Raw genomic sequence first — 72,089 nt, 5'->3', positions numbered from 1 at the left:
TCCATGAATCAGTTTATTAATGACATCTAATTTATTGCTTGTATCTTGCATGAACATTTACCCACTTTACTTGGAGTAATTGAAATCTCCTTTACAACCTCTCATCTCCATTAGACACAGATGAATAATGCCATTTCAGATGCCCTAAGGCAATGGAAGCTTTCACACGGAGTTGAGAGGTGTGACATAGGTCTTTAGGGCAAGTGCTGATCTTCTACACCAGCAACTGGGTACCAGAGTGAGCACCCCGAGGAAATGTCACTAGACACCTTTATGCTAACAACTGAACCGTGCCCTGTTCTTTTTCTGTAACAAGATTCTTCCTCAAAAGCTAGCTATGTCTGCTAAAAAACATACTTTGAGTTCCTTCATTAGAACAACAATCCAAGCATGTCTTGTACGCTCCCAAAGTGAATATCCACTCCTAAAATGCCACTCAAAATCTACTCTCACAGGGATGGCATTACATATGAGATTCAATCATTAAATTTTTAAAGAAGTTAATGCTTGAAGCAAACCCAAAAATATCTTATAATTCACAGTTCTATTAAAATCTATATGAAGTCCATGGTAGTATTGACCCACATTTGCAGCAATTAAGAAAATAATACAATTAACATCAATTTCAATTAATTTCACCCTGGTTTCCTACACATAACACAAGTCCAATTATTTTAGATTTCTTTGAAGTCAGAGAAAGCACATTATCCAAGAGGGAAAAATGCACAATATAGTTGCCACATGCAGAAGTGGTCAATTTGCATGGTATATTGCAACACTTATGGCAAAAGCTAAGATACTAAAAACACTTTCATTATATTTCTAAATTCATTTTTATCTTTAAAGGTCTGCTTTCATCTCTTGGGATAGCAGGAGGGAAAGAAAAAGGCAGGTACTGTACATCAAAATTATGCTTAGTTGTAAACTATTTTGTAATTGCATCTGTAAAAATTAAAAACAACCAAATATTCTTAACATCTCTAAAACAATATTGAAATTATATTCTGTAAGTTAAATTGAAGTCAGAGAAGAAATTAAGTCAAAGGTAGCAACAGGAAAGGAAAATAGACTCTAGACAAGATATAGCACGAGTTATTCTATGGAAGTACGTAACAACTGTATTGACAAGCTTCAGCACACAGGCTACCAAGCGTACTAAAATGTGGTTTTGAATACAGTCAAGGGAATAATGCAAAATATTTTTTAACAGGAAGAATTACAAGCATAAAAAGATAGCTGATCATCCTGCACTTTAAACAAAATTGTTTATTGATTCTTGAGGAGAGGAGAGGAGAGGAGAGGAGAGGAGAGGAGAGGAGAGGAGAGGAGAGGAGAGGAGAGGAGAGGAGAGGAGAGGAGAGGAGAGGAGAGGAGAGGAGAGGAGAGGAGAGGAGAGGAGAGGAGAGGAGAGGAGAGGAGAGGAGAGGAGAGGAGAGGAGAGGAGAGGAGAGGAGAGGAGAGGAGAGTGCAAGTACAGCTGTATTGATTCAAGAAAAACTACCTAGAATCCAATCTCCAAGATAATGTAGCACAGAAATAATGACTGTTCCTTCTCAGTTTTTTCTGCATTGAAAGTGTGTTGTGCCTACTAAAAGAACAGAGCTGCATGGCTCTTTCTTGCTCTTTGAGCCAGGAAGTCATGGAGATCATCACCATCATTTCCACGGCAACGTGACAATCCCAAGACCGGTCATACCATTGCTACAGAACCTGCCACTGCTGCTGATGCAGACACTACAGAATTTATGCTCTCACTCCTAGTTCTCCGATCTTCAAATTATTAGATAAGAAAGAAGATTAGTAGATGTATATTCCCTCTTCACAGCTATGGGTTTTTCTTACTTCTCTGTCCCCTTGTTTGTGTTTTTGGGCATAAAGGTTACAGTAAAAGGATGTTTGAAACCTCCAGCCCATGACAGTGTCTTCAGCTGTAGCCCTGTTTAGCTTGCCTCTCCTGACACCAGCTTGGGCTGTCAGCTCAGCATGCTCCAGTGGCTGCACCCTGTCCTATCAAAACCACCAGAGTATCACTGAATGGTCTGGTTGAATGAGACGCTAAAGATCATTTAGTTCCATCCTCCCCTGCCATGGCCAGGGACAGCGGCCACTAGACCAGGTTGCTCAGAGCCCCATTCAACCCAGTTTGGAGCACCTCCAAGGATGGAGCACCTGCAGCTGCTCTGGGCAGCCAGTACTTGTGCTTTACCACCGCCTGAGAAAAGAATTTCTTCCTAACATCTAAACGAAATCTCTCCTCTTAGTTTAAAACCATTCCCCCTTGTCCTATCACTCTCTGTACATAGGTCCTATCACCTATGTAAAAGTTAATCTCCACCTTTATTATTAGCCCATTTAAGTACTGAAAGGTCTCTATAAGGTGTCCCTTGAACCATCTGTTCTCCAGGCTGAACAATGCTGGCTCTTTCAGCCCATCTTCATACAGCCTGTCTTCTGGTTTTCTGATCTTCTTCAGGGCCCTCTTCCGGACTCACTCTAACAGGTCCTTCGTGTGCTGAGAGCCTCACATCTGGATGCAGTACTTCAGGTTGGGTCTACCAAGGACAGAATAGAGGTGGAGTACCTGCTGATCTTGCCTTTTTTGATGCAGTCCAGGATGTATTTGGTCTTCAAAATCTTAAATATTCAGTAACATGTTTCTGCCTGTTTAGAAAACTGTCAAGGTAAGCAAGTCAGCTGTTTGCTAAAAAAAAAGTGGGGGAACTAGATCATCAAAACCATGCATATCTTCCACCACAGAATCTACCATTTTGAAAACAAGGAGTCAACTAGTCCTTTCTAATGATATTGCATTTCTAAACTGGTAGCTGTTCTTGCACTGTGATACATTAGATAAAGGGTAAGATTTAGCAGTACAAGAAAAACAGAAGTCAAAATAATCAGGCTTTCAACAGTGCTCTCCTACAATGCATTGAGCCATGTCAGTGGAATTTGGCAAAAGTTTAAATGCACGTTACTGCTATCTGTAATGTTCCAGGAACTGCTTGGAAATGACAGACAACATCTTGGGGACAACAACAATAAATAAAATAGCATGAACTCATTATGCTGGTTCCAGTGTGATGACATTTTCAACAAAAAACAGGGGTTTATTTTCTTGCTTGCTTGTTTTACTGAGATAAACTTGTTTACACATAGCCTATTCCAAATACTAAACAATTGCTAAATAATGAAAATTAAAGTGATTGAGATTATTTATGAAACATTATTGTTACCTTGCTCTACACGATATTTTCATTTGAGTTGTAGTATAGTTTTAGTACAAAAAGAAGTGTTTAATGTGTTGGTCTATATTTAAAAAAGGAAAGAAAAAAAAAGAACATTATGTGTTGCCTTAATGTTAAACTTATTTTCTGGTTTTCACATATTCTTCATAATCAGTTTATACTCAAGTTGATACCTTCAAAAATAGCTATGAAAAATGCAAAGATTAGTAATACAGTTTTTTAGAGTTTCATCTTCCTTAGCTATTGCTCGGTAAGCATTCAGATAATAGTAAAATACAGGTGAATTAAAGTAAATATCTATCCCTCTTAGTTTTTCTTTTTCTGTCTACCATCTGTTTTTATTCACCTTATTAGATTTTTTTTCTGTACACTGGAAGTACAGCACTTAAATTATAGTCCTTTTTATAAAATCACTGCGTTTAACAATTCAATTTAATACTAAAAACTTCTTCTTCGCCAAGGTATGCACAGAGGTATATTTTTTACATACTCATTCCAAAATTAGACATTTTTTCAGAAGGAATGAAGAAGTCAAGGCTATATAAACTTTAGGCGGAAAAACTCAAGGGTACACTTGTGCAGACAGGCAAAACTATATTTCCTCAGTTGGAAAATGGGAGATAATAAGATCATGAATATTCTAGTCTAGACTAAGGGAAAGCTCTTTTTCTTAGTGTATTTGATCTGGCTTGAATTCTAATATTGGAACAACAATCCAGGAACTAATCTTCACATTACTCTGCCCGAATTATTCGATACACTTATACGTAAGGCAGTTTTATGCAACTTTGTATATAAATATATATAAATCTTTGTGTATAAAGTCTTTGTATAATCAGTTGTAGGAAAAGAGCTGTCTTTTATGTTGTTTGAAGAATACTTTTTCACTTAAAACTGTTTACAGTGAACTGTATTCACTTCTAAGTGCTGGAAAAGTGAAATGCAAAAAACACTTGCCTGTTTTCAAATAATGCAAAATCAGAATTCCTTTGACCACATACAGATTTCTACATTTGAGTTCTTCTCCACTTTTTTATTATTTTTATAAATAATGGGGAGAAATATGGTTAATCTTACCAGATAGAGGTGTCTACTCAGAATATGTCTAGGTATGCCAGTTTATGAGAACTGCCTATAAGGAGAAATAGGGTAACTAGCTTAAATATATATATAATATATATACATGCAAAATAAGTCTTGAGGTAAAAGGATTTCCATAGAGTACATCTTTACCTTGAAGGAAATAAGGAAAATTTTAGGGATTGTTTTATGTGTCTGAAAATAAAGACTATTTTTAGCAACCAGAAACAAAATAAGAAACAATTACTCAGACTTAGTAATCATAATCATGGATTAAGGAAAAATTAAGGACAGATTCAGAAAATATGAATCTCATCTTATTAAAGACAAAATTTTAAAAGGACAGTAGTAGAAGCTACAGTTCTAAATTTTTCCTACCCTCCTTTTCTTTTTCCCTATCAGCCTTTTCTCTGGCTTCTCTTAAAGAGTTTCTCAAAGTGCAGGGAAGGCAGCAGTGAGAGATATTTTCAAATATAAAGAGCTTGAAACACAAACCAGTGCCACCAAAGGAGGTGGATAAAAAGACTACAGATATCTCACACCGTTCCTACTACAATCTCTATTTACAACAGTTCATGCTTTGCAATAGATATTTCAGATGCTCTAGCAATACTTTCATTAATATCTTGGGTAGGAAGTCATGTTTCAGGCTCACTGGCTTCAAAGATTACTTGTGAGTATAAAAATAGCATCCTAAAATAGAGTTCCATTAATGCTTATCTGAACAGAGAAGCTCCAAGGCTTTTACGTTTGTCTCATCATTAACTACTTACCTACTCAAATGCTCCTTGAACCATTAACAGACCTAGTGAAGAAATGGATTGGCTACAATTCCAGGGGGAAATGGAAAAGTTGTCTGTAAGAAAGCCCCTGAACATCTCACAGATTAAGGTGAAACACAATTGTTCACTTAGGGGATATACTTTCATACCATACCCTGTGATGCTATAAAAGCTGGGGGAAAACCTCTTCTGTCCCAAAACTGTAGTCTTCAGATATTATTTCATTGCTAAATAATGATTTTGGAATGTCTTAAGTGCTCTAGGTACTTTTAAAAGGTGTTTGTCTGAAAAAAATCTATCTGCATGAAACAAAATGTTACTGCAATGGGGAAACTACCAAGAAAATGTTATTTTGGGTCAATTCTGAGTACTAATTATTTTCTGCACATCTAAACTCCATAAAAATATGAAAATAGAATTTTATAATTGTAATAAAAGAAATGTGAATTTTTCTTAGAGTAACAGCTATGTGATTCTGTTCACAAAGAACTTTAAATGTAAAACTATGAAAATACTTTGTCATAAAAATAAAATAATAATAATAATAAAAAAGGAAAAACACATTAAATTTATTCAATCCAATTTTTATATTGCTAATATCACCAAATTTTGAACATTTTCAATTTGATTTTTCAGTCTGGTTCAGGATCATTAAAGAAAACATTTAGAATTCTCCAGAACTGTTAGAAAAGTTTTTTTATCTACCACTGAAATAATTGGCTTTTTTTAGGTTTGCTATGTAAGTGGAAATATACATTCAGAAGTGTAAAATAGTGTTTAGACCCAATTATTGAGAAATTCTTCTGTCCAAATTAAGGCGCAAACAAGACCATATGCTAAAGTCAATACTACGTATTTCATTAAACAATAAAGTGTGAGGAAGAGACATAGAAAAAAATAGAAAAGAGATGGTGAGGAGAGTAGAAGGGAGTGGGGAGAGAGAGAGAAATAGAGAGAGAAGGAGAGGCAGGTCATTCAAAACTTTACAATATTTATAGATATAAGCAGATAATTAATGCTTATTGATAGACAGTTCTCTTAGTCTATTGATTAAATTATTTCCTCACTTCTAATGCTAATTACCCGATGTAGCCTTTCTCTTTTTCTGAGTCAGTGGTTGTTTGGTTCAGTGCACTGTGAGACCATGGTCTGAATCTCCACCTGCTACAATTGCCTTTTTACCCAGTCAGAGTTGATTTTAGCAGAGTTGGCTTTTTTGTGGCTCAGAAATTCTGCATTCTTTGTATCCACTATCAGTGATCCATTCTTCTCCTCCAGCTTTGTTACCTTCCCCTAGGTCTGAGATAACACCTGGACAATAGTACCACCTTTATCTTATCTCAAGTTTCCAGCTGTGGAAGCTTATCTTCCAGTCCAATTTTCAGGTATCCAGGGAACATATTTGGAGGAGCTTCCTTGGTCATTGTTGGTGTTAGATGTCACCTGTCCCATAACTTGGGGTGATCTTTGTTTGACCACAGATCTGTGTATGAGAAGTTGGTTCTTAACAGTTTGCCTCAGTGGGAATTGCTGTCTGGATGCCTTAACCAGGATGTGCTACCCAGATCTCACCTCTGCCAGGTTAGAAACATCCTGTCACTCCCTTCTGTTCTTTTCTCATGGCAATGTACTGTGGCCTAAAGAGTGCTTGAGACAGACAGCTGTGCTTTTTAGGTCCTTGCACATAATCAAAGCAATTAATGATCAAAAAAGGGTGTTGATTTTTGAGTTTTTAAAATTCACGAAAGTTATCCAAATAGTAGTATAAGCTCACATAGAAAGAACTTTTAGATGGAAATAAAGCATGTTAGAAATACCCTTTCCACTGAGTGAAAATAAACAAAAAGATTAAAAGTTGATTACAGATTTTTATTTTTTAATTCTTCTTTATTTCCTTCTCTTCCTAGAAGGCATAAGAGACGGAAAGATTAAAAAAAAAAGAAAATAGGAGAAAAATTATTTCATAAAACAGAATTCTGAATTATTTTACTTGAAAAAAAGAGCAAAAACCATAAAACTAAATGCAAGAAATTCAGTCTAGGTGTGATGATATCACAAGATAAATCCAGATAATCTAAATTTGATTCAAGCATGTATGTCATCAAAAGCAAACAAAGATGCAAGTCATCTAATCCCCCTGGCACATTCAACATAAATCTACAAACATATGGAGCTCATATCTTAATTGACTATTTCACATACTTCTAATAATCTAAGGGTAAGAGGGATATCATAGGAGATGATATCTTGAAGCCCTGGTCTGAAAAAATGCAGACTTTTGAAACCAGGACCATTTTTTTTCTGACCAGGATGGCAAAAGCAATGCAATAACCAACCGAGAGTAAATGGGGTGGAGGATACAGTAATTTCATGACCATAAGGTGCACCGGACTATAAGGTCCATCCCCTGAAGAGTCGGCCAATTTTGCAACTTTGTAGGTCAGATAAAGTGCACTGGACTATAAGGCACACTTTTTTTTTGCCACTAAGATCTGTGCCGTGTGCAACAAAGTAACTACTTAGTAACAGAATCCCACGATCGTGGAGTTTACTGGCATGTGCTCAAATTGGAAACATTTTTACAGATTGGTGTAGCCTTTAAATGCAGCCCCAAGTGCCCTCCCCGTGCGCGGGGTCCGGCACTCCCGCCCGCCCCTGGTTGGTGAGGTGGGGCTCAGAGCTGCCGCGGTTCAGGGCGGCCACGGCTCACACTTCGGGGTTACTGCGGTTCAGGGCGGTTCGGGACTGGCAGCAACTCGGAGCGGTGCGACGCTGCCCACTCCCTCTCTCCCTGTGCGGCCGCTGCTGGCCGGGGGCTGGGCGGTCCCTTTCAGCCTGCGCGGCCGGCGGGGGTTGGGACGGGGGGTTGGGCAGTCCCTCCCAGCCCGCACAGCCACCACTGGCCGGGGCTTGGCTTCTCCTGCCCCCCCTTGCAACTGGACTCACGACTCACATATTTTTTTTGCAGTGAGGAGCTGAGCCACGTGTAACAAAGTAACAAATTACTGTCTGTTTGCAAACATTTTTCACAGACTGGTGTTATCTTTAAACGCAGTCCCAGGTGCCCTCTCTGTGCCACAGGCTCCTGCACTCCCGCCTGCCCTCGGCACCGGCTGGCGCGGCTCGCAGCTCCTGGTTACCGCCGCTCGGCCGTGGGTCCCGGCTTCCCCTGCCCGGCAGCTGCAGCTGCCACGGGCCCAGGCACTCCCACCCAGTGTTGGCTGGTGCAACTCCTCCTCCACACCACCCGCATCGTGTCGGCGGCGGCAGCTGCTCTCTCCCTCCTTCTCCGCACCCCCATGCCATGCTGGCAGTGGTGGCTGGTCTCTGCTTTCTCCTCTGCGTCACCCACACTGTGTCGTCAGCAGCAGTTGCTCCCTGCCTCCTCCTCCTCTGCTCTGCCTGTGCCGGGCCAGCGGCGGCGGCTCCCTCCCCCGCGCGGTGGCCAGGGCCGGTTCCCTCCCTCCCTGCGCGGCTTCTGCTGGCTGCGCCCACCTACTCCCCTCGTGTCTCGGCGCTCCCCTGGCACCGCCCCCCCACTGTGGCTCCTACTTCTGGGCTGGCAAATGTCACAACTTTGTAGATCATATAAGGCGCACTTCCAGGTTCAGGCTGAAATTTTAGTCAAAAGAGTGCGCCTTATAGTCGTGAAATTACTATATTTGGTTTTTTGGTTTTTTTTTTTTTTTGGCTTTTTCTGGGTTTTTTTTAGTTTTGTTTTGTTTTTTAGGGTTTTTTTTGAAAGATCTCTGATGGAAAGCAAATGAGAGGCCCCATGTGTGAAAATTAGTGGAACAGCAGAAAAGGTTAGTAGTTTCTAGAGACACCAGCTAAAATAGTCTTTTGAAAGCATGTTTTTCTTGGAGTTGGTTGTGAAAGCCCAGATTGCTATCTTGGGTTAGATAATTAATTATGTCTGGAGAACTTCATGTGGTGCTATGATGCATTTGCATTCTTTGTAACAACAATTTCGCTTCTAATTCCTATAACAAATATCTGTGTCAGGAGACCATCTACCACTGCTTTCTGTCTCATTTACTTAATGTAATAGGCTACTTCGAGTAGTATACTAGTTGTGGCTGGGAATTAATTTTTTTCACAGTAGTCTGAAAGGTGCTGTATTTTGGATTTTTGTCCAAGACAGTCTGGATAATGCAAGGATGTTTTAACTATTGTTGAGCTAGGGTTACACAGCATCTAGGTATTTTCTGCTTCTTATTCTGCCCCTCCGTTGAGTAGGTTGGGGAGTAACAGTGGTTAAACAGGGGCAAGAGGTTAAGAGGTTAAGTCACGTAACCTGACCTCAATAGACCTATACATATGTCATGCTCAGCCATAAAGCTATAGAAGGAGGAGAAAGAGAGGGGAAACATTCATAGCTATAGCCTTCATCTTCTCAGGTAACCATTACACCTGATGAGTCTCTGTTTTTCCCAGAAACAGCTAAATATCTCCCTGGAAAAGGGGAGCAGTGGATAAATTGCTTGTTTTGCTTTGCCTGCATGAAAAGTTTTATTTTACCAATGCAACTCTCTGTATTTCAGTCCCTGGGTCTCTCCAGTGTTCTGCTGGAAGGGAAGTGAACGAGTGTCTGTATGAGGCTGAGCTGTCTGCAAGGGTTAAGACACAAAATGTATCTTCATTCTATCCCAAGTAACACTGCTCAAATTTCTAATAGAGAACTGTTTGTAGTTCTAAACAGCTCTCTAAAAACTGAAGATTAGCAGAGCATCCAACTGTTTTATTCTTCATGACGAGATTCTTATTTAATGACCAACTTCAGTGAATTTGGTTAGCAAGGTATCTCAGATCTTAAATGAAATTCAGAGAGGCTTAAATGAAATTGTGTGAGACCTTTTTTGCATAAACAATAATTGGATTTAGCCCAATTGGGTTTAGCAGTCTGATGTCTATCTTTTTAAAAAAAGTTCATCTACATGTCTACTTCATAAGACTACACTACAAAAAAATTTAAACTTGCACTAATTCAGATACATTTTCTAACTTAAATCATCTCCTTGTGTCGATTTTGGTCTTTAAGACTTTATTGGTTTCATTCTAATAGAGTCTTAAGTTTCTACATAATCGTTTAAGTTGATCTTTTAAGATACAACTCCATATATGAAAAGGGGAAGAAAAAAGAAAAAAAAACCCACCAATCCGAAAACTAAGCCACAAACCTCATAAAGTTTCACATTAAAATTCATCAACAATAATTATAAGATCTTCAGCAGGTATCATCAAATTTGACGCCATTTAACATACTACCAAGGAGCAAACGTGCCGCAGTGGATGTAGCTGCAAGGATAACATATACTACTGGAATATCATTACAGTTCATTTCATTACTTCTGTGCAAACAGTGCATATCTAACTTAAAACAAAGTTCTCCTTTGAAATGTACTCTTTCTCAAAAAAAAAATAAAATTGGGTATCTTATGAAGAAACACATCTTGAAATTACTTCTGTTCTTTCTCTTGAACTATAATTACCAAAGGATTGCCATGAAAAGAGCTGAAGGCTATAATTAATATTATTCTCTTTTTCTTGGATGAAGCATTTAAATACAGTGCATTATTTCATTGATCTCCCTGCAGACAAAGTCATGCCAATCCTTTTTTAGAAACAAGTTTCCTACCCAATTTCCCCTCCTCATAACTTTGAACAGCGTGTTCTTTTGCAGTTCCCAAATGTTCAAAAATACTTTCAGAATAACAATGAAATGGAAGACATGAAGATTACAATCATGTTAACATTTTTCACAGGATTTTTCACAGATAGTGATTAATTATTTTCTGGTTCTTCTTACGCTGATTTAATGCATCAAAAATGACCTAGAGAGGGTTCCAGAGATTTTTGCAGCAACAGCTTCGGTTCTGTAAGGACAGGGAGGCAAATTAAATAATCAACCTGCATATTAATTAATCCAGTGTTTTCAGACCAATTTTGCTTAACCATATGTCCTCCCTTTTTGTTGTAGGTTCATGAGCTATAGGATCTGTTCAGTTTGTTTATTAAATTTAAAATATCAATATGGGTAAATTATTTGAATAAAATTACTATTTAAGGCTTTTATATTTTTCTTAAACAAAAATATAAATGTCAGTAAATTTAAGTAAGATTTGAGAGATGTCTCTTAATATGCACTGGTCTCTCCTGAAGCAACGCTTTCTTTCTCTTGCAATATTTGACCAAAAGAGTGGATGTAAGTGAAAATATGATAATACCTTCCCATTTAATTAAGGATCATTTAAATATAATAATTTTTATTTATTTTACATTAATACATTAATTTTATGATAACCATTAATTTTAATAATTAATTTTCAATATCTTCTTGTCTATTTCAAAATACACCAGTCTTTCACTTTAGCTTAATCACTCATGTGCAATAGCTGTAAGAGCTTAATATATTGTATGGGTTTTTTTGTGTATGTATATACAGGCATCACAGGTGTATCTTAGCTTGTGCAAAACTCTGAAAACTGGGAATAAAACTATTGCTGAGTATAAGAGGAATAGGAATGACACACTGGTACCGATAAACAAATAATTTATTGGTCTTCATCTAAATTTTGTAAAACCAGAAAAGTGCTTAGCAGTTTAGAATTTTTCAATGCATAATGGATGATTTGCCTGGAAAGAGAGGATGTACGTCTTTACACATATAAAGATATATATATATGTACACCTGTGGGCACTTACATTTCCAAATAACTCTCTCATCTATTACTTAAACAAAAGGGTTTTGTAATTATTTCGTTTTTTCACTAAGTTTAAAACTTTATTTTCAACTTGTATTCACAGAAGCATCAGGGCCCGAAGATTGTTTATCCAGTAAATTTCAGTCATGGCTATACACAGTTTAAATGTCCTAGTACTGCGCACTTCAAAAAATCATTTTTCCTAAGTTATTTTAGACTGGATGAATTATTTGTGATTTCAGATTTTTTTTCTCACTACTCTAGTGCACAGACTGTAGGGAAACAAATTGGAAGAGCACTGCACTGGGAAAAAAATACAGAAAAAGAAAGGGACCGAGAAAGAGAAAAAAGGGAATGAGAGAGAGAAGGAAAGAAAGAGGGAGGGAGAAAGAGCTCACATCAGAACGAAAATGGGCTTTTACAGACTTGATTTCAAACTCAGATAGAAAAGCATGAATTAAAGAGCATTCTGCTAAAACAACTACTACATTCATTCATATTGAAAATCTAACATCAGAAGTAAACCCTACATTTCAAGTGTTTTTAATAGTAAAATAGTATTCTCAGTACTTTCTATAACTGGACAAAGTATCATATATTTAAAATAGAGTTAATATACCCTGTCTACTTTAGGAAGATGATATGTGTTTTTGACATTTATTTGTATGTTCTTGAAATGCTTCTCCCACTATCTTCTGTTATTAACTTCTACAAATGAAAATGCTAAATAATCTTGTAAAACCTTGACAAGACTGTGTATAAACACGCAGTCATCTTAGAATTAGTATAGTATGACTATCATGACTTTATATTGTTCTATTTTTTCATTCAAGAAATAAAGACTTTACAGTACAATTTATCTTTTGATGCTTTAATAACATACTTGTTAAATAAACAGATGAAAAATAAAATTAAAAACACAAGATAATGCTGATATTTTCAGGAAACAAGTCCTGTGACAGAACAAATTCCAATCTCTCTCTGATTAGTATACTATAAATATTTTCTTAGACAATCAAAATAGACAACACCATTAAAATTCAACATCTTCTTCAGTTTGCTGTTACATATTTCTAGATTAATATTCTTAGAGTGTTAGCTGAAATTCCTCATTGATATGCCTAGACACTCTGACCTTGGGATGTTAATCTGAACACAAACATTTATCTCTGCCTTGTCATTGTTTTAGCTTGTGTCTTATGATCAAATCTCTTAGATGAGTGGATATTCATCACTCTGCTGCCATTGGCCTGTGTTGATTTATAGATGACATCTCAAAGCAATAGTTATTTTGAACCGTTCAATTCTTCATAAAATAAAGCAAGAAATTTCATAGTACTCCTGTGCTCTGGTAGTAACTACAACTATTCAATATTTCCCAGTATGATTTATCATACTGTGAAATAATAGATTTACTTCTCCCCTCTTTTTCCATTGTTTTAGTCTTCTATTAGCCAGTAAGATGCTATACCTAAAAGAAAAAAGAATCTAAATAAAATTCCTTTATGATCTTGCAAGTAAATTTTATTCATGCTGTTATGCTTTGGGAGCTGGGAATATTCAGCAATATTTTGTAACATTCTACACAGCAGAGCACAGAATGTAAACATTTTCAGTTTTCACAAAAAGAGTAATAAATATCATAATGCATGAAATGTGAAAATATATTTTAATATGAAGGACAGGGAATTTATTTCTATACATATTTGATTAATTAGAGAGGATCAAAGGGAAATCATATTAATTAATAATGTGTTGTAAAAAAAAGTTCTCTCTCTCGCTCTTCCTCTTAGGAGAAAAGAAAATAAGAAATATTTTTAAGAAACAACGTTATTAAAATAGTATTTTCCTTTAGATAAATATAGTGAACAGATTCACCTATTCGTTTTTGTTCACGTGATTAATTTCCCAGATATTATTAATACTTTTTTATATTTCATTTCAGTGTCTGAAAGTCCAATCTGTGAAATGATTGGTTTAACACACTGTGTAATTGAGGTGCTGCTGCAATAAGGAAAATAATAACTGGTATTGATTACGTGAATATGTGTGTGGCAGGTTTTGGGGGTTTTTAGTTGAGATTTAAAATATAGAGGGTTTTTTTCTTATGGTAGCAATACTGTGCTTTTTTTCCCCCTGAGGATTTCAGAAAATGCTAGAATCTGTACATTTTGATAGAATGAAAATTTAGGGAAAAAAAATCTATTAAATTCTACACAGTGTAAATCTTACTGCCTGCATAAGATACCAAGAGACCAGAATAGTTCAGATTAGAATGGACATCAGGATGTCTCTATTCCAACATCTTGGATGTAAGAATCAGCTGTGATGTCAGACCAAACTGCTTAGCACTATATTTAGTATGGGCTTGAAAATCTCCCAGGATAAGGACTGCATAAACTATCTAGACAATCTGTTTGTTTACATTTAATTCTACATACTTTGGTCACAGTTGTTTAATGTACAGTAAGAAATTTAAGAAGAAATAAGCTATTATTTTTTACATTGGTATTTTTTCCTCTAAATTATATAGGTGTATTTCAATGTTGTTATCATTACAAAAATTGGGACATTGACATATAAGCATTCAGTAGAGAGTTTTTGAGAGATTTTAATGCTCATTAAAGAGTCATTGAGTCATTTAAAAGAAATAAAGGAATAAATGTATATTAATTTCCTTGTTTTGTAGCTTGTTTACTTTTCTGTAGAGTGAAACTGAGATAGGCATGTGTGTCACTTATATTCTATTCTAGGTTTCCCAAAAGCCTAATACTTATAAGGTTTATTTAACAATATTGTTAACAATTTTAACATTTTCTCCCAAAGTGTAATAATAATTTTTTAAAAGTCTGGTAAAAATACTGTTTTGACATACAACAATGAAAAGCAAAATAAAATTAGAAAAATTATTATTCTCGGTATATAACTTTTCAATTTTTTAAAAATATATATATATATCTATTAATACAGAGAGATATAATTTTATCCTAATAGTTATATTACTTCCGTTGTCATAATTTTATGCAGAGGTGTATTCTCCCCCCAGAACTTAGCCAGCATATATTATGAAAAACATTGGGGTATGCAATCTATTTTTTTCTTTAAAAACTCTACTCATAGAGTTGCGAAGGGGGAAGGGTTCTACTAGTCACCTGCCCAATTTTCTGTTCACAGTATGTCAGTTGAGAATGGGTTGCTCAGTGCCTTGTCTGCTTGAGTTTTGAAAATCTATAAAGTCTGAAAATCCATGGTGTCTCTAGGCATCCTATTCCAGTGTTTGACCTCCCTTAAGGTCAATTTTTTTCTCAATATGTGAAACCAGATTTTCCGTTGTTACAAGCTGTGCCTGTTCCTATCCCTGAACACAAGTATGGAGCACCAGGTCACATCATCATTGCACCTTCCCTTGAGAGCTGCAAGTTTCTTCTTTACCCTCATAAACCCCATTTTTTCAGCTTTTTCCTCATGTCTCTTGTTTTTTCTATTACTGAGGAGCAGAGAATCATAAACAGTATCTAATGTTCATACTCTTTTTATCTAACTGAGCTAGTTGTTTCATTGCAGAAGGGTAACTGGTTGGTCAAACATGATTTGTCTTTGGTTAATCCACTCTGTTCAACCACATTCTTTAACTGGTCTCCCTCCACTTCCTTGTTCAGATGTTTTTACTTTCTAGTCTTAGAGATGAGTGTGATATGAGGTCCTTCCGGTGCTCAGAAACAATGACTTTTCAAGGACTACCAAAAGCAGCCTTCAAATGTCCAAATGGATTGGTCACATCTACCAGCATGCTTGGGAACATGCCTCCTGTCTTCATGGTCCTTAAGTTATCTTACTGCTTCACATACTGCTTAGCTGTATTATTCTTGATTGTAGGTGACATTTTATTCTTTTCATTTAAAAGGAATTATCTTTGCCCTTCAGGAAAGTGTTCCAAAGGGTTCTGTCAAGGTGGTTCTTAAATGAGGCCAAATTTCTTTCCCTTGAGGTCCAGTATTTGGGATTCTACTATTTGTTAGGTAACTTCTCAAAAGATTTTAAAATTTGTCATAGCGCAATTGCTTCACATCCCCAGTGAGTTTTTCCTTGCTTGTAATTGTTATGTCAAGTAGAACATCTCCCCTGTCTGTTCACTCATGTCATTGCGATACGTCAAGACATCTCCTCATTTCCTGAGCCGTCTACCATTTACTACAGCACTTGTTAGGCAATTTATCCCACCACATATCTACAATACCAGTGAGATTATGGCGGTTCAGCTGTATATGAACCTCTAATTTCTCATTCTCTTCTTTTGCCGTGTGAATTCCTGTACAGGAAAATGTATGGAACCAGTCTGTGCCTTACAGAAGGAAATACTCTCAGTTAGGAAATGCTTTATACCCTTTTCTCCACAAAAATAAACTCTTCAAAGCATTGTGCTTTCCCCACAGTTGCATATCATTAAAAATTACTTTCAGAAGAATGCAACAGGTATTTTATATCTGCACATAGACTTCTATTTTTGCTCATTCCCCTGTCTTTATATATTTGATTCACAAACCTATTAGACATTACAACTTCAGTTCCGTAGGGCTGGAACCCAAGATGCACATTTATGCTAAATATGACAAATGTAGATTATTCTTAGGAGAAAGGCAACTATGCTGAGCTAATAATATATTTTTATGTATTATATTTGATTAAAATAATTTTACATTTTGTGGAAACACTACCTGCGGCATTGATTTTTCACTTGTACGTGTGGTGGAAAGAGAGAATGTTGATACATAGTATAGTGACTGGTGCACCACTAAAGAATCTTCCTTATTTTTGTAATATTTTATTGCAACTCTCATAGTTACAGAAATTTGATTTGTCATTAACGTTTTCCTTTTAGTAGATTTTAGTACTATTTTAGGAAATATTTTCATTAAAGTTACTGAAGGTTTGTGTGGTTTTTTTTTTTTTCCCTCAGAAAACATCAAATATTTGAAATTCTACAGTTGGTTGACAGAGAAAGTACAAAAAAGATAAAAATAATTCTGTACTTTTCAAGACTTTCAGCTGAGCTATAAGAACACTAAATTGTTCTTGGTCATTGAGGCATATGATAAGAAAAACGGATGACCTTGATTTATATGTTCTTGAAATAACCCTTTTCACCCTAATATCCATCCATCTTAAGGACAAGAAGTTTGTCCATGGTAAAACATAACATATGCTCCAAGATGATGTTATATGTCTAGGGAGACAACTGTAGACTATGTCAGTAAGGCACGGCTATAGCATATCAGGGTCTTCCTATACTTTCACTCTGTGTCATGTTACGCTGCCTTTAAAACTTCCATCAAAATATTAAAAAATCTTGTATGTTATTTATTAATAATTTGTGCATTTCCTAGACAACAGCTTGGCACCAAGGTTAATAATTTCCCTCTTACTCCTTCCCTTCACTTTCATTGCTCTCCTTTTCTTCACTCAATTAAACTAGACAAAGTAAATATTTTTTTTTCTTTGATGAAATGACACTCAGAATGATTACTGAAAAGAAATTGTAGTCAACATTGAGGCAGGCCTCAGTTATGCTGTTTGCAGTACTAAGTGAAACTGGGCAGAATAGTTTTCTTTAATACATAGAGATTAGTGAAACACCAATAAAGTGGTTGAATAAGGATTTTATATTATTAACATACCAGAAATTATCCAGAGAAAACTTTAGCAGTGTGTCTTACTGCATCTTTCTTATTTTGGGATGATTACAGACAGACTGAAGATAAATGTGAAGCAATGAAAATGTCAGGCCATTGCTAGGATCTTGCTGCCAGCAGAGGTGGAGACATTACGGTAGGTTTTGAAGCAGTCTTGGTAAAACTGCATCTTGACCAAAAGCTGTACCAGCAACAAATTACTGTCTTTTTTTCTCTCTAGAGGGACTTCTATAGATCTACCTAGACTGAAATTCTGCCACTAAAGGCTATAATTCACCTAGTCTAAAAGGAGTCAACTCTTTATTGCCAAATCAGGTGCACTATTCCTAATGATGTACTCATTTTATGAACTGAGAAGTGCAAATGACTTCTTCACTATTTTTCAAAAGCTTTTTGCTTAGCCATAAAAGGAATAAACTCATAACTAATACCTGCTGATTATACAAATACTATTTCCTATCACTACTTAGACATATCTCTAATTTGTGCATGTTCTTGCTCTACCAGAAAAACATTTCCTCCTAGCTGTTTATATGTTGGTACTTACTTGAAAACTCAAACAGATGTGTAAACAGGTTTGTTAGCACTCACTTATAAAGCTTTGCAGATGCATTTGTCACAACTGAGAGCAGATAAAGCAGGAACATTACCCAAGCAAATAGAACATCACAAGACTTACATGGAATTATCTTCTTTTTTGCGCACACAAAGTAACTGTATATGTGTTTCACACATAGAAAATACTTAGGAGAAATTAATGTGAAAAGCTGCAGAGAACACCCAGCTGAAGTAATTTAGAGACAGTAATTACCTCCACATTATTGTTATTGTAGTTCTTACCACACACCACGAAGCATAAAATAAGAACCTCTGACTCATAGAATACTTGAAAGTTATTGTAAAGATTCCCCACAGTAAAGCTTTGTGTGTCATCTCATTGAAAAAAATTAGTAAACAGATAATAGCAATCATCTAAGCATGCTTTCGGAAGTAATGGTAATTTTAAAGGGCCATTTTTATAGATAAATGCACATTTAGGTATACTTGTAATTGGTATTTTATCTATATTCCAGTTTATGCTCTGTAGGTTAACTATGCCTGGCTGTGGATGAAGAAACATATCTAAGGAGTTGAATCACTCTAGTACATTCTACAGTCCATATTTCAATAGCAATCCACAGTCAGAGTACAAGTTGAGTGTAGTGAGAAAGAATGACAAATACACTAAGCAAATCAAGAAAATCAGCCTTAATTAAATTTGTTCAGATTTGCAGAAAAAAAAAAAAGCTAAATCAGGTCACTGTAAAAGTTCTGGAATATTTTATTGCACTTCCTCATTTCCTCCCATCAGCAGCAATTTCCCTCCATTCTAGCTGACCTTTCCTTCTCTTATTCCCACCATCATTCATTAGGAGAATTTTACCTTAAAGTGCCACATTTCTCACAAAGAGTGAAAAAGAAATAATTTACAATAAGCTTGTCCTTTTTAGTTTTATATTTTATATTTATTTTTATTTTAAAATAAAAAAATATATTTGTATTCACAGATTTGTAAATGTTTTATTTTATATAGCGGAAAGAGAAAGCTAATGCAAAGCAGGAGTGCATGCACTGTGCAGCAGCTGCTGTTTACTACTTACCGTGAAATCCTTCTGTTTCTCAATTCTTCCAACCTGTTAAAATTAATTGCTTTACTAATTTTTTGGTGAAGGAAGGATGCTATTCATGATATCTCATCTAAGCAACAAATTTAAGTAAATTAGCTGTCTAATTATCTTAATCACTGGATACCACATACTTAGAGAAACAAGTTCTGTGCAATTTATATAAACATAAAAATAAACTACAATTATTTCACATTAATTCTCAAGATCACTCCTTCCAGATGTAGAAATTCAGAAACTTGATAACAAATACAACACACCATGTGTCTGTACTGTTTCATATAGAAAGCTTCAGTATTTGTTTTCATTGGATGAAAAGTCAAAATAATACCTTTTCACAACTTTATTTTTTTAAAGGATCTGACAATAACATATCTTCAAAATTAATTAGTCTGGTACAGCATTAGCTTTCTTTGCTTGGAACACATCTGAGTTAATTGTTTTCTTGTCACCATTTCCTATGTTCAGGTTTTGATTCCTAAGCAGATGACTTTTCCTGTATGTCATCGCTACCTGATGGGAAGGAAGCATATGAAAAATTTATAATAGAAGGTGTATCCTGACCAGTGAGACTATTTAGGAGAATAGGTACAATAAATATGCAAATGTATATCTTTCAAATTACACAACACTGGTATTGACACTAAACTGACACATAATTAAAAATCTGGATTTATTGTGACCTGACAATGCCTTATTTGAACACTGTTTTGGATTAATACAGTATGAAAACAAATATATTTTTATTTCCTCTCAGTTTATCTCAATTAGTTATTCAATTATTATTTAACGATGTATTTTATGTTCAGAATAAGAAAATAAATTTGTCAAATACTTCTTAATCAGTTCTGTTAATAAGCAAATATATTAAGTTTCCTTCATAAGGTGTCTCCATGGGTGTCTTCTGTGACAAGATCCTAAAAGATTCTCTTCAGTGTGATAGAAGCAGTTCCAGCCAGCTCCAACACAGACCCACTGTTGGCCAAAAGAGCTGGAGTTCAAAAGAGCTTCAGTGGAAGCTGTAAAATCCCAGAAGAGAAGGGGCTAATGTGTATGTATCAAACATGGAGACCTGGATGTCTGTGCAATCCACCAAGGATTGCTAGTAATAATACACCATGATAAAGAACAAGATATGACAATTGATGTGGATCAGGAGATGTAGGGCAGCACTTTTCCGGAACAAATTTCCTTGTTCTGGTTCCTAGAGGTGAGCATAACCCAGTACGGGGCAAGTTTTCTTCCACCTTCCCTCCTTTCTCTCTCCCTATTTAATTAATCTCTTTCTTTTTTCTCCTTCATTTCATCCAAGTCCTCTATCCAAACCCACTACTGTGTGCTTACATTCTAGGTCAGGGACTAACATATCAATTTCCATGTCAAGTGTGTAATTTCATAACAAAATTTTGGTAGATTTTTGCAGATCCTCTGAAAACTATTGTGCCTTTTGACCATAAACATCTAAAAATATTGACTATTCCCCTTAAGGGCGGGATGTCATAGTAGTTTCTCTAGATAAGAGAATTAAGAAGGGTAAAAACTGCTGCACAACAGCAGACAGGAGAGAAAAAAATCCAAATACAGGAGAGAAACATCCAAAAAAGACAGAAAGTTCAGTAAATGAGAGGAGATGACAGAACAGAAACTCCCCTACAGCCTGTAAAGACCATGGGGAGGCAGGTTGACCCTTACAGCCCATGATGGTGGTGATGATCCTTCACCATAGCAGGTGGATGTACTTAAAGGTCGGCAGGAGACACAGCTGGAACAGCTGATTCTAATTCAAAGTCCAGTCTGCATCTGCATATTTAACTCACTGAGCTGTAAAAGAAAAAACTTATTAAACACTTTTTTTTTTTCAAATTCTGAAAGTGGAAATTAAAATATTTATTTTAACACTTACTACGTAAAAAGTAAGAAATCTTTGTTTTATCAGTACTGTAAGAATCAATCATACTCACACAAGCCAGTGCCAAAATTGTGTTGACTTTAAGGAAAAAGTGCTGCATCCCAACTGAATAAGTGATCACTGGAATGACTCCTTGAGCCAGTCAAGGGAAAGAAAACAAGGATGCAAATTTATGTAGTGATTTAAATAAATGGCACACCACTGTCAGTTTAGCAGTTATCTTATTCAGCATGTTAGGATGATGCAGAACATAGCATATAGAAATGCTGAGATAGCACACACTGAGTAGAAACTATGTTAATAGCTTTAGGTTTTTTATATACATATATCTATATATACACATATATAATAATTATATAAGAGCTAAAATTCTAGTAATTTTAAAATATGAATTTTAGGAATTTTTAGAAGATCTATCATTGCAATTGCTACCTCTCCACATCTTTCTCCGTAAGAAGACAAAATAACCAAGCAATCTCCTTTATTGAATATACCCAGTCATACCTTTATTGAATTAATTAGATGTTTATGAACAGCAGTTCTTTAGGGATGAGTATGTTAATTTTGGGATGACAGTTATTTACTTTTGTTCTGTGTTTATGTACTTGGTGGTGATAACTAATATTCCATTCTGCATTATCTCGTCAGCTCAGCTTGCTGGAGAGCATTTTGATAAGGTAAACCAACAATGAAACTGAGCTTAAATTAAGATTTCTAGCATAATGAAACTCAATATTCACAGCTCCTATTCCACAACTGAGATCCTGTTCTCATTTTAATGCAATTAAAGTGAGGGAGGGAAAATGCTGTAGAATACTGAATATTCACACTGAATTGCTTTTAAAACTGAGAAAACAAACCAACAGTGAAACTGAGAAGATACTAAATGTTATCTCTATATTAAATATAAATGCTCTCAATGATCTTGCTTTTGCTACTGAAGATAAAATTGAAGTTCCAGATTACAGACTTTGTTTTTGTGTGCTATTAAGGAAAAAAATGTTAATGATGAAGGGGTTATAAGTCTCCTTTTATCTTGACTTCAAAACTGTGCTTTCCCATAGGAGTGTGGCACCTGATGCAGACTGGCACTTGGTGGCCTGTACAAAATATCCAACAATAGAGTATGATGGAATTATTAAACACTCTTTATACCTTCTACATACAATGTTCTATATTATTTTATCTTTTTAATTCCTGTAAGGGATTTAAGAGATTCATTTATGTTTTGCACTGAGACAAATGATATGTGGTAATCTAGCCTGTACCCTTCAGGTCCACAGCAAAACAGGCACAATAGTATAGGGCACAGGCCTTTAGGAACAAAAATTGCACACGTGTGTTTTTGAACATGTTTACAGCTTTAGGTTTGCCTGTGTTTATATAGGAGGGTGGGTTGTACAAAAATACATACTTTTCCCTGAAATGCATGTGTTTAGAGTGCAGTGGCTTTGACAGGGATTTTGTTCTGTCACCATTTTCGGCGTGAAGTAAACATCTGAGTGTTTATCTGGTGCTCATACTTGCTCACAGCCCAGCTGCAAATATAATCTGTTGAAAAGTCTTAAATGACAAAGTTCATAACATCCTGTGTGTTGAATTTTACCCAAAATATAACACAATGGGTAGAATTGTGATTATTCTAAATCATGTTTTGAAATCTAAAAGCTAGCAATGTTGACAGAAGAAACAAGTATACAGACACAATGGTACACATAGCTTTTACACGCACACCAAGCTGCTTTGTGACTATTTGTGTTTTACTACAGATTTATATTCAGAAAACAACTGTAGAGCTTATCATTGACATAATTTAGCTCTCTTATTTTGTTTTTCCTCACCATCTTGAAAAACAGCATGTCTTTTACCTTTAAAGATACAAATAAGATGATTTACAAAGTCAGTACTTTTTTTGTGTATATATAATTCTGCATATCTCCCATTGTTTGGTTTACCACACTCATTAATTAGATATAAAGGACTGAAATTTGAACTCACTGTCTTATGACTTGTTTTACTAACATAGAATTTAAGATTTCACATAGAAGCTACTGTAGGCAGCTTTTCTCACAATAATTTTGCTCTTTTGTAGAATAAATACTTGTGACAAAACATGAAAACTAGGTATCACAAATTGTATTAAATGTATAAAATACGTCTCAGTCCCTGAGCAATAGTCTGAGCTCAGTCTCTGCAGACTCCAATATTGCAGTATATAGTCCAATGCATTTTCTTCAGACAAAGATTTGACCAAGCTATTCAGACATCGAAAAATAGAAATGGGGAAGCTTAGGATCACTCATTAAATTACAGATGCTGCAGAATGGTCTGTGTAAGCAATATGAGTGTCCTAAGGGGGGGGGGGGGGGGGAATGAGAAAAGTCTTTTCTTCTTCTGTAACAAGAATCTTTTATTGTGCACTTCATAAAACTCTTTAAAATTTTAACTTGAATTCTGTTTTCCAGTGTGATGAATAGAGGATTATTGTACTTCAGTGCAAATAAATACATGTTTTATAGAAGACTGCTGCTCCTACCAAAAGATTATGCCAGTCCCACATGCTATGGCTTAATTGTTGCTCCAGTTAAATAATTTAATTCATGTTATCCAAAATCTTGACACATTTTTCCTCTGTTCTACACCCACTTACACCAATCTAATATACTTATTCTTTGCAAGAGTTTGTTAATGGCAGATTTTTTTTGTTTCAAACAGCATCAATAGGAATCCTGCATTCCAAATTAGAGTTTGGACAGTACTATAAAAACATTCAATCATAAAGTGTCATTCATAACGAATATTCTCTTACCTTATATTTCAAGTAGGTTTTTTCACCTTTGTTGCCAAGCATTTAGGAATTCTGTTATCCCCTAATTGAGGTTCCCTTCAGTGTGCATCCATTTACTCTTTATGGGGCATTGGAGAGGTTAAACAAACAAGTACAGAAAAAAATAAACAGTAGAACATGCAAGATAGTCCAATCAAAATATAGGAGTCTCATCCTTTCTACAGGAGAAGAGAAAAGCCACCCCTGAACAGTGTCGAAGTCTGACATACATGAGTTTCTAGTTTCTAGGTAGGAAATACACTTTATGCTCAACCCTATTTTAGAAACTAAAATTTCTATCCCACAAGACAAAGAGAGCTGTATCATGATAATCCATATCAAGAGTTGTTAAAGATGTTGTGTTAAATATCAGTGGATTAGCAAAGAAGAATTGATGAATTATAGAACAGGTCTCAACTGAGAACAACACAGTGTAAAGGAAGCTTTACAATTAAATCTGGCTGATTGATTAATGGACATTTGGAACAGTTTGCAAAGAAACTTTCAATTGCTTGAAGCATGGAAGACTTCTTAATCTCAATGATTGCTATTTTAAATATTACTGAAAAATATTTCTACTTGGTGTGAAGGATGGTGAAAATGCATTATTATGCATTTATGCTACTACTGTGTTCACACTAGGGAGCACAGGCTAAAGAGGATTACCTTATGAAAACTCATCTAATTTGTACTATTGTCTGTAATGATGATTCCAAATGCGGTTTGTTCATATTTATTTGTGTTTCACGGAATCACAAAATCATAGAAAGGTTTATGCTGGAAGGGTCCTTAACTATTGTCTTGTTCCACATTCCCTGCCATAGGCAGGACATATTCCACAAGACCAGGTTTCTCAAAGCCCCCTTTATGTATAAGGAAACTGCTATAAGGTCTCTCTAGAGACTTTTTTCCCTAGGCTAAGCTACTCAGCTCCCTCAATCTGCCTTCATGGAAGTTCTGCAAAACTTTGATCATATTTTGGCCCTCCTCTGGGTTTGCTCTAGGAACTCCATATCCTTTTTATACTGAGGGCCTCAGACTTGGATACAGTATCCCAGATGGGGTCTATGAAGACACTACAGAAGGAGAATCACCTCCCTCCACCTGCTGGTCACATTTCTTTTGCTCTAGCCCAGGATGTGACTGGCTTTCTGGGCGGCAAGTGTACATTGCCTGTTCATGTTGAGCTTTTTAAAAGTGCACCACTACACTCAAGTCTTTCACCAAAAGGCTGCCCTTAATCGATTCTCTGCCCACACAGTATTTGTGCTTGGGGTTGCCCTGACCCACATGCAGACGCATAAAAATTTTGTAAATGAACACAAAGAAGTATGATCTAAATACTGTATATCATATATCTATATGTGTTTGACATTTCTGCTCTACTGATGAATGAAATGTATTTTGACTGTATATTCTGCACACTTGTTAAGAGCTCAAGATGTAGAATAAAGCAAAACCTTTGAAAAGGTAGATACCATGTTCCATTTAATCTTTTTCATGAAGAATATGAATTTAATATAAGAAATATAAATTAAATTATTTACGAAGAGTCTTGGAAAAATTAATTATAATCCTTTGTCTACCATTGACATACCATGTGTGTTTTAAAGAAGAAAGGAGTTTCACTACTATTTAATATTTTGCAAAGGATTAGGGGTAAAATGTCAATTACCTTAACTATAGTAGAAAGTTGCTGCTATCTGTAAAAAAACCTGTTATATGGCACAAAATTTGTTTTCTAGTATAAGTAGAGATAAACTGTCTTTCTTTGGAATATTTTTTTAATGTTTCCTTGCAATATTATTGAACTGAAACAAGTCACCCAATTAGCTGGTTTATTCACCTATGAGGCAGCTAACTAGCATTCATTTTTTTCAAAAAATTGCATTTATCTTCGTACTGTAGCTCCAGTCACAAATTAACAAATCTTTCTCGAGATCTACCACAAAGCCTTCAAAAGTAACTGATGAATTACCAAAGAGACTAATACAACCTTGGAATCTCCAAGCAGATATCTGCAGTATGAACCTTCATGTAAGAAGTAGAATTAATGGCCACGATGGAGAAGCAACCTTTATCATTATTCATGTCAGAAATTTAAATAGCAAGTCCTTGACACTTTTCTTCAGATCACAGTACTGCCTCAAAAATCTAGCCAGAGATAAGGAGGCACATCAGCAGAGTTACACAAAACTGTGATTCTGGTGAAGCAGTTGAAAACTAGCAGCGCTGTGGAAGCTTTGGAAGCTTATTGCACTTGTTGCAGAATGTGGCAGAATTTCATGTCTGTCCAGGACAAGATGGAACTGAACATGTATCAAAGTTATTCTATTTTTCATCTAAACAAGTATAAGATATTTTTTGTTTGTGTTTTCTTTTCTTCTTTTTTTAATAGAAGAAAGAATAGTTTGGTAACAACAGCTTTCTTGCTTTCTCAGAAGTTAATTAAATTATTTTAGTTTTCAAGTAATTCAGCAAAGCATCAGAAAAAATACCACACAACCCTCCCCTCCAAAAAACCAAACCAAAACAAAAAAGAAAATAAAAAATAACCCCAAAACAAAATAAAATAAAACAAAAAAACCCCACAAACAACAAACCATAGAAGAAATCCATTCTTTCAGACCACAGAATTTCAGGAACATAATCAAAGTACAAAATACATATGATATTGACTTTTTATTTTTTGTCTAATTAAAAGCCAAGAAGCTGAATTTAGGTCAGAACCTCAACACAAAATCACTTCCCTATTTAGAGTATACATATATTTATCGAAAATGAGTTTGCGCCCACTTTCAAGATCACCAGTATCTATTGTTCATATGTTAAAAAAGGCTGAATATTATTCATAAAGTCTATGATTCAGCTTGATAATATTTTAAATACTAGGTTTTCCTTGGTGACCATCTGCTTTGGAATGTGTCTGTTTCAATTTCAAGAGATTTCAAAATCGGAATTCTTGATTGTGTACTATACAATAATTTAAAAGTTGGTCAGTTATTGAAATTGAACAAATTCAAATGAATGAATTTTTGTCTAGAACTATGTATTTTTTAAGACATATTTTTTTAAGGTAAACTCCTTTAGAACACAATGGCAGTATTCTAGTGGAGTATTTATATTTTCACTGCATGCCTAATTTATTTCCATGAATGGAATGGGTGTGTTCTTATGGAAGAAATTGCTACAAGATAAAATTAATTTTCCATGGACCATTGGAAACCTCACGAAGTTCAAAAAGGCCAAGTTCAAGTTGCTGCACCTGACTCAGTGCAACTCCCAGTATCAATGCAGGTTGTGGGGAAAAGAGGTTCCGAATAGTGCTACCAAGGAGGACTTAGCAGTACTGGTGGATGAAAGGCACAAAATGACCTGCAATAGGCACCCACAGACCAGAGAGCCAGCTGTGTTCTAGGCTGTGTAAATGACCAGTAGGTCAGGGGAAATGATTTTGCCCCTCTACTCTGCTCCCATGAGATTCCACCCACAGTGCTGCATCCAGCTCTGGGGTCCCCAGAACAAGAAGGATGTCAAACTGTTGGAGTGTGTCCAGAGGAGGGTCAAAAAGATGGTTGGAAGGATGGAGTACCTATTAAAAAGGGTAAGAGACCTAGGCTTGCTTAGCCTGGATAAGAAGATGTTCTGGGAAGGCTTTATTGTGACCTTTCAGTACTTAAAATCTGTCTACAAGAAAAATGGGGAAAGATTTTTTAACAGTCTTTTTATAAAGGACAAAGAGAGATGATATTAAACTGAAGGAGAGTCAGTTCAGAGCAGATATAATAAAGAAGTTTTTTACAATGGTAGTGGTGAAAACAAAGGAATATGTTGCCCAGAGAGGTAGTAGATGCCCTATCCCTGGAAATATTCAAAGTCAGATTGGACAGGGCTCTGAGTAACCTCATCCAGTTGAAGGTGTCCCTGCTTTTTTGCAGGAGGAGGTTGGACTAGGTGATTTTTAAAGGTCCTTTCCAGGCCAAACTGTCCCATGGTTCTATGATCCTATGAGGAAAATATACATAATTGTCCTATATGGAAAGACTTCAGAAGCATGGAAAGTAAATTCTCATTTCCTAAATAGTAATGTCAAGTATTTTCAATTGGAACAAAAGTTCCCAACAATTCTTGAAGAGACAAGGGCAGGAAAGGAAACTAAAAAGAAATGGAAAAGCTTTATTTTTTCATCAAAATCTTTTAATCTTATTTTGTGGAAGCAATTCCTAAAGGAATCTTCCTGTAGACTTCAATAAAAATCATGCTGAACAGGCAATCAGTAAGAGCTGAATATCAAAGAAAAGGCAACAAACAATCAGTTCTAGTGTTTTTATTCAAAAACTTACTTTGTTTTATCCTGTTTCTTTTTAAATTAGGTTGAACAGTTTCTAGAGAGTAATTTGTATCAGCAAAGTATGGTGTTCCCTTCATGAATCTCCCCTTTCACTCGCTACATAAATATCTTGAGCTAAACATTTGAACATTAAATTACTAAAAGTTGAAGTTAATTCCCTTATTTAGTAGTTCTTGATTTTTTTACTAATTTGTAACAGTAAAAATAAGTAAAACAGATATATAGATCTATAGTGTTAGACATATTTACCATTTTCTACATGTTTTCATGGTGAAATAATGAAGAATTTTATTTATTTATTCTGCAAAGCTGAATAAAGGCTTTTTCAACTGATTATTAATAGAAACAATAAATATCATTCCACTATAAATGTTCTCAAACATGCTTTTGAAGATGTTGGATCCAAACAAAATTTTAAAAGATAGACCAGGGTGAAATGGATTTCAATTTCTTCTCTGAAATAAAGGTGTACACAATACTTTGCTTGAGACCAGTCCAGATTTTCTATGATATGTGATATCATCTATTAAATGTTTTTGTAAAAAACAAAATGTATATTCATGCCTTATTACTAGCTGAAAAGCATGGAAAACATATCTGATAATCTCCTATTAACAGAACACAGTATTTCTTTCATCAATCAAGTAAGTCACAAAGTAGATCTGTTTGGTACCCTTTGGTACCTCTTTGGTCCTTTTGGGTTTACATAAAACCTGAGAGAAAATAGGTAAATGCCTTTTAAATTAGGCTTACTTTACTACCCTTACATAAGTAAGGCTTAATACAGAGAGGTTCTTAAAGATAAATTATTGAGCTACAGGTGAAAAGTAAATAAACTTAGTTTTCATGTCTCTGTATTTTTACGTACTGAACAACAATATTGTTTTTGAAAATAGAGGAATAATAATGGTTTTCATGATGAAGGAGCATTTAAAAGAAATATTAATTCACGAGGAAGTGGAAGTTCACTTTGATTGAGAAAATGTAATACTGAAAGAAAAAGGAAGCTGATAAAGATAAAAACTAGTAAAAATTGCATAAATTTTAAAATAATATAAAAGAAGGAGTTATGCACATAATGCAGACAAAACTACTATAAACCTCTTAGATTTTAAATTCAGTGGTATAAATAAGGTAGAAAATATGGATTGTAGATGTAATTTCTAGCCTCTGTTTCTACAAATAATCTGTATTCTTGAGGCAAACTAAATACTATTTTGTTTCTAGCTCTACCAACAAGTGTCTTAAGATTCAAACAGATGTTCCTGGGTTTTTTTGCCCATTGGTGCCAGTACTCATTATAAATTTGCCCAGAGGAGTAAGGGAACTAATAGACTATATCTGTAGCATTAACTTGCTGAGAAATGGACCATCTATGCCAGAGATTTGCTTCAGAGAACACAGACTTTTATTCAGATTTTTTCCCCATGGTGCGCATCATACTTACCCCAAATACCTATGAGTCACTGAGGAGTATAGATAGGATAAAATACATAATGGACTGGTTTGCATTGCAGATAATTTCCCAAAGACACAAAGCAAATCTAAGATTTCATATACCTACATTTTTAATTACAAATTTTTACAGCTTAAACATATTGGATTGCAAGCAAATCAAGATTCACTTACCCCCTTATGAGCCATCATAATCAAGGAGTAAAATATTTTTACCCCCCACACATTAAAGGAATACAATAAAAAGTTCTTATTCCAATGATAAAAAGTGTTTTTTTATTGTTCTACATTGTTAAAAGTGCTCACTCTTAAAAAAAAAAAAAAAACAAAACAAAAAACAAGTAACTTGATTTTCCACAGTAAATGGATGAAGAAGGATGCAACACATTAGTGATTAACTTGGAAAATTCAGAGAAATACACAAGTTAAGGGAGAATGACTGTGAAATTGTACACAAGATCCATGGTAAAACGCATAAAAATAAAATATTTGTGTTTGCAGCCTGTGTATTTGGAGGATACACATTTTCTTCTGTATATTCTTCTACCTAATATATATTGTGATTTAATTTCGACCTGTAAGAGCCTGCACAGTTTTGGAGGGTTTTGCATAAGTGGAAGGGGGGGAAGTTGTTTGTTTTTTGTAAATTTCACTAGCAAAAGATTGATGTTGTTCAACTTTTTAAACATTTTAAACATTTTAAAGATTTAAACTTTTTAAACAAAGCAGCACACATCATCTTTGTGTTCTTTAAAATCACTTTTTAAATTCTGTTCATGGATTATAGATATCTGTCAGTTCTCAGATAAAATATCCCATATAACTCATGGATAGCAAATTCATACTGTTACAGGTTTTGTACATCTCCTATTTATATGCTACTTAGAATGCCTTCACATAAACAATAAGCCTTATGCACAAGTATTTGTATCTTATTTGCCAAAAATAAATATGGTATCTACAAGGCAAATTTATTGTAGTGAATCTGCATCAGACTCTTTCCACATGCTACATGGAGATGACCCTTGTATGCCCAGGATTTCCAGATGTTTGGATACTCTGAATATCCTCTGAGGAGATGGGTAAATGTTCAAAAATTCAAGGTTAAAGGATACCACAAATTCAACCTGCATGCAAATTCCAAGTGGCCAGTGCTGGTTTTAGAGAAATCTGAATACATCCATGGCATTTGATTTATGAAAATGCTTGATGTCTAAAACATTTCATTAGCACAAGCTTTAAGAATTCTTATTTTTTAAATAATAAATGCCCTGTAAAATGAGATGGAACTTTGACAATTGTGTATGGGGCCATGACCAGACACTATTTTGCAGAAAGCATTCTCCTTTTCTTTTCTTGGAAACCCTTTGTCTTTCATGATACATCTCTGGAAATTTACATGTCATAGGCAGATCTCTACCTCAGAGTTTTAATAAGATTTTTTTTGTGGCTAAAATTACACAACAGCTTCCTGAATATTTTAGAAAAGATTTTTTTCCCTGTCCAAAAGACCATTTCTATTTGTAAGCAGACCATGATTATTTTGGAGGAGGCTTAGTATGATGGGTATCTGTTAGTAATTTCTCAGAAAACAAAAGTATTTAGGATCTTAATATTATTCTTCAAAGAAATTAAAATATATTAAGGATTCTGTCTTTGTCCTCACAAATTAACAACTAAATAGGAAAAGAGTCTCTGAAAAATTAAGGGACTTTCTCTTTTTTGTGCTACTTTATTTTTGCCAGAAGACTTAATTAGTCTTTGGTTAACTGTAAATGGATACCCAGGAAATTACCCAAATAATCAATGTCCAGGCTTTAATACTTTAAACTATTCCAGACTATTGTCTAACACTAACTGTGAAACTGATCTGGCACCTGATAATCTCGAGTTGTTACCATCCAGTTCCCTTCTTTATTCCTAAGGCTTAAACCTTTTCACTTAAATACTTACTTTTAAATTTCTTAGAGTCACTAATGATCTGCATCCATGCAGAATCATCTGTTTTAGTACTTTCAGTTCTTGCTCTGTTGTAACCTATGTGCATTTCCAAAGGTTCTTTCTCAGTTCCGCAAAGGTGTCAGTAAGCTTAAATCAAGGTCATGCTGCAGTTTTACATCTAACAATGCCTCGAGAGATGTCTCGGAGACAGTTGAGAGACACCTGGTGTTATGCCAGTAGACACAGAGAATTGGATTCCCCAAATACCATACATCAAAATACTGCCATATGAAAAGATCATGCAGCCAGACAGCTTGGGAGCAGTATGTCCTTCATGAGGAAATCGTAATAATTCACATGAGGTACATTATTACCTTGCACACTTTGAGGTTATGACAATCAAACACACATTTTAGCAGGTGCTAAAAGCTTAGGTGTGGCCTGTATTTGGTTCTGAACAAAACTGCATTTTCTGAGTGTCAGAACATTGTTCCAATGTAGCAACCTCCAGGAAAAAACCCGCCTCCCCCCCAACCCCTCCTACTTTCTAGGTATTATTAATCACAGTTATTGTGCACTATTGACAACAAATACAATATTGGTAGATTTGCTCATTTTGAACTAATTTTGAACCAAGAAAAGTCTGACATGGTCAATCTCTGGAGATGTGAACCTTGTTTTTCTCCAACCCTTCTCCCATTCTTCAAGGAAACAAATATTACTCCAGTACTAACTAGTAACATATACGTAACTCTAATGTAAATATAATACTAAAAAAAGTGCAAGGGTATGATTGTCATATTAAGCAGGTTCTACCAGTGTCAGCAGGAGCTATTTCTTTGAGTAAGATGGCTATTTTAATCTGCGCTTTCTGTATCACATGTTGTCTCATGTTGTTTCTTAGCCTATTCACCATCTGTGACTGAAATACTTGTAGGGAATATTTTGTCTTTGCAAGAGTCAGGTTGGATCAGTATCTATAGTTTGAAAACTCCGAGGACAGCAGGAAACAAAGCAGGGAGTTTTTTGGTGGGGAGGTTTATTTGTTGTTGTTGGTTTGGTTTGGTTTGGTTTGGTTTGGTTTGGTTTGGGTTTTTTTTTGGTTTTTTTTTATAACCTGAAATCCATCAGCCAGTTACATCAGGGATTCTGAGTAAACGCTCCTAGCATGTGTCTGGTAGCTGTGGAGAAAGACTTCGAGTACCTACAACAAACTGGTACAAGGCACTTTAGAAAGAAGTGCTATTCTTTTCCTGCTTTCTTTCCTCTGAAGTCTAGCCTGGCTTTTACAAGTAGGGCCTGTGCTGGGAGCAAGTAGTAATCATTCCACATCCAAGGCAGTGAGTCAATCCTCAAGGGAGCTAAGGAACATATGTGAAAGCAATTGCTGTGACTCCTTTTGAAAGGTTACAGAACGCATTCCCCTAACACCCTGTCATTCTCTGTTCTGCTGACTAACACAGAAGCAAGTCTGGGACTCAGTTGCTCTCTTCCATACCCACCCCTCACACTCTGCCTTATGCTTTCCACCCTTCCTGAGCACATCAAAGCCTTGGAGTTTGTGACAGCACTTAGCTCGAGGCAGTGGCTGCTAGCAGGCTCTCTCCTGTGCTCATGTCATGCTAGGACTGTATATTTAATATCTTTACACTGTGCCAAAAATCCCCTAGTTAAATACGTGTGTAAAGGGATTTGTTATGTTGAGAAAAATATCAGTTTAACAACTCGGGAAACATTTTTCTGATTTGTCACTGTTAATATTTGGCAAGGAGCAAGTTGTTTGCTCCCACCTACTTTATTAAAATAAAATTATTACACAAGATGTCATAATGTCTGTTATTCTAGGAAAAAATTTATTTCATGAAATTAATGACTGAGTTTTTTCCTTGCTGTTTTGAGCCAGTAGGCTCTCAAACCCAGTGAAAAAACTCCACAGATCACTCAGGAGTTTATATTTTTAGCAAATTGAATCTACAAAAACGGTCATTGGTCAACCTTTTTACTTAGTTCTTCTTGAAAAAAAAAACTTTGTTAGTGGATGTTAAAAATAGCGGAAGATGTCTTCTGAATAGAGCTATAGTCATCTACAAGATTGCAGAATTTATTTAAAAAGGAAGACACAAAGAACAACTTTATATGACAAAAAGTAGTCATAAAATTATTCAGTTTAAAGGTTCTGGTAATTTTTTAATTTTTTTTTTTTTAATCTTCAACTAAAAATTCACTCTGTTTTTCTCTAATTTTCTCTAAGATCTGCTTTATTTAAAGCACAGGATTGCAATAGCAGGGACAATATGGAGTACAACAAGAGGTAAACTGGTTGACAAGTTACTAACTTTAAAGTTTCAATATTTTCATTCTGAAACAGAATACAAAAATGAAGGTATGGGCAGAATTTTGGAATAGAAAAAAAAAAGGAAACAAGGAAGAAGTAAAGTTTCTGAGCATTCTAATTACAGGAAGGTAGGTATGTAAGTTATATTAAAGCATAAAGAAAGTGTTATTCAAGGCGCTTCGAGCAGTCTCAGATTCCAAAGCAGTGTTCATTATTCAGTTTTGCATCTGGTACCTGACCTTGGACCATCAAAACTAGAGTTTTGAAAGTCACTCAGACATGAAAATGTAAGGCAAATAGATAGATGAGACAAATATAGAAATAATTCTTGTGTGCTCACTAGCACTTTTAAACAAGACTTATTTAGAATCAGCTTACTGTTTTCTTATTTACACTTCTTAACCTTGTGTTCTTTCATATTCATAAAACATGATTTCATTGTGGTATGATGTTCTTTTCACAAATGTCATGACATTTGTCCTCCAGGCTGATTTCTATTCAGTTCCCTCATTAGCATTCCTGTTTGGAGGCTGTCCATGTTCTTCTCCTTATTCCTGTGCCAATTTGTGACACCTGGCCACAGTAACCTTTCAAATGGTTTAGGATGTGGAATTCCCTAGGTTTAGGATAATTTCAATATACAGTTAAAGTTATATATGTTTGGACAGATACCCAGGTGGTTTTGAATCTCCATTCTCATTTATAATTTAAAAATCCTGAACTACTTTTACCAAATAAGATAATATTTATTCAGATTTGATTCTTCAAGAGACATAGACACAATGATGCAGAGGGAGACACACAGGCAGAGATACAAGAGACCTGTCAGGGCAGGAGGGACACCAGAGAAGAAACATTGAATAAAACCAAAATATGTTCCCAGATCAGGGCAGGAGGAAAAAAACCCACCCCAGAACAGACAGTGAGGAGGCTGAGTAGGAAATGTGACTGCAAAGGGACTGCAGCTGATGGAGGAACCCACACCACAGCAACAGAGCACAACCTGCACTGAACTCGCACTCCTGCACTGTCCCTCACCAAAGCGACCCAGTATAACACAGGACACCGGGAATTAGGGAGGAAAGGTGTTTTTCAGACATTTGTTCACTTAATTCTTATTTATTTTTCAGAATTGGAAATCAAAAATTTGCTGATGAGAAATTAATTAAATTGATTGAACCTCCCTTCTTGAAATACTTTTTTATCTCTGTACAGGTCTTCAGATCTTTTGAAATAAAATATGTAAAACTTCAGAAACTGATGTAATGCTTTCCTTTCTGTAGATTTTTTTTTTAAGAAATAATGGTAAGGTCCCTTTTATTACTGATTATACAAATAATATAGTGATGATTTTGGAACAAATGGTTAAAATGCATAAAAGTGGGATCACAGATCATTATGTTAGATCATTTATGCAATTGACATAAATGGATTCACTGACCATATCCATAATTAAACATGATTTTAATTTTTCAGAAAATTATATATTTAATATGTAATGCCCTCTCTGTCTTTATAACATCTCATGGCTAGCATTTACTTTTAAAATTAAAATTGTAATTTCTTCTTTCAATGTGTGAATTATTTTTGAGTATGTAAAAATAAATAATTTAATGAATTAACAAGATTTTTTAAATTAGACACTCTCAAAGATATTAAAATGTTGTGTTGGTAGGAGTGTACTGTCATACCTTTTATTAGCAAGATAGACTCCCCAAACTTGTTGGACACTTACTTCAAAACAAAGCAGATTATTTTTAATTTAACTAATATTTATCATATATTTACTCTAATCTCCTGTATTTATCCCATAAACACAGGCTTTTGGATAACTTTCCTAGTTTTGTTTTTTTCTAAACATGCTTGATCTGTTAATTCTTTTATCTGGTTACCTTCAGAATTTTTTAAAATATAGCCATACCTTCGTATTTCTGGATATGTAAACCTCCTGCTGTACCACTCTTTTCATATCTACTGACTAATCCGAGGTTCTAACCCAAAGACACCATTTTATATGTGTTTTCCGAGAGAAAAATAATAACTACCAACAGATTATGAAAATAATGTCTACTCTGCTCAATACTGATAAATAAGAGGTGCCTGTGTGAATAAGACTTATGATAAATGTTTTCAGATAGGGGTCAAGGAATCTCTTGATTAAAGTCAGTAAAGCAGAATAATGCTTGGAAATGCCCTGTAAGGTCAGTGAAACTACAACCTAGATAGCCAAGAGCATATTTCAACCCCAAATTTACTGTGACCCGCTGAAGAGTTCTCCCTGCAGTTAATTTTGTATTTAGTGTCTGGAGTTGATTTATATAGAGACTGTTTTATATTCTCTAGCAAAATATTTTATACTTATGTTCTTCTTAAGAGTGATTAGAGATGAACATCTGTGCCCTACACAAATTATGTCATTATGAAATTAACTTTCAAAGGTTCATAAAGAGATATGGTAGCCGCAACAGCTTGCTTATTCATAACAATATGGTGACCCAGATATCTGACAAGCTAGAGTTGTTTACCTTTCTTATTCTTGGCATGTGTGTCAAACAACACATAAGGAAGTGCATGCAGAAATATGACAAACTATAAATTATAGACAAAATAAACCTGTATTTTCATAGTATTGTTATATAAGGTGAATGTAGTAACTAATATATGAGATGTACTGCTAAGTTGTTAGGAAAACCGGACCACCTACATCAGTCTGCATACATAAAAAAGCATGATTTCACCATATGTATAATTGAAAAATTAGATATTTATCTACTTTATTTAATCAGAGGAATCAAGGCTAGGATATATTTGTCCTATTCTGCTTTGTAGTTTGACAAAACAGAAATTCGATGGTCATTTATTAGCAGCTTGCCACATGTGAAGTATGAAATGTAAGATGAAATATTATCTGCATTACTTTAGCTCAAGGTGATTATAGAATATTCTGCTTCTGGGAGCCATCTGATTTAGACAATACATGACAAAGAGAGAGATCTGTCACAACACTACGGTTTTTGAGACAGAGAAATAAAGACAACAGTGGAACAAATTCAAGGTAAAAATCCTTTCAAAAAGAAGTTTGCAGAAGTATCTGTATTTAAACGATCATGTTTATCACCAGGTTTCAGTCTTTGTGAATTTCCTTGGTAAGCCTTTTCAATAGTGACTGCACCTATTCATAATGTTATTATATAACCATTCAACATTTTTAGTGGTACATTTTACCTTCTTTTTTTGGTTGGTTGCTTTTTTTCTGAGTTATCAGTTATTTAATATCACTGTTTCACAAATTCAGATGATAGTATCTGTTTCACAGAAGGAATAGTGAAGTAGTCACAAATCTTTCATGTGGGTCCACACTAATTTCAGATAGGGATATAAGCTAGCTGTCTTTTACCGAGGCTGACTACTGACTGTGAGACAGCAGGGTTTAACACCTAGTCATTAAACAAGCAGTTTGTGTAATGATTTGTAACTACAAAACATGTATAAAATTATACCTTTTCAAAATAGGATTTCATATTATACAGCTCAGAGGGGAAGACAGTGCAAAAACATCAACTCAAATATTTTAGACTGACAAACTCTAGAATACTGTTCCCAGCTTCACTTTTTGCTGTACTAAAAATCTTACTGAGTTAGAAGGATACATGCTGGAGTTTTTGACAAAGCTGCACTACCTTGATGATTATTGGAGATCTTCCAAACCTATGTGTAAAAAGAAACTGGTTCATTGAAAACTCACAGCAAAATATCTCATTGTAAGTGAATGAGAGTGCTCACAATTACCATAATAAGGTCCACTGTTTTGTCACACTGCTGTGCTCCACTAGGAAAGATTATTACTACAGAAGATATAAAAGAAAGTTGCATAAGTCATAAATATATTTTCAGTACCCTCAGAGATGTGACATAAAATATATTTTAAATTGAACTACATTGTTATGTGTCGGTGTAAAAATATCTAGACAAGAAAAAGCAGAACCTGAGGAAGAAAGAGTTCTGCTTTTGTGAATACAGTGCCATCATTGTGCTGTAAGCAGATGCAAAGCCTTTCTTGCTGTTGTAGATCAAGGAGTAAACATTGTAGCCTGTTGACTGGAAATGATTAAACAAACAGAGCCATTTCTCTAAAAGTTCTTAAATAAAATACTGCCAAATGAATAGCAAAAGAACACAAAACATCTACAATTTGCCTAGAAATTATTGTCACATTATTAGGAGGATAAAGTAGAGTTTTATTTAGGCACAACATGGTCCAACAGAAAATTTTGCTTCCTGTGCATGGGCTCTTAAATTGTCTTCAAAGAAAAACTGAGATACAAGTAAAGAAATTTCTATCAGCTGTCACAAAATTCTACTCTGCAGACTGTATAAGCAGTCAGAATAGAGACATACAGTTTGGTCCCAAAGCTAAGAGAATCCAATGAGTAGTGCGCAGAGCTATGCTATACGTGCAGCAAAAAGCAGGTGAGACTTATAATTTGATAAAGGCTCTTTTAGGAAGGACAGGACAAGAAGACTAGAAAGGGAATTTTCCCTTTAGGGAGCCCAGCCTGGAGTACAAGGCAAATAGTAACTTTGAAAAACAAGCTAAGGTGTTTAATTTAGGAATAATATTTTTGGAGGCTAAGTAGATTTTTTTCCCTATTTTTTCAGTTGTAATTGTTATCTATTTTATTTTGCCCAAATAAACTAGTAGTCAAATTATGAATACTGTCAACACTGTTTATCTTCACCAGTCAAAAATACTCAACATATATGAATAGGATTTTTTTACTGTTTTAAAATTATTGATATATAATCTTACTTCTTGCATTAGAGAATCATTTAGTTCGGTGCTAAAGTCAACATTTTGCAAATTTTGACCATTAAAATTTTACCTGAAGTTCAAACCCACAAATTTCAATTGTAGAGTTTGTTGGCTTTTCTTCTATCATCTCTAACAACTGATCATTTTTATTTATTAGATATTATGGAAGCCTTTTGTAGTCCTATCAACAGTTCTAATCTTTCTTTGAAGGATCTTGCTATCCTAATCTTTCTTCAGAGTTTTCTAAACTTTTTATCAATTTATCAATTTTATCTGCCTTCTGAATTTTTTTTTAAATTTGACTGTCTTTTTAGCAGTTAAAATATTATATGAAAAATTTAAAAAATCTGAGGGATTTATTTTTACATGCATAAACATGCAAATATTAAATTATAATCATAAAATCTATGATTTGCACTTAAACCAGCACTACATTTCAGTGAGTGACAACTTGAAAAAAAAAAGAAAGCATAATTAGCTCCACTGAGTTCCACATAGCACAAAAAAAAAGGAATTTTAGATTTTTCTTTAGATTAAAAAATATATAGAAAATTATCTGTTGTGTTCTTGCTTCTACATATAATGATGTTCAAATGTGAACAGATTTAACATATATCAATGCTTAAAAACATAAGTCTCATGCTTTATATTGTGGATCATTTCTTTGCAGATAAATTCTTTTAGTACTTCTGACATGTAAGGATTATCTGTCCTGTTATCTTTGCTTGAATGAATGGAAAATTATATAACATCAAAATATAGATTATATGCAAAGTTTTGACATTCTAGCAGGAGTATTTCAACATACATATATTTCTAGTAACCATAATGTTTACCCATATAAAATTTCAGCTGAACATAAACAATTGACATGGACAATCTGCAGATTGAATAAATGGCAACCTCTTCACATAAAAATTTTTTGTCAAAATATGACATCCAATTCAGCTGGTTGTTTTTTCACTCTTACTGCTGATTTGATTGAGCATCAAAAGGCTCAGTATTCCCTTATCATGACCTTGTGTATGCAAAATGGCTAGTCTAGAAAGAGACTTTGTTGTAATTTCCTGGTCAATGCAGAATTAAAAAGTTCTGTTTATAATTCAGTAATCAGATAAAACAGAGAAATATTTGAAATAACAATATAACAATATATAAAAGTTTAGTGATTATAGGGAAGAAAAATACCTCTGAAGGGATTACTAGTGACTGAAACACCGTTCTGTAGCACTCTGAGAAATTATCTGCACACATATTGATAACATAATCTTCCATCTGTTCCTCTTTTCTTTGACAGGACACATCAGATATGTAAAGAAATGATACTTTTTCCTTCTTTTTTTTTTCTGTTTCAAATATTTGCATCTGTGGATATCATCTACAATATCTCTCAAGGTGATCTGTTATCTTTCTTCATTAAGATAGTATCAATTGGCAATCAAAGTTTTATCTTCATGATGATTTCTGACCTCATTCTTCAGAGAAACTTTTGATTAGCTACCAAGTTTCCTTGGAATTACCACATGGGAATTATGTCAGAATTTATATCATAATCTATATTTTTTATGAAATTGATTTGTACATTTGTGCTTATGGTGGATAACAAATATGAATAAAATATTTAATATCTTCCACAACAAATAATCAGCTATTATTTAACATAGGCATACCAAGTATTTAAATAGTTGAAGAAGTTTTGTATTGATCACAAAAAACTTGCTTGTTCAGCAGAATTTTCTTATTGATTTTGTGCACAGTGTGAGAAATCACCAGGTCATTAATTGTAACAATGACCAAAAAAAATAATTTTTGTTCTATTCTGCACTTTCTTATGCTATGGGGCTCTAGTACAGTGTGCCTTGTTTTACTAAAGCCACGAGATAGCATTGTCAAATTAATTTATTAATGAGGACTCTTTTAAATCCTCTCAGGTGGTCAGGTGGTGGCAGTCAACGCTATAATCTGAATTAAGAATGTACAGATGATATGAACCTCGGGGTCACAACTTTATTTACACTTGAATATAGTACACACCTGGAGGGAAATCTTAGTTAATAAAAAGTGAAACAACAGAACTGGAAAGCGAAGCAGGTCTGTGAAAAGACACTTGAATGAAAATTCTATTTCATATGGTTTTTGGGGGTTTGTTTGCTTGATTTTTCTTTCAACAACTGTTATTTGTATGTTGAAGTGATAATGTGAATAAATTGAGCAAAAGTCACTCGCAGTAGTAGAGGTGATATCACTACATGAGATAATTGTGTCAGGGCTAGTCACAGAATCACAGAAAGGGTTGTATTGGAAGGGACTGTAAGGATCATCTTGTTCCAACACCTGTGCCATAGGCAGGGACACCTTCCACTAGATCAGGTCACTCAGAGTCCCATTCAACGTGGACTCAGTTTCAGTGGTAAGACATTTACAACTTCACTAGGTAACCTGTTCCAGTACCTCATCACCCTCACAGCAATGAGTTTTCTCCTAACATCTCATCTAGATCAGCCCTCTTTTCCCCTTGTCCTATCACTGCCTGCAGAAGAATGCTGTCTACCTCCTTTTATAAACCCTTGTAATGTACTGGAAGGCCATAAGGGGGTCTTTCCAGAGCAGTTTTGTATTAATTTTTTTCAGGACAAGAATATTCTGCCGGAAGTTTGTTTTTATTTTGCTGTCAGTATTTCCATTTGAATGTAAGTAACACTTTTTGAAATATATTAATATTAGGCAAACAGTTTCCTAAGGTAAAATCACCCAAAATATTGTATAATATACATTCAAAATAATTGCAAAATAATAATTGGATTCAAATGCAAGATAATTCTTTATCTGCTATGCCACCCACAAAAATAAAATCTCTCAGTCATTCCACGTTTTGCTGTATTTATTATTTTATTATCTCTGAAAGTTAGCTATTGAATTTTTATGCAAAATGCAAATGCATTTTAGAAAACTTTATCTTTCTCTAGATATCTTGATATTCATCACAGTCATTATCAGTTTTAAAAACATAAACATTGAACAGAAAAGATGTCTCAGCTTTAACAATATGATGTACAAATTCAGTATATATTGTCTCTTAGATAATGTTACCAAATAGGAAAATTTTGTTAAAAACAAATCAATTTTGTATTCAATTTCTCTGAAATTATGTTTTAATTATTTTTCATATGTGTATGTTAAATCCATTCCAAATCTACTATAATTGCCAAATAGGATGAGATGATCCCCAAAAAATGACTAGCCATAACTAACTAGCTAAGAAGCACAGCTCACTTTCCCCATTATCAATGTAACTATCAGCTCTCTGCACATGGAGACTATTATTGCAGCTGTCATAGAATTAAATGAAATCTATCCAGCAACATCTGGCTCTTCAGAAGAAAAAATGAATAATTTCACCAGCTTTCCCCATCTCTGCCTGCTTATTCTAATTATGATGTAATGGAGGACATCAGCAGGTTGTGGACTTGGTGATTAACACAGGGCAGATGAGAAATAGGCATAGTAAGATGAGCAAGGAGCATAGATCAGCTGAATCAATTATCTTTTTTTCTCAAGGCTCTTAAATACAGCAGTGACCTTGTGATGGGAAACAGTAAGCTACACTTGAACCCATTTAGGAGGTCAGACATTTCACAATACATTATAGGAGCTAAATTCTTGTTTTTCAATTCAGTTACACAAAAAGTAGTATTAGGTATGCATACAAAATGCACAAAGTAGGTATGTATATGTGTCTGTGTGTGTGTGTATATACACACACGAACCTTTTAGGCCTTTATGTTTCTAATACAGTGACAAACCTTTAGCTTGTTCACTTTCTCTTTTCATTAATTAACCCACAGAGCGTTTCCTCCCTTCTTTGGTTCCTGTTCTGATTAAAAGCCTGTCTGCAGCTAATTAAGTAATATGGAACATAATATTACAATATAGTGATTAGGAGAAGAAAACCAAAATATCTTCAGATGTTATTTCCAGTCTCCATGTGTAAGTGGGGACAGAAAATCCCAGTTTCCAAGTATATTCACTTGTATTGCCTGGCGTATTAAAGATTGTGGAGCTCATTTACTTCAGATTGCAGACACATCCAGTTTCTTGCCTGAAAAGTTATCACCATAGAGCAATTGTACTAATGACCCTAGATTTATTCTGGTAGCATTCTATGCTGCCTACACTAAATGAAGCAGTTCAGTGCAGCCAGACACTAATCCACAGTGTCGTATTTGGTATCATTAGTCGAAACTTTGTGATCAAAGTAGTTGGAATGGAATGGGGAATATACATACTAACACAGTTTCCTATATGGCTCAGTTTAAAGACAAAGCAAGAAACATCCATCACAATAAAAACAAAGAGTAAACAAGGAGAATAAATCCAGCTCATTAAAATGAAGGATTTAAAGGGAAGCTGTAAGAGTTTCACAAGGGAAATGCCAGTTGTGATCATCAGTGAATATTTGGGGAGGAAAGAAAAAACCCTCAAATGTTTTCACCATGAGCAAGACTCTTTCTGCTACTTCAAGTCAATGTAACCTTTCAGTCAAATTATTAGATGGAAATAAATGTCATAGAACTTAACAATTTTGTAGTGCCAGATGCTGCTGCAACAATTTTTGTTAGTTAAGATATTGAATTGTGACTTGAAAAGTTCTTGTAAATGCAATAATGGAACTTGCTTTCATTTGCTTATTTATTTTATTGACTTGATTTTTCTGTCATCCATATGGGAAGGAAGCCTTTACTGGAACCAACTTTTTCCCCTCAGGCTTTCATGGGAATATATAAGCATTAAAGTCAAGGTTTTTATTTGCTCCTGTATCTTATAAGGTGGATTGTTATGTCCATTGCAAACAGGCTAGATTCAGAAAGTGACTCCATTACCCAAAAGTGAGGAACTACCACAAGAATATTTTGAACTTTTGGCAAGGAATCTTACACCCAGAGTAGGTGACAAAATTCAAAGATTAAAAATATTGTTTAACACACCCCCTAACTTATTACTGACATAAAGTCCCCCAACAGTATTACGCTAAGGATGGTTACCCAACAGTATTATATTCAGGACATTTTAAAATTCTTTTTCAATAATGTAATGCATACTTAAGTGCAGGTTGTACTTCTATCTCAGTCTTTTTCCCTCTGTACTTCCTTGGCTTTAAGTACAATTGAAAAAACTAAAACAAACAAACAAAACCCCCAAGCCCTTCAAACAAACAAAATCTAACAAAACAGCAAAAAAAACCCCAACAAACCCAGACCTAAAAATTTGTCTTTATTAACCAAAAAGGATCTCAACAATGAAAGTCCTTTCAAATATCCTTGAATTTGGTGGCTAATTAATTTTCACTATTTCTTATCACTTGCAATAATCAAGCAACCTCAGAAATCTAAGCATGCCAGAGACAAAGAGCTTCTTTTACCCTATTGTTTCATACTACAATGAATCTTGGTAATTTCGAGGGTCCAAGAAACTGTGGTTATCAGAGTATAACACAGATAAATTACTGTTAGCTTCCTTGACTGGCTAGTAGCCTCTGTATCAATGAAGCTGTTTGCATTTAATTTACTTAGGCTGATGTGAGAACAACAGTTGCCCGAGAACTGCTAATGGACCTATTCAGACAATAGGACTGAACTTTTACCTGCTGACACTATGTAAAACATGGGGGAAGTAAATTCCCAAAGAAAAATATAATGCTGTATTACAAAAGTACAATGCCTTTTTTCTTGACTGTATCTGAAATAAGGAATATTGATCTGCCTTGGGCTGTCATTTTGTGGCATTTTCACCAATTTGAAACACAAACCTAAATTGCAGTTCTGTTTCACCTGAAAAGATTTAGTTATGAATTGCTGTTTTCTTTTTTATTAAATGAGAATACCAACATAATTTATTGCTCTTATTGTCAAGTCAACGTTTGCTGAATAAAGAGTCTAATAACTCTCTGAAAGAAAAAATGCAAATTTTCTTTTCCTTTTGTGAAGTTATTTGTTAGAAAATTAACTTCTGGAACATTGCACTTAGTTTGTAATGTAAGTTTCAGGTGGGAGGATACCACACTTTTGCAGGGTTGAATCATAAGGCAATTTAAAAATTGAATTAAAAAATATAATTTGTTGATACCTAGAAATCACATCTGAAAAAAATTCTCTTTTCTTAATGTAGGAATAATAAAAAACCCTGCAAATAATACTGTATTTTGATTTATATTTGTGAAGAGGGTTTGTACTTTTGAAGCTTTCCATTTTTGCTCTGTTGATTTAAGTAATATAATATGTCAGATAATCATGTGATGTCTGAGTTAAAGTGAAAAACATGGACAGAGTTTTTCCATGAAGACACTGTCTGAAAAAGAGAAATAATTTTTGTTTTTCTCAGTTCTTCCTATCTATGCAACAAAAAATAAGTTTCACAAAAGATAATATGAGAGTTTAGTTTGGAAAGGCACAGCTTGAGTTGTGGAGACGCTCTTACATTTGTATCAGATTGGCAATATGGTTTTCTGTTTTGTGATCACAAGTTTTTTCTCTGTCTCATTTTTTAGTGAAAAGCCTGCTGTTTACTTCCCACATATAGCAAGTGTTATGTCCCCCTAGGCTATAATATTAAACATCCTGACACACACTTGTTTCAGTTCCCTGGGTGGTGCTTTAGACTGAAATGGGTTTACTGGGTTTCCTGCAAGCTTCAGTGAAATAATGTCTTTGAGTCTTTTCCACATGTTGTTTAATTAACATCTAAATTTTTTAAAGAACAAGTAGGAGGTCAAAACTGGATATTTTTTATGGAAAACAATTAAATATTGTTTAAGTTTTAATGAAACAGTATCATCAGTGTCAACACTTCCCTTACTAAATGAATTTTATTTATCCTGCGAAGAACCTAATATATTAATAAAGCAGTGACCTTCTCAGGAATGGTCAAGTTCTTAAAAAACTCGGAGTTGTAGTTGCAGTTTAGGATTTTTGTTTTGTTTTGGGTTTTTTATTGTTTTGTGTTATTCAAAACAAGAAGTGTGAGTTGAATCTACCAAGAACAAAAGCTTTGGAAAAAAACCCCAATCTTTGAGCTGAAGAATACAGAAATTTATTTAGCAAAAATTTTAATTTTGTTAACTTAAGCAAAGGATAATGCATCCCTCCCTTTCCCCCCAGCTGCCTCTTAGTATATGCGACCACATAAGTGATAACAGAACCAAATGTATCTGCCAAGGACTTACATGAGGCTGATATTTAGCCATCCTGGGTGCTATTCCCTATTCCTAATCTTTAGTATCCCTGAGTACCAAAAGAAGTCATTTGGAGTCAGATCAACTTTCCATGCTTGCACAAAACTGCATATTTAAGGCACCACTCATTGCTTTGGCCAGGTAAAGCTGCTTTGTTAGCTTAGACCTAAGCATCATATATTGCTTGCACATATTCTTCCTGCAGTCTCTTCCCATTCCCAGTATCTATTTCCACAGCCTCCCATAAATTCAGTACAAGAGTGTCTTTGCAACCACTTTATAGTCTTTGGGAATACATTTCAGAAAATATGCATATTATCAATAAATATGCAAATCTTGGTATTTCCAGAGATGAGAATGTCAGGATCTTACTGTGTTAATTTTGGTATAAAAAGTGTCAGATATTTTCTCAACAAGTTCAAAGAGCTGACCACTTCTGTATTATCATGGCTTTATCTAAGGCTACACTTGCAAACGTAGGTCATATTTTCACTTCCAAAACTAACATGCAGTTGCAAAAATTTCCACTGCATTTACAGCAGCCACAGATGGTTCCTACTTACTTGAAATATATGTACAGCCTGCTATCTCCCTTTTAAAAGGAATTGACTTGAGGAGAAAGTAGGGTTTCTTTTACACTTTTTGGTCTGCTGCAACAGCAGTAGCAGTATTTTCTGGTAAAAGTAAGCACTAGTTAAGAGAAATTGTATACTTAGTGAGATAAATTCTACAGGACAGGATGGTTCCAACCAAAAAGAGAAAGAGAAAGAAAAAGGTCTTAGCATTTGCCAAAACTGTATTGTAAGAGTGAAAATAGAGACTGACTTTCAGTGTAACTCAAAGAGATACATTTGTTTAAAAGTTCTTTTGTGTCAGTTCTGTTCTTAGTCTGAATTTGATCTGTTATCTCAGTTTGTGTTTTAAATAAAAAGTAGCTATCTATTTTCTTGTTTATTTTGGGGTTTGTTTTTCGTGTGTATGTGAGGTGAACTCTATAAGGAAAAGTCACAGAAAGGTCTACTTAACAATCTGTCCAACTCAGATTTAACTTAATAATGAAATTTTTATTGTTTGTTCCATCAAAATCGGTTTGTTCACATGATATTTACAGAATTCTGAAATTTTTCACGCAGTTTTCAAACACTTTTCAACTCTTGCTCATTAAATATGTCAGAAAAAAAATAAGTAGGTAAGGAAAAGTTGTGCTTTCATGCCATTTCCAGCAGTAGGCATTCAGTGACAGTAAAACTCGGTGATTACCATATAACTGTATTAATGTGTAGAAAAGATGAGTTAAAATATTCCTCATTCATGTGTCACTGTCTGCTAAAACACTCCTTCTGTATATCTGATCTACTTCAGTACAGGGATGTGCCATGGCATTTACAAATCCAAGTCTTTCATGATTTCCTCAAATCAGCTTCGGGAGTCCTCTAAAACAGAGCTGCAGGTCAAGGGTGTTATTAGGCTCCTGTGTGCATAGGTGTGCACTTGGACATGATTTTTCTGGGTCACTGTCCCAAAGCACTCTTGTAGCTAGACATCACTTGCAATTCTACACTTTTTTTCCATCATCAGAACCATGTTAATGTTTACTGACTAAAAATTACTAAAAATTCGCACTTCCACTTCAGTGCCCAAAAGGATAAACAGTAAAGAATTTCATTGTCTATTCGCAGTAGAAGTCTTTCAAAGAGGAGAGTTAAATCCAATGATAGTTCCATTATTTTTGAGGTTTACTAATTTATTTTTTCATGTTTTCCAAAGAAATCAATATTACTTCTTAAAAATAAAATAAAATAAAATAAAAAATAAAGGGATTCCCTCATTATTATTTTAGTCTTCTGCATACCGTCTGCTCATTTCCCATTGTTCTGATGTTTCTGTCACTCATTTACTTCTTACTTGATAACTCTTTAAAAATCACTGTCTGATACTTAAGGTCTACATCTTCAATACAGATTTGTGCATTGTTAATGCAGTTGCTGCCTTCAAGGATATGAATATTCATATGCAGTTCTGGAATCTCAAGGAGATAAATGTAGTTTAGTAAAAATCAAATTTCAACCTTGCTGTGACCTCATCTGTGTGTTGCAGTTATCACTGAATAACTTAACCTGGCACCCCTGGATAAGTTGGGCAATTATATTATCATATAAAAACTCCAGCTGAGATCACTATGTGAGGCTATCATACAATTTGTGATCTGCTGCTAATTTGTGTGTCTGTTTCATTACTAAAACTGATTATTCCTAACTGCTGAAAAAGCACGATTGAAAAAGAATAAACTGGACTAGTGTTTAGTCAACTAGTTATGTAGGTCCTACAGTTGCCACTGACAAAATTGTGAATTTATGTTTCATTATTCAGACAATTCACTATTCAAGACCATCCAGAAATACTATTTGAAATACTTATTGCTTACTTAGTTACCCTGTTATCGACTATTGTAAAATCATCATGGAATCAAAACAGGACCAAGCTGCATGGGAAGATATGTGCCATATGTTAGGTGACAATTGATTAAATTAAAGCCTTGAGCTTACCAGCGTATAATGAACATACTCTGAGTCAGAAGTCTCATGTTAAGCATTTGTAGGAGGTGCTTTAAAGAAAGATGGAAGATTGTAACTGAGGATGGCAGGCCATAGTAAGATTATAGAACAATGTGAAATGCAGTAGTGATACAATGAATCAGATATTAGGAAAATATAAGAAGGATTTAAAGGTCCTTGAATGAGTCCAAAGAAGGGAAAAATTGCTGATGAAAGGGCTGAAAGGAATGTCCTGTGAGGAGAAGCTGAGAACTTGGGGTTTGGCTAGTTTGGTGGAAAGGAGGCTGAGGAGCAGCCTCACTGCTTTCTGCACATTCCTGAGGTGAGGGGAATGGAGTCCCTGGGATCCAGTGATAAGGTAGGTAGGAGTGGTTCAAAACTGCACCAGGAGAGATTCAACTGGACACTAGGAAGCATTTCCTTATCAAGAGGGTGGTCAAACACTGGAAAAGTTTCCTGGAGAGGTAATTGATACCTCAAACAAATTTATTAAAAATACATAACATGACCTTGTCTGTCATTGAATTATTGAAATGTTGAAAAAAAAAAGGTGTTGCTAGAATGAAAGTATGCAAAGAAAGTGTGCTTAGTGTTATATATTAAAAACTAGATATTCAGAAAAATGCTATATACAGTATAAAATACCATGTTGAAATAATAAAGATATGAGGAGTCAAATGACAAAGAAAATTTTGACTTAAGAAAACAATTGTATCTTGGAATTCTGAAGAAATTAAATAAAGAAAAAATCATTGAAAATTTCTATTTGAGCATATTTTCTTCTTTCTATCCTTTTCACAAGATAATCTGATTGTGGAAGTAACTTGTTTTATTGTCTAAAACTATGACATTATTAGATTTCTTAACCAAACAATTTCTTCAATAAAATGTCTACTAATTTCCAATGTGTGCTAGGTGATTTTTTTATTCTGAAAGACTGTTGCTCCAATAAATTAAGATAGAGCTAATTTATATTCAGTGTGAGCTATTTTTTGCAGTGAAAATTTGATTCTATTTTATTATATGAAACCAAAGCAAATAGCTACATTACCTACAATGTTTCAAAACAATTTCAGGGCATTTTAAAATTATCTTTCTGAACTTATTTACAATCGCATGATATTGTCTATATCTGATTCTCCTAAACAGGCGATTTTCATACAAATTCATGGTTTTCAGTGCAATAAATTGAAAAACTTGAACTGAAATGTATTTTGAAATATTAAATGGAAAAATTAGTTATAAACAATAATTAAATTTACAGGGAAGAATTTGCCATTAAGTACTGGTCATCACAAATCATATGACAGAGGCAAGAGTTTTGCTGCACAAAATTATTGCTTTCAGTCAATGGTTTTTTGGCTCTGCCAGATACAAAGGACTGCAAAGGAACATGTGTCAAAATAAAGAGAATTGTGAAGTCTTCAGGAGAAAACCATGATGTGAGTTAAATTAACAATGACCAGAATGTTTATTTGGCTTGTCTAAGAATTTTTTGACTGTTAAAAGAAGTTCTTGAATGCAGTTTCTTTATTAGGGATCACTGGGCTGAAGAAAAAGACAGGACCCTGGAGTGCCATGTGTTGTTCAGGTAAGTTTTAAAGCAGATGAAAGTCTTAGTTTTTAATATTCTAGCAATTTCAGCATTTTTAAAATTCTAATTATACGTTTTTATTGTACTTTGACTGTACTAAATGCATAAAAGCAATACATACACATGGTAGTGGAACCCATATTTGTGTAAACACACTAATTCAATTCAGAAACAGACTTTATCCTGAACTCTTTAACACCTCTGTCTACTCAATCCTTCAGTGATTCAGGCAAGATTCTGTAAAAGTGCAGAATCTCTTATGAAATATTGAACTAATCTCTATCCCTGGAGATTTACTTTTTGTGTTTCACTGTCTTTTGGGGAACACATAAAATAATTCCAAAATCCAGTTAATAAAAAGTTTAATTGGCATTTTGACTTTGTGTATTGTGTTATATATATATTCTACCCTTATTTTTATTATTTCAATAGAGGATGATATTTTGCTAATTTTTCATTTATCACCATTCAAGTCTTCTAACTTAATTTACTTTCTCTGCTTTATATTTCTGTGTGATGTAGCATTTAATGCTCTTCAGTAGACTCAATGCCTATTTTATCCAAGATGCTTGAATAATAAATTTTAAAAACATGTTTCCAGTTGCACATGGGTGAAATTGATGAATGTTAGCACTCCATTCTGTGATACAAAAATAGAAGCACCACAAAAGTTCAGTAATTGACAATCCTTCCTAGCAGTGGAATGTCACATACTATCATTATGTTCTGTACCTTGGTGTATAAAATAGCAACGTTTACTGAAATATAAAACTATGAATAAAATAAAATTAATAAGTTTTTTTTTTTCTTATGAGAATTACTTATGCTTTATTACCATGGCAACTATTCAGCATTTTTAAAGGGAACACTGTAAACAAAATATATCAAGTGAGGTACTCAAGAACATTACTGTTCATTTACAGCCAACCTCAAATTACAATCATTCAACATCTTTCTCATTCAAATGAGAGTCAAGTTGAAAGCAGATATTCCCCTGGTGCTGTACTGCTGAAATATATGTGACATAAAACTTCTAGCAGCCAAACTGGTTGAGTCTTTTCAGTCACACAAATTACTGACTCAAGCAATTTCTTACAGTTAAATGAAATTGTAAATCTGTTATTGATGAATGTGTCTCTCCAAAGATATTTCTCTCTTAAGCTGTTAAGCATAAAGACAAAGCTAACCAAAGCAAACAACTTTTCTCATTAACCTGTTAATTATGCCATGTTACCTGAAGTAAAACTCATAGAAAACTCCAAAATTGCAAAACACTTTAGTCATCTTTGAATGTTGTTTATTGAGTAATTTGTAATTTATATTGTATTTTTCTTAGTATATGATTGATTTGTGGCTTGTGAAACTCAGAGGAAAATTTCTTCATTAGTAAAGACTTTGACAATCTTTTCCCACACAATTCTCCTAGAAAAACTGGCTGCTCATGGCTTGGATGGATACACTGTTCCTTTGATAAAACTGCCTGGGTGTCCAGGCCCATAGTGCAGTGGTGAATGGAATTAAATCCAGTTGGCAAGTGGTGACAAGTTGTGTTTTTCGGTATTGGGGTCAGTCTTGCTATGTATCTTCATAAATTATCCAGGCAAGAGAATTGAGAGCACCCTCAGTAAGCTTGCAAAAAACACTAAGTTGAAATGGAGTTTTGGTCTTCATAGGAGTAGGAAGGACCTGCAGAAGGACCTGGAGAGGCTGGATCGTTGGGCTGAGCCCAGTTGTGTGAGGTTCCATAACGCAAAGTGCAGAGCCCTGCACTTGGGTCACAACAACCACATTCAGTGCTGCAGGCTGGGGAAAGAATGGCTGGAAAAATAACCTGGGGGTGCTGGTTGACAACTGGCTGAACATGATCCAGCATGTGCCCAAGTGGCCAAGAAGACCAATGGCATCCTGGCTTGTGTCAGTAATAGCATAGCTAGTAGGACCAGGGCAATATTTGTTCCCCTGTATTCAACTCAAGTCCTGTGTGTTCAGTTTTTGGGGCACCTCATTATGACCTGCCCCAGAAGGCAGGTATGCCGGCATTTTGATTATTATTATCTATAGCAATATAGCAGTGTGAAAGAATAAAAATATTACTCAAGAAAATGCATAAGAGAAAAGAAGGGAAGGGGGAGGGGAAGGGGCAGGGGAAGGGTCATAGGAAGCTAATATGATTTTCATTGCTACATAAACTCTTAGTAACTTAACATGTAAGCATTTGGCTTTGTTGAAAGTTTTGTCATGTGTGTCACATGCAAGACATTTCTCATGCATCATTAATTTCAGGGGCTATCAAGAAGTTATAGGTCTCATCAATTGCCAATAAGATACAGAAAAAAAAATATGATTTTTTTTTTCCAATCTCACATTGTTTTGCATTACCTAAAGGAATGTGTGTGGGAAGGCAGATAAAACACATAATGCAGGTTTAAATGTGGTGGAAAGTAAAGCAACAAATACCCTGTAATTCTTGGCATTAAATTCTCTTCAGAAAACCACGGGAATCATTACAGATACAATAACTCCAGGATGTGCCTTGTTAAGTGGGAAGCTTAATTGGCTCTGAGCAAAGAAGAACCTGTAGGGATGTGAAGATGAAAACATTTGTGGGGCACATCTTGAAAATAGTGTCTTACAATTCTCAGTCAGAGATAGAAGGAAACAATTGCTTCTTCATGCTCTTCTGTCAATAAAATATTTGTCTCTAAGTTCTCCTATGGCTTGTTTATATTCACTTTTCCTGATGATAGTGTAAATGTGTGGGGGTTTTTTGCGTATATTTGTAACTCAGAAATAATTTTTAGTCAGAGAATCATGGAATATATCAAGTTAAAAGGGTTCCGTAAGGATGATCTATTCTAAATCCATGCTTCTCATAGGACTACCCAACGCAAAAGTGTATGACTAAAGCATTGTCTGGATGCCTCCTGAACATTGGCAGGGTGAGTGCCACGACTAATTCTGTGAGGAACCAGTTCCTGTGATAATGGTTGTAACAATGGCAGCCACATATGTCCTAAGAGAATAGCAGGCTCAGACATATGATTTCCTGCTTTCTTAAATGTAAATTCTCCTTCCAGGAACTGCATTTTCCTTTTTTTGTTCTTTGGCTGCCAAACCCAACAAACTATCCTCAGAACTACATCTGCAGTTGCAATGAAGACACATACTGATGTTCCCCAAAGATAACTCCATTAATAAGCCTCTCTAGGCACTTATTTGCAAAGATGATGCTTAAAGATATGCTTCCTGGATTTCCTCTTTGAACTGTCCTCTTTTTTTTCCAGTGTCCACTAGCACTTTTGAGGACACACTCTCATTCCTCATCTATGACCTATATTTTGACTCTCCTGAATTTAAAGAATTATTGCACATTTGGCTCTCTGTAAAACTGAGGAAAAGCCCAAGTCAAAGACTGAGTTTGAGAAAAGTTTTTAACTGTTTCAAACAACTACCAGTAGCCCTAATTCATGAATAAAATTAATAAAAGAGTACTGACGGTGATGAGCATTTCAGAAAATCTTGCTCACTTTCTCTAAAATACTGAAAGCTTACAGGATATCAATAGTCTTAGAGCTACATCAAATGCAGAAGGTACCATAAGAACTGTTTCTTCATATACTCCTACAAGCCTCTCAGGAATTTAAGAGATTTCCTTGACTTATAAGGCTTTAAGTCTCTGGATAAAATATCAAATAAAATGCAAAGATACAGTTTATGAAAGATTGAGAAGGGTTATAAAATTTGATTTACTGTAAATAATTCATGATGCCCTTTGCAGCACTGTGAAATCCTTTTCAGCAGTTTCAGTTTTGGTTATAAGTAGTCATGCAATGAATGCAAAACAGGATTATATTATACAGACAAGTTTTCTAACTGATTGTGCATGTGTACCTGTGATATGTGTTTATTAAGAGATGTAGCAAACATTCCAGTTGAAAGTATTGAAATGAAGTAGCAACAAATTTGGGATGAAATTGAAAATAATGTCTTATTAAGTTCTGTGAAACCCTCCAGTTATGAATCACTTGCAGAGTTTCTTAGATCTGAAAATTCTCAACTATTTTTTATTACATGTTTTTGCAAGACTTTTTACTTTGCAAATATGCTTTGTGTCTTCCTAAGATGTTACAATCCTTGCATATTTTTCCAGAAAAGGACTTAATAAATATTTTTTAGAAGTCTGAAGTTTACATTTGATCTCCTAGACAGAGTTCAACTACTGGAAAACACAAAATTGTTGTGAAAATTCAGAAACCAGAAACAATGCTGCTTGTGGAATATGTCCACCATATTTTTTCACCTTGTGCTTCATCTTAAAAATTAATACTATGTTTACTGCTATGTTAATACTATCGTCTTTGTCTTGTTACTTGTGATGTACTTGCACTATTGTCAAAAAACCCCAAAACATCAAAAAAAGTAGAAAAGCCTATCTTTGTTGTCTTAATTTATCCATCAAAATTAAATAAAATTAGTACTGAAAAATGCAAAGTTTGCAAACAACAATGTATAAAACTCCCAACAACTTGAGGGCATATTAGGATAGAAGAAATTAGAAAATCTGGATGAATTGCTGAAAAATAACTGCTAGCTCCACTGGTTTCTGTGGGGTTAATGCCTGATATTATTTATGCCTTTGAGAGATACTATGAATGAGCAGGGAGCACATGAGGGAATATATACCCAGGGGAAAAAAAAAAAAAAAAAAGTGAAGGAGATTAGCAAACATATTGATGAGATTAGAGTGGTGGGAAAAAAAGACCACTAGAAATATAAAAGGGGGCCCTAAATTCCTTAGGGTATATTAAGATATAGATATGAAAAATGTACTGCAACATCAAAATATATACTATATATATATAAATATATGTGCAATGTATATAACAACAATGTGAACAGAAGTGTCAAAAAGAGAGGAAACCTGTACTAAAAAAAAAAAATTATAAAAAAACCAGTACTTGAATTAAGCTATGTGAATCCCCTTTTCCCCTTTTCTTAATCTTCTAGAAGCAGAAGGAAGTGAAGATTGATTTTCAGTCTTAGAACATTGGTCATCTTGGGAAATGTCTTAGTAATACAAAATATTGCCACGCTCCAAGCAAAAATTTTCAATCCATTTATACATATATATATATATTTAAAATGCTAATTCAAACAGTACTGATGCTCGCTCAAGCAGTCAGTTGAAGCAACACTAGAAGAAGTATGTAAAACAGTATTAGTGCTGGTGGGAAAATGTTACCAAGTACACATAATAATACTATAGACAATCATAAGATACACGATTGGCAGAAATTTAAATCCTTCAGATAAAATCTATCATCAGTGTAATACAGCATTTTAGTTCTTACACAAGGGCTAGTGATTAGAAAACAATTAATTGCCTCACTTATATTCAAAAATATAGTTTTTCAATATACTTTTTCCATTCTTAATAGCCGTATTTTGCCTTGTATTTCTTGTGCTATTTGAAATGAAGCACACTTTACATCTGAAAGGGAAAACACCTCTAAACAGGAAGAAATTATGATTCTGAAACAAATACAGATTTTCGTGAGTCAGGAAACTTGCTAAATTTTTTTAATTTTGTGTTTCTGTTTATTATTTTCTCCTACATGGATGTGCTGATTGTGAAGGAAAACAGTGCCAAAATTATAAACACAGTGTGAGATTCACTTGTCATTTCTGGTGTTAAGGAAGATAGGGTACCTCAAGAGACACATGGGAGAAAAATGAAGATAAGTTATGTAATTACAGTAGTTTCACGAATACAAGCCGCACGGATTATAAGCCGCACCCCCGGTGCCTCGACAATGTTGCTGTCTTTGTCAATAGATAAGCCACACCCCGAATATTAGCCGCACTTTCGTTCGTCGCGAGAATCCGTGCGCAGCTTTCACAAACTGGCCAATTAGTAACAGGATCGCGGCATAGCGGGCTTTACTGGCTCGGGGCGGGGCCAGGCAGGCTCGGCCCGCTCATGGTTGCCGACGGGGCCGGCTGGGTGGTGCTGCAGCCGCCGCCGGGCTCACTGGCCCCCCTGTCCCGTCAGCACCGCCCCGCCGCTGCGTTTACGTAGTCGCCCTGCCGGCGGGCCAGGCACTGCCGCCGCTGGCAGGCATGCCGGCCGCGTCGCCGCTGCGTTCACGTAGTCGCCCTGCCGGCGGGCCAGGCACTGCCGCCGCTGGCAGGCATGCCGGCCGCGTCGCCGCTGCGTTGTTTACGTAGTCGCCCTGCCGGCGGGCCAGGCACTGCCGCCGCTGGCAGGCATGCCGGCCGCGTCGCCGCTGCGTTGTTTAAGTAGTCGCCCTGCCGGCGGGCCAGGCACTGCCACCGCTGGCACGCATGCCGGCCGCGTCGCCGCTGCATTGTTTACGTAGTCGCCCTGCCGGCGGGCCAGGAACTGCCGCCGCTGCCAGGCTCGCCGGCCGCCCCCTCCCATCTGCACCGCCGCTGCGTTTCCTCGCCCTGGCCGGCACTGCATGCCCACGCACCGCCAGGCTCCCCTACGCTGCTGGTCCCGATTCTGCTGGGCTTCCCCCGCTGCCAGGCAGCCCCACCCGCCGGCCTTCCTGCTTTTGCCATGCTCCCCTGCACTGCTAGCCCCAGTTCCCGGCTCCCGCGCCCTGCTGGCCCGGGCTCTGCCGCCCCCCTGCCCCGCCCTGCTGGCTCAGGCTCTGCCGCCCGCCCCCCCCACTGCTGGCCCCGCCTCTGCCAGGCTTTCCCACCTCTGCCGGGGCCGGCCGGGCTCCAGCTTGGCTTGGGGCTGCCGCGGGCTCTCACTTCCGTGTTGGCAGCTTTTAGAATTTTGTTAATGTATTAGCCGCCCCGGAATATTAGCCGCACTTCCGGGTTTCCACCAAAATTTTGGTCAAATTGGTGCGGCTTGTATTCGTGAAATTACTGTACTAATATATCTTCAGTAAGATTAATATACTACATGTCAAATTTACTTGTAGAATCTACATAACTGCAGCTGATGTGCAGTTCTCTTCCATTTTATTCTTCTTCCTCCCTCACCAAATCAAAGAAAGATAATAAAAAATACTTACTGCTGTTGTTAAATCTCAGACTAAGATAAGGTTATAAATCAACAAAATTCATGGTCTAGCCTGAATATGAATCTGAACCTCTGCAGTTGAAAGGTGGTAGGCAGTTTGAATCTTTGCTTCCTTACAATCAGTAGACTTCCCATTCAAAGAAATAAAAATATTTAAATGTTGCATTTATCTTTACTAAGTGCTAATTTAGGCATATGTTCTGGATCATCCTCTAGAGGATCTTATCATATGTGATTTGGGTCCCTGCTGTTGAGGTATCATTTTTTTGAGGTCTTGGATATATGACAGAAGTTGATAGGAATGAAAAATGAGGACATTGCTCTACTATACTTTTATACACAGTTTCCTTCACCTTAAACTTCCCTGGATTCAGCTGGAGGCAGTGTCCCTCAGAGCAAAGGTACACATTCTATTAGAGGTACTGGGATAAAGTCCAGTATACACTTACAGCCCTGAAGCCTTTATAAGCTTGGTGCTACCACTACTGGAAATTCCACAACAGGAAAACTTGTCCTTCCCAGAGGAAACACCAGTGTATCTGCTCTACATATATGCAAACATACATGCATAGGCACATAGACTGGAGTGGATGCTTTCTGTGTTCTGGTCATCACAGTCACGCCTCTCTCTCTGCAAACTGTGCTATAAACCCCCTGGCTCTGAGGCTCAGTGTTCTGGATGCCACAGGGGGTTTAAGGACCAGTTTAGATGTAGCGTTGCAGAATGACTTTTGTTCCAATTTATGAAAAAAAAATGCAAATCTGTGAGAGAAAGCTATGGAAAAGAATGCAGAAGGATAAGAAAAATAAAGTTATGAATAAGGTTAGAAGTGTTAAGAGAAATAGACAGTTATTAGCTCAAGGATTCCAGAAGGATGCACCCATGTGGAAAAATGTATAATCCTACTGGAAAATCAAAACAGAACAGGAGTGGTTAGTTGGAATATAGCCGCACGCTTGCTGCATCTCCAGGCCTGTGGCATAAATACCACCACTCACATCTCTATAGGGAATGATGGCAACTCAACAGCAGTAGAAATAGTTTCAGAAACTGATGTCTGCATGGCCAAAAATGATCTTTAGGTACCTTTGGGCACAAGAATTATCAGTCTTTTGTTCATGGTAGGCAGCCAATAATTGTTTTATATCCTTAAGTTCTTCTGGCAGGGTCTCTTTGCACCTGGCTAATTATGCCCTGACAAACTGAACCAGAAGAGTGGAGGTAACGTTTCAATGTAGTAAAAATGTCAGGTTTATAGTAAGAAGAATACAAAAGAGGCTGTAGTTTCTGGTGACATGGGATTTTTTTTTTTTTTCTTTTTTTGCTTTTTTTGTAACCGGTCCCCTTTAACATCAGAATAAAGAAAGAAAAATAAGTAAATAGGGCAGATATTGAGGTAGATACTGGTACTGAGTCTTTACAATCTTCACAGACAACAGTCTAAGTGCCCTTTTCCCCCTTCTTCCCATTTTTTTTAGAGTTCCTTTCTTTCCAGAAATGTTTGCAGTTTCTGAACCCCCAAAATTTTAAAGATGCACGTAGAAGCCTTATATATTGCACAAAAATGTTTCTGCTAAAAGAAGAGAAATATTTAAGCTCTGCCTATCTGGTTGTAATTTCATACTTTAAAAGTGCTATACATTGAGGTATCAGAGGTTATAATGTAGAAATTAGGATACTTATTCCCAGATCACACACAGAACTCAGGTTTATGCAGGCAGAAATTCCTTCCCTTTCTTTTATAAGAAAGAAGGTTGTTTTTTCTCAGTATTCTTCCCTTGTTTTTAAGAGTGATGCATTTCTGGTGCAAAAATGTCACATATAGTACAGTGAAAATGTAACATGAAATTATGTCGTTTCAGCTTCAACTAGACAGCCGAATGCAGAGTACTTTTCAAAAGCATCATACAAAATGCATTTAAATAAAGGCAATTTTTTGGGGGGAGATATGTTTCTACTGTCAAATAAAATAAAATAAAATCCTTATCCTTGACTTTTAATAACTTCTGTTGTTTCCAAGCATAAAGCTTTAGATACTATGCAGAACAAATGTGTGGTTTCCTCACAAAATAAATCCTGATTTCTGAAAATCTTAGGTTTATATTAGTGATCATCAAAAATCCAAGATAAGAACAGTATATGCAAAAGGCTTTGTAATATCTTATCAGGTCTGAAAACTACACAAATATCTCAGAGATATCAAAATCATAAGACAGATAATAAAAGAATCATTAAACCTTGAGTCTTTCACTTATGGAAATAAAACCTTCAAACTCGTACTTAAAACTTCTGTCAATACACAATGACTTTTTAATGGCAATAAAATAATGCTGATTTTAAAATTGATTTTTTTCCCCCTGATTTTATTTACTAAATGAAATTAAATTGATAAAATTGTATAGTACTTTAACCATGGTTGAATGCTAAGAGCTGACCAAAGCTGCAGTCTCATTCCCCTCCTCAACTGGACAGGGTAAAGAAAATATGACAAAAAGGCTCATGAGGTAAATGCAGGGAGAGTTCACTCACCAGTTACTGTCATGGGCAAAACAGATTTGAGTTGGGGAAATTTAACCAGCCAAAATCAGAACAAGACAATAACAACTAAAACAAATCCTAAGAGTGCCCTCCTTCTCTGCTGACCTTGGGGTTTGCACAATTCTTTCTCTTATGCATTCTTACTCCTCTCTTTTGTGGCTGCAATTACTTCTGCACAAAATTTTCTCTCCCTGCCCCCACCTTCCTAAATATATTATCACAGAGTCAGTATCACCATTTCTGATGTGCTCAGCCTTGGCCAGTGGCAGGTCTATCTTAAAGTTTCAAGATATATCTGATTTGTATAAGAACGATTTGTATCTTTCTGGTAGAAGTATTTCTTTCTCTTTTGTATTTAACTCTGCTTTTTTAATGATACCGCATTTTTTTAAAAATATTTTTTTAAAAAAATCAATTAACATTTAGGAATGTTAAGCCTAAACAATAATTCTTCAGCTTTCAATCCAAATTAGGCAGTTTTTATAAATTTAATTAAAAAATAAAAGCCAGGTACCTGAGGAGGAATAATCCCATGCAACAGTACAAGCTGGGTGTCAAATGACTGATGGAACCTTGTGACACAGAAGTCCATCAACTTCCTTGATTGCACTCTCTTCAGTTTGGTTGTTCTGTGGTTTTGGGGGTTTTTTGTTTGTTTGTTTTTTTATTGGAAGGGTGATTAAACACTTGCACAGATTGCACAGAGAGGCTATGGAGTCTTCAACCTGAGAGATGTTCCAAGTCTGTCTGGATATGACCCTCAAAAATCTATTCTGGTTGTCTCTGCTTTGTTAGGAGCAGGTTAGACTAGGCAGACTTCTGAAGTCCTTCCAAATCTTAGTGATTCTTTGTGGTTTTGTGGTCCTGTTATTTAATGAAAAAAAAAATTAATACTGATCTGAAGAGAAATTAGACTTTAAAAACCCAACAAACTTATAAAAAGTTGTTAGACAAGAATAATCTTTATTAAGGAAACTTCCCTGTCTGACCATCCAGGTGCCACTCCGGCAGATGCTTTTGCACCACCTGGGACTGAAGCCCCTCTGCCACTACACACCCCACACTCATACAATCAGACCAAGTTTCCTTAACTTCTTGGCCCCAGGTTTCCCACAGCAGAGTCTCAGATGTCCAGATCCTTTAAATAATTTGATTATAGTGCTAAATAAAAATTGATTATGGTCCTAGATAAAAAATAACAAAATCTCAGCTTGAGCTGTGTGTCTCTGGGAAGGGACCCCAAATAAAGGAACCCCTGGGCTTTTATATCCTTACAGTCTGAGTGCAGTAAAAGATGGGGGGCGGTGGGGGGGTGGGCAGCAGTTTAAAGTGTGTGTTATGATATAGTTTCACATCCTACTTTCATAATCCTTAATATAGAATATTGTGTGTGTTGGGATTTCCCTTTAAATACTGCAAATGATGGTCTTGTTTCTTACTGCATTGCAGGAAGATTAAAATGTGTGCTGACACATACCACACAATTGACTTCTGCCTTCCTTACATGAATGTTAAATTCTTGTCGTGCAAGATCCAAACATCCTTGTAAAGTGTCATTTGATTATTTGTCTAGAATCCCAGAGTATCCACTATTCCTGCCCTCAGTCCACTCATCTAATGAATGTTAAAGAAACAGAGGTAATGGGTATTGGGTTTGCCCAGAAGAAAAAAATAAAATTCTCCACCCAGCACAAGTGTGGTATCAATGAACTTTGAGGAAATTTTCAGGATACATTTAATATATCAGGTGAAATTCAGGCTCTCAAAACAAATATCCTTGGATTATGAGTCTCACCATGGCTCTGGTTTTGATCTTGGAGACTGAAAAGTAAAACTCTGGTGCTGAAAATTCTCTTGTTCTTTAATCAAATTTTCAGTGTTCAAGGCCTTGCAGCTCATTGCACTAGAAATTCATGTTTACATATGCACAGCATATGTGATTCACTGAATGTTGAAGCATAAACTACAGCATAGACATACCACTATATCACTGTGAGACCTTATAGCTCCCTCTGAACTGGAATTCAGAACTGGTTGATGAGCAAGTAGCATAATACCAAAGCAGTAGATTTGAGGAAGAAACGCATTAGAGTGTAATTTAAGACAGATGGATCACTTACTGCTTAAAGAAAGACACACACACACACACACACATATGTAGTGTTTTTTTCTGCTTCAAACAACTGAACAGCTCTCTTTAGTTCTGTACATTAGCTAAAGAGCTGTTTGTACTCAAATGCTATACCGATCTGTGATTAGAATCTATTCCTCCAAGAGACTACACAGGGTATTATTGTCTGTATTTTCCTCTAAGTTGAGAGAAAATAAAAACCCCAAACCATAGATTTAGCTTCCCAATCTAGCTGCCCAATCTAAGGCAAGACAAAACTTAAAAATATGTATCTGAATTAGGCAGCATGTATGTTCCCTACTCTCCCATTTCACTTTAGTTCCCATTGATTCATCCTTTCCACGTTTTATCTTTAGGGTCCAACACACTTTCCCATTAGGAACTCAAAATACCCATTGGCCATGAAATAGTATCATATTGCATGGACCCCCAGAATGGCATATATCAGACATTCTGTTTGCTAGTATTGTTTTTATATCTATTCACACAAGGTATGGTACCTGTCTCTGTGACCACAGCCTATAGCATCTATGGATGAATGGTTAGAGAAACGTTTACAATGCTTCCCATTAGTAATATGAGATTTGGGATTAAGGGGGTTATTAGTTTCTTGTAGATTGGGACAAGAACAACAAGTAACTCAGGGGGCAAGGGTTTGGGATGTGACTGGAGGCCATACAGAGCTAAGTAGCAATTTTCTGGGACAAGGAACCTTGTTCTGCCTCCTGGAGATAATCCCAACACAATATTGTGCAAGCACAGGAATGAGGTTGAGAAATGAACATGAACTGTGTGTGGGGTCAAGATCGCCAGAGAATCACAAAAGCCTCCAACCCATTTCCAGGAAGGTCTAAAAGAACAGTCTGTGCACAATAACAAATTTACATAGAAAGCGGGAAACTTATCTCCAGGGCAGGGAAAACTCATCTTTAAAAAGATACCTCCATGAATCCTGGAGGCATGTATGCGTCAGGACTCCAGATACCACATCAGGTGGTTCAGTGCTGGTGCTAGAATTAGTGATTTCTCTTTCTTCATTTCTTCCTTTATTTTCTTCCTAACTTTAATCCATCTCCTTCTCTCCCCGTTCACCCTCCCCTTTTATCCAAAACACACTGTCGTGTGCTTATATGAGTAGATAAGGGACTAAGACAAGTATTTCCATGCGAAGGGTATTATTTATTTTAAAAATATCTTAAACTTTTGTGGGCCCTCTGACTTTTGTTGTTCCTTTTGACCATGAACATCTAAGAAACTTCCATACTCCCCCGTAAGGGTGGAATATCACTGTTGGTTTAAAATTTTTTAGGCCCCTAAGATATTTGAGAGCAGATAAAATAGCAGTTGTAAGAGGTAATGCAAATGGACAATGTAATAAGAGCAATATGTGGCAAATTAGAGCTGAATTCTGATGTGGGAAAACCTTGAAATTTTAAGTTGCTATGAAAGAATTGGTGACCTTTTCTGTTTTCCAGCAGTCATTAAAGGCTTCAGTTGATAAAATAAAGCAAAAACCCACTTCCACATGGGGGTTGAAATACAGTAATTTCACGACTATAAGGCGCACCCTTTTGACTAAAATTTTGGTCCGAATCCGGAAGTGCACCTTATAGTCTGGTGCACCTTATATGATCTACAAAGTTGCGACATTTGCCACCTCCTGGGAGGTGCGCCTTATAGTCTGGTGTGCCTTATGGTCATGAAATTACTGTACATATGATACTGTTCATACTTTGAAAATAAACAAATGGATAAGAACTCAAAACTGAAGTAAATATGAGGTTCTGAATACACACTGATATTACTGTTTCCTTCTTCATATTGGTATTTCAGTGGCTTAGGTGTTGAGCTGGATTACTTTCAGAAGCTGCCTAGGAAATATTGTAAGCACTAGCTCAGAAAAGCAAACCATTTCATGTTACATTTCCCATCTTCTTGTTTGTTTGGTTGGTTTTATTTCATTCCAACTTTTATTTTGTGGCTGTCATTTTAGTAATTGAACTAATACTTAAAAAAAACCTTAACATTTAAGGCAAGCATGTGCCCGAAGATTAAGTGGCCTAAACTCGGAAGGTGAAAATGCTCTAATAGAATTATTATTGTAGATAAGTTAGCAAATAAGTTTATATCAGTTTACATCAGTTACCATCACTTGTACCACATTGGTAAGAACTTCATCATTTTAGGACATTAAAATGTGGTAACACTGAACAAAATTAAAGGACTGATGCCGGAAAGTCATAGATTTTCTTCCTCCCCAGTATTAGTAGAAAAGTCATGAATAGACTGAAAGTTCCAAGAGACCTTCAATTACATTTTTCTCTTCCACAGAGATCAGTGATTTAGAAACTTGCTTTAAAACACAGTGGAAAGGTGACAAATATGCCTTGAAGTCTGGTGTCAACTTGAACTGAGAAATAATGAACTATTTCCCTTTTCTTCTCCCTTTGATTCTCACCTCTAGGCTAGATCTGCTGCAGATAAGTGCTTCAGTGCAGGTAATCTCTTAATTGCTGTAATTAAGCTAAATCAAAAATGTTAACAGCCTAATAATTCTTGTTAGGTTTAAATATAGAAAGGACAGGTTCTCATTACCTTTTTTTTCTTGCATACATACAAGGTCCTACTTTGGTGATCAAGGGTTAAAAAAAGCAGAAATATCTATTGTTTATATCTGATTTTAAATTCAGAGAAACGTTAAGATTCATAGTGTCATTAGGACCCCTGGAGTTTGTCTAGTCCAGGCTGCTCCTGTACAAAGCAGGGTCAGCTGGAACAGTTTTCGAGGGACATACTCATGGAGGTTTGCAATACCTCCAAGGCTGCAGACTCCACAGCCCCTCTGTGCAGCCTATGCAAGTGACTGATCACCCTCACAGTAAAAGAAAAGGAATTAAAAAAAAAAAATTAAAAAGGGAAAATTCCCAGTATTCTTGTGTTTAGATGGAATTTAATGTGTGCTCACTTGTGCCCATATACTTATGTTCTGTCAGAGCACACCACTAACAAGAGTTTAGTTTCATCTTCTTCATTCCCTCCTTCCTATCAGGTATTTATCCACATTAACAATTCCCTGTGAGTCAGTCCTCTCCTCTGGGAGGAGGACTCTCCAGCTGCAAGTCCCAACTCTCTGAACCTTTTTCTCCATGTCAGATGTTCCAGTGTCTGAATCACCTCTGTAGACCTGCTCTAAGTTATCCCCAATATGACCTGCTTGTCTTGGACTTCCCCCAGAACTGAGGCTGGAGTTCCAGTTCTATTGCTCAGCACAGGTGAAAGACCGCCTCCCTTGTCTTGCTGGCAACATTGCTAATGCTGTCCAGGAGGCTGATGGACTTCTGTGCCACATGATAGGAAAAAATCCCCAGAATACTCTTGTTCAGGAAATAGTATTTGACTTCAGATGTCAATAGGTAGGTAGTATCATGGTTATGTTTTTCTTTGCACAACTTTCCTGGTGCTGGTTAATCAATTGTATGTTTGAGTTCTTTAAAATGACAGGGAAGATTTTTTTTTTTTTTTTTAACTGATTTTGGTTTTGGTGGTGATTTTTTCTTTAATTTTTGGTTTCTGTGTGAAAGGATTTAAGGTCCATTTAGAGAGTTTAGTTTGGCGATTAGAGAAGAGATCACAGACAACTGTGGTTTCCATCATCAGATACTGCATAGATATCACAGAGTTAAAACTATTCAATTATTCATTTGATTTTGTAAGTCGTTCTTTCTTTATCTGTAGAAGAATTGTGTTTCTTTATAACTATTTAAATGAATTTTAAAATATTCTCTTGAGCCTTAATCAATGTCAAATCTGGAATTACGATTGACTTTGAAAGTAAAATATTCAGATTCAAACTGTGTAGGAATAGGAGGTACATTTCAGACTAGGAGTTCTGAAAATTTGCAATAATTGAAAAACATATCAACAGATGACTTTTGAATTATTCAAGTAAATCAAAGGGTAAATCAAAAGCTGACTTACAGCTCCTGTATTATTCTCAGCTGTGAGTGTCTTTCACAGAAGCAGAGCTTCCATCACCCTTTCTGCACGGTGAGTGCAAAGAACAAATCAAGACTTGCAGAGAGAAATCAGGGCAAAGCTTTCTGTTGATCTTTAATTGCTTTAAGAGTTTTTGTGAAGCCACGTAGCACAGTGTGCATCTGACAAAAAGTTATGGAGCAAAGGCCATCTTTAATTCTAGTACATCACTAGTACATCTAGTACATCTCTAAGCTGGATACATCAGGCAAAATTGCAGTATATAAATAACATTTTCTATGACAATATATCAGTGCATTTATCTTCCAGTAAAAAATTTTCTGATAAAAACTCTTTTGCTAACTTACTTGTAATTTAAGCGTAGGACACATTCTTGTGAAGTACTAGAATGACTCCCACCCAAAATATAAAAGCTAGACTTAAAAAAAAAAAAAAAAAAAAAAAGGGATGGGAAATGCAACATAAAATGTTTGTCATTCCTGAGGTAGGGTTTAGATAATTTCCTATTCAGTTTCTAACAATAATCTAGTTCAACACCCAAGCTACTGAAACAACAGTGATGAATAAATAAAGAGCAATATCAATATGTATTCAGAGTCAGGTTTATACTTCAGCATTCATCTCTGTTTGTTCTCAGAGTACGAACTTCAACGTTAAACAAATAATGTTGAAAATAATGCATAATCACATGCAATGTTTTAGCTTTTCACTTGGAAAATATACTTAAAACATTGCTATTTCAATAAAACTCTTGTCAAGAAATGGAATGTTCTTTGGTTTTTGTCCTAGCCTCAACTGGTAAAAACTTGCTATCAAGGCCAAAGTCTATCAAGATTCCTGATTTACATCAGGTATATACCTAGTGCTTGAATTACATACTAGTACAACTGTAGTAGTAAATGGCACAATTCATTACTGGTGTATGTCTAATTTCCCGAGAAGTTTGATACTTAGTCATAATAACAGAATAGTATTATACAATATGAAGTGAGAAGACAAAATCATATAAAGCAAAAGCAGGAACCTCTGGGACATGATGTGGGTGTATTTTAAGGCAATAAAGTTGGATGCATCTCAAGGTACTCAAACATAAGATACTGCAGAAAATCAGTGCAATTCCAAATAGAGACACTTTGAAAAAGCAGCACCCATTTTGGCAGAAAACAAGAGTTGTTGCATGGTAACTTAACCCTATAGAGCAATTCACATATTCACGTTTGGCACAGGCACTTATTTTACATAGCTATTTTCTAGTACCAAAGGCTCTTTAGGGAGCTCATCCTGAAGAAAAAGGAAAGAAAGCCTCATATCTCTAATATGTGAGCTCTCTTGCCTCTTCCCAACACTGTGGGGTACTCATGAACTAAGCCAAGAATACACACTTTCTCATAGAGATTTTTTCTTGTCTCCTTTTATGAAACTGCAAGAAGTTGCTTTCTCTTAATCTTTTTCGGGGATTTCACAGAGGATGCAAACTGTCTTCAGCTCTTTTGCAGGCTTTAACAGACTGTCATCTGGTGCTGCAGAAGGCTGGCAGCATGCAGGCTGCTTTATAAAATATAAAAGAAAAAGGTAGTTGTTCTATGCAGTTAATAGCTTAAATATATACAGTCAAAGAAATCTTATTGTAAGGGTTTTAGGAAAAAAACTCACTATTATTTCCCCATTAAATAGTACCTCTCCTCTCAGAATTTCCCAGTAAACAGTATTTTACCTAACTTTACTGTAACATTCAACCTAGTTTACTAAGAAGATACAAATTATGTTGATGCTCATTTGTCAAAAAAATAAAGTTGTTTTTTTCCTGGGTAGGAGTTGATCGTATGTCAGAGTTTCCTGTTTGTAATACTAATTATCTCAGTGTTTTTCCCTTCTGTGTGTATTTTGACAACACCAAGGGTATGATATATTTCTAGGAGACAAGAGATCTAGGTGGAGGTTGTAAAAAGAAAACAAAAGTCAGAGAGAATTAAACGGACTGGTATGCCGAAGAAAGAACAAGGAAAAGGTCAAGAAATTGAATAAGAAAATCAGGTAACAAAAGAGATTAAGGGAAAGCAAAAAAACCCACAACTGTAAACTCTGTTTGGTGAAATACATGGGGGCAGTCTCCCAGAGGATCCCACTAACAATCTCCCCAGTTAGTTGGAAATCTGTCTTCCTTAAGTTCAAGAGCCTGACTTTACTCCTTTTCTGACCTATATTTCTCAAGACTGTGAACTCCACCAATCCATGACTGCTGCAGTCTTGACATTGCCAATTAGCTCTCTTAAGCTGGTGATCATCAAATCTAGTATTGCATTCTCTCTGGTAGGGCTGTCCATCACCTGCCTTAAGAAATTACCCCCCATGCCAAGCCACAGAGTTCCCTTTTTTGCCTCAGCCTCTGATTTTTACCCAAAGGCTTTCTACCTGCTCGTGGCTGCTCCTCATAGATGGCTCTTCATAGTTAATCTCCATCTTAATGCAGAGGGCAACCCCCTCTCCTCTATTTCCTTTTCATCTCTTCTCAACAGGCTGCAGCCATTGAGCCATAACCACACTCCAATCACGGGATTCATCCTGCCAAGTTTCAGTAATGGCTACAAGGTCAGAAATGGCTAGCAGCATGGTGTCTTCCATTCCCTCCTGTTTGTTTCTATAGGACATGCAAAATCAAAACTCCAGGACCTCACAAACAGAATTAAAAAAAAAAAAATAAAAAGCCTCATTTTCATTGCTGTGAAAGTATAACATTCATTTAGCATTTTAAATATCTTCCTCTTTTGGCAGTTAGAGTTTCAAACAACAAAGGTAGGTAGTACTACACCAAGTAGCAATTACTGTGTTTCAGTAAGCCTTCTCCAACTCAGTAAGTTCCAGTTCTGGACTGTTTCCAATCCCTTACCATGAAGAAATTGGTATGGATTCGTACGACAGGAAAAAAAAAGGAATTACAAGGTTTTTCAGTGCCATCTCGTGGTAATAGGAGGTATAAGTCACAAGGCATCGCAGTCTCGGTAGTAACAGCGACAGAAAGGTTAGCAAAAGTAATACAAATCAAAGTGATGAAAAATGTATAACTTAAGAATAACAAGTTGCAGTAATAATGAATCCAGCCTTATATTTTAATTTTTAATATTTTCTGTATGAGAGAAAATAGGTTTTGATATGTAGGACCCCAATTATTTTATAGAAATGAAGGAGAAGCTTTCAAAAGTTTGGTGAACAGGTACATTATCTGCTGCAATCATGCAGTATGTCTGTTTCAAAATTATTTTCTGATAATGACCAATTTAAAAAAATGAATCTCTCTTTTTACCTTCACTGGCCTTCAAATATAGTGATGCTGTTTGACTTTCTATTGTAGATCCATACTATTTCAGAATAGAACATGCAGAATGCTTGAAATTACAAAGGCAAATTGAACTGCAAGATTTCTCATTGTGTCTTATAAACAAATGTATAGCATTTGCAGTGATTTTTTATGGGTTGCTTGTTTCCTATGACATTCACCTGAGAAGTATTTAATTTATCGATAATAGCATCATGTTGTTATTAATATTCATTGTTTTCACCCTCTGTAATTAAAAGCAAATAGAAAAAGAACAATGTTTGCCATGTTTGCTTCGTGTCTGAGATAAGAACATTATAGCGAGCATGTGGCAGCATCAATCATAAGAACAAGCAGAGACATGAAGTAACCACATACTACCAAAATAAAATCTGAGACTGCACTGGGCAAAACCAAAATATCCTTCAAGAACAATGAAGAGTAGACTTTTCCTTTCATGGGTGATCTGACCAAAGATTAATCCATTATCCCTCTTCATTGTTGAACTACCTCATCAAATTAAAAAAAAAAAAAAAAAAAAAAAAAGAGTATATCTGGTTTTTTTTTCTGCAGTGGTACAAACTGGGTTGGGAGAGATAAGCAGGGGCAGGGGGAAAATGAACAACAGCAAAATACTATACCAAAACCAAGTCAGGATATATGATACAGAGTGATATAGATGAGTTTTAGTCTTTTGCAAGTCAGTCGAGACCCTGATTTCAAAAGCTCTGTTCACTTAGCAATTACCTGTTTTCTATAATCATCATCATGTGTGGAGATGAGCTATTTCAACGACAGTTGCAGGAGCAGACCACTTCTGAAAAAAGGATATACATAAACGTGGGCATACTGGAAAGAGTCCAGCAAAGGGTCACAAACATTAAGAGACTGGAGCACTTCTCCTGTGAGGAAAGGTTGAGAGAGCTGAGACTGTTTAGACTTGAGAAGAGAAGGCTCCAGGCATGTCATTAATATATAAATTCCTGAAGGGAGCCTGCAAAGAAGTCAGAGGCAATATCACCTCAGTTGTGTCAAGTGATAGGAGCAGAGGCAATGGGCACAACCAGAAACACAGAAGACTCCATCTAAATGTCAGGGAACACTATTTTACTGTGGGGATGACAACTCTGGTACAGTCTGCTAAGGAAAGTTGTGGAGTCTCAGTCCTTTGTTATATTCAAAAACTATCTGGGCGTGGTCTTGGGCAAGCAACGATAGGTGGCTCTACTTGAACAAGAAGATTTGACCAGGTGGTGACCTTCAGGGGTCCCTTGCAACTTCAATTATTCTGTGATTCTGTGAAAGTGAAAAATATCAGAAAGGACCTTCAAGTTTATGTAGTAAATGAATACTATTACCTATTATTAGTAGCTAAATATATATAGGTATATATACCACACAGTATTAGATAGTTGTATAACCACACATCAAAATGGTAATTATTAAAATATCTGAAATTTCTTACAGTCATGCAGTTCATCTTCCTGCTGCTAAACCAGAAATATGACTGAGTGGGGTAGAACTGAACCTCAGATAAATTTATTATGTTCCATTCTTTGTTTGTCTACCTAATATTAGCAAAGAGTGGGAGTTTTACCATTAAGAAGGTTTCCACTGCTTAATAGATATTGAAAAAAAGATTTCCTTGAAATTGTTCTAGGGTTTTTTTAAAATTTCACTTAATTTCAATCTATTTCTTTAAGACACACTGTTATCATGAAGTAATGTTATTTATTTTTCTGTTAATGGTATAAAAAATTCCTAATATTGTAATTATACACAGGGTTTTTTTTGTTCAATGAAGCAGTTGTAAGCACATTTAGTTTCATTGAGGTTATTTAATCACCTTTCAGTTATCAGTTTTTATTTATCCTTCTGAAAACCATTTCTGTTATTCAACAAATTCTTCCCAATTTGCCTTCACTTTTCCCTGATAATGAGAGATTTGGAAATTAATGAAGTGAAGGGGTTTTTTGTTTGGATTTTTTTTGTTGTTGTTTGTTTTGGGTTTTTTGTTTGTTTTTTGTTTTTCCCCTTAGAGTGATAGTTTGGGTTACTTCATCAGTGTTCTCAGTAGTGGAGGACATAGCAGAGTTTGTCTCAAGTCTGTAGACACAAGCCCTCCAGAGGTACCAGGTTATATTTAGATAAATAGGCTCAGGCAGTTAAGCATTTGTTATGTCTGTATTTTTATCTGGCTTGATAACAGAAAGCACAGAATGGAAATGGTGCTGCCATGTTAGAGTCGTGCCATGCCTGTGCTAATAAAGCCTCTGACTTTTTTTCCTGAGCACTAGAACCATTTTGTTATGGTCCTTCAGCCATTTCACAGACGTTTAGACTCATGACTGTAAATGTTTAAAACCCAGCATCAAACATGTGAGGGTTCCATTCTGTTTCCCTTCCTCAGGCTGCAAACATACTTGTTTGGAGAGGTGTGTATACTTCACAGGTGGGAATAAAGGATGCACTGAAAATAATTCTATGTATGTACAGTTATATGAATGCATACTTGCACGGTGATTACATTTACCTAAGGACTGAATGTCAAATGAAGAGAATTAATGAAAAATGAAAGATTGATAGATCTTGTACTTTACCAGATGATAAATTGTCTACACCAGGTCGATGAAACAAAACCACTGGCGTATGGAACTGCACAATGCCCACTATGTAAGAAGTAAAACTGGAATTTCTACAGCCCCAGTGCCTAACCAACTCTGCCAGGTCATCTGGAACATTGGGGTCCCCAACCATTATGGATCACCAGAGAGACCCTCAGGACAGAACAAAGCATGCATAAAGCAGAAGGGAAATATGCTAATGATTTTTGGGGAAATGATTATCATGTGTGTGTTTAGTCCAGGACAATCAATG

This window comes from Catharus ustulatus, chromosome 2 (genome assembly GCF_009819885.2).
Source record: "Catharus ustulatus isolate bCatUst1 chromosome 2, bCatUst1.pri.v2, whole genome shotgun sequence".
Classification (NCBI taxonomy): Eukaryota; Metazoa; Chordata; class Aves; order Passeriformes; family Turdidae; genus Catharus; species Catharus ustulatus.
The sequence above is the reverse complement of the archived record's forward strand: the minus strand, read 5'-3'. Positions refer to the sequence as shown.